Source organism: Nicotiana tabacum, chromosome 4, assembly GCF_000715075.1.
Source record: "Nicotiana tabacum cultivar K326 chromosome 4, ASM71507v2, whole genome shotgun sequence".
Taxonomy (NCBI): Eukaryota; Viridiplantae; Streptophyta; class Magnoliopsida; order Solanales; family Solanaceae; genus Nicotiana; species Nicotiana tabacum.
Window position 1 is genome coordinate 94926008 of NC_134083.1, and position 57990 is coordinate 94983997.

Below are 57990 nucleotides of genomic sequence, written 5' to 3' on the forward strand. Positions count from 1 at the left end.
CATATGGTTTTCTTATAGCCTGTTTGGTCAAGCTTCTCAAGAGGCCAAAAAGTTTTTTTTTTCAAAAGCGCTTTTTTTTTTCCTAACTTGAGGTGTTTGACCAAGCTTTTTTTTGGAGAAAAACGTGCTTTTGGGAAGAAGCAGAAAAAAGTAGCTTCTTCCCAAGAACAGAAGCAGAAGCAGTTTTGACTTTTCTTCTTACCAAAAATACCCTTAACAAAATATAGTATATACCAAAATAACCATTAGACCTAATACTTAGGATATTAATGTATAAATATTTCTTATTATTTTTAGGATAACTTTCTAATATATAGTAACTTTAGGGGTGAATGCTTTTATATTTGTTGAATGATTTTTAATATATTTAACTCATATTAAAAGAATTAAGTACTTTTAAATTTTATTTTCATATTTTACTTAAATAAAATGAAAAGATTTAATTATTGCATGTAATAACAAATTTTTAAGATTATTTATTTACTTATAATATTTACTATTAAGTAAATCTATTCATATCCTTATTCGTAATTTGATAATTAAAAGCACTTTCTAAAAAGCTTGGCCAAACACAAATTATTGTTCAAAAGTGCTTTTCAGAGTGATTAGCCAACACAAACTGTTTCTCTCCAAAAGTACTTTTTTTCAAAAGCACTTTTGAAAAAAATACTTTTCAAAATAAGCCGATTTCTCCAGTTTGGCCAAATATGCTATTAGTCTAATCATCCATTTTAAGAAGATATAATTTCCGCAAAATTGCACCAGTTGTCCCCTAAGAGACCAATCTTTAAATATTGTCCTTGTCTTTTACTTGAGTGTGAAGATAGGCTTCTTCACCAAGAACATCATAATTCTTCAATATTGAAAACTTAAAATTCTTGTGTGGAGGTAAAAACTAGAAGTTAATGATTGATTATTGTTAAAATCATCGAGTATTGATAATTTGTGCTTAAAATTTTAGTTCAAACACTAATTTAGTGGTTTGCTTTAAAAATCTCAAGACTCTATTTTTGGCCTTCGGTAAGTGTTGAAGAAGACAATTGCTGATTGGGGATCGTCTTTGTTGGTATTTGGAGATTTTGTTTCAACTTTGAGATTATTTAGAGCAGATTTGGGGTAGTTTGACTGGAATTGAAACTGCAATTCGAACAATACTTTGTTGAGCAACACAAATAAATTATGCCAATCGGGTAGACTTTGATGAATAATTGAATAGATAGGTCAATTGCAAATAACATAAAGTCAAGCCAATATGATATAATTTGGTGAAACAAACAAAACATTATGTCAATCGGGTAGAGTTTATGAATAATTTATCAAATGTATAGAATGCACATAATTCAAAGTCATGCCAATATGGTAGAGTTTGATGAACAATTGAACAATCACAAAGTCATGCCAAGAGGGTAAAGTTTCTGAAAAATTAGCAATATAGATAAAGTAAATATAGCATAAACTCTCCCAATCCGATAGAGAAATTCCTGACAAGCAATAAATGGTCATTTTTTAAATACATTAAAAAGATGGAGATAATATTTAAAGACCAGCCCCTTGTAGGGTCATTCCTGTCAATCACCTCATAATTACATAGTATATCAGCCGACCAAGAACTACAACTAAAAAGGTCTCATATTTTAGATCTTACCCGATTGGGCCCATATTGTATATATTTTATTACAAAGAATTCAGGGAATTTGCACCCGTACCCTATATTTGTGCCACCTTTTAACCTGTACCCTATTTTTGATAATTATTGATTTGGTAGTAAGTTGATAAAAAAATTCATAATAATATGACAATTACACCCCTGATAGTATTAGCATTAGCATGCTACTTTGGAGATGACCTTATTCGCATTAGCATACTATAAAACAAGCCCTGATAAACGTAGCAGCATGCTAACGTTTGGACTTTGGAGATGACGTTGTTTTACATTACCAGGAGTTATTCATTAGCATGCGAGATGGTGTAAAACTTCAACCAATTACAGTAGCAGCTGGAGTTATTTTACATTGAAGCTAAAATTTTATGCTAATGCATACTGAAGTTATTTATCCTGCAGACAACAGTTTTGTCATGAGTTTTATCCAAAATTTCAGTCTAAACATGCTGAAATTATTTAGTTCATTTGCTAAAACTTCAGACTAAACATGCTGAAGTTATTTAGTTCATTTGCTAAAATTTCAATTTAAACATGCTGAAGTTATTTAGTTTATTTGCGAAAACTTCAGACTAAACATGCTTAAGTTTTTGTCTTGCAATATGTAATTTTCTAATGAGTTTTTGCTAATGCATGCTGAAATTATTTAGTTCATTTGCTAAAATTTCAGACTAAACATGCTTAAGTTATTTAGTTCATTTGCTAAAACTTCAGACTAAACATGTTGAATTTATTTAGTTCATTTGCGAAAATTTCAGACTAAACATGCCTAAGTATTTGTCTTGTAATACAGACTAAACATGCTTAAGTTATTTAGTTCATTTGCTAAAACTTCAGACTAAACATGCTGAAGTTATTTAGATCATTTGCAAAAACTTTAGACTAAACATGCTTAAGTCTTTGTCTTGCAATATGTAATTTTCTAATGAGTTTTTGCTAATGCATGCTAAAATTATTTAGTTCATTTGCTAAAATTTCAGACTAAACATGCTTAAGTTATTTAGTCCATTTGCTAAAACTTTAGACTTATCATGCTTAAGTTATTTAGTTCATTTGCTAAAATTCCAGACTAAACATGCTTAAGTTATTTAGTTCATTTGCTAAAACTTCATGCCAAAACATGCTGAAGTGTTGTCCTGCAATATACAATTTTGTCAATAGTCCTGAAGGGTAAAATCGTCTTTTTAAAACTCTTTTAACAAAAAAATGGTACGGATGCAAACGGAAAAACAAAACGGGTATAAGTTAAAAGGGAGCGACCAAATAGGACGCCCCATACAATTTTTACAAAAAAATCATATTGTCCAAATCTTAAGCTTACACATCTTTACTCCTCTTCTTCTTATTCTCTCCACTCCACTGGCCACATCTTCTAGGTTTGTCACGAAGTCAAGATTTTGATAGCCAAATAAAACATAGGTCGGGGAATTGGAAGCTTTTCATATCTGAAATTTTATGAAAAATTGTGCTCAAATTCGAAAAGATGATGTTAAAATTAGGAAGCTTAATTCTAGAGATTTGGTTCAATTGGGACTAGCTTGCAACTATTTCATAACGAATTTGGTGACGTAAAATTGAGAGAAGATGAACTTTGTTCTTGATTTTTGTTGAAGTCTCTTCAAGATTGAATTTCTAGGTATATATGGTGTAACGATCCGACCGGTCGTTTTGAGCTCTAGCACGTCGTTCGGCTGTTTGAGACCTTGAGCAGCTTCACTTCAGGTATTACGATTTGTACGCGTGGTCGGAATTGAATTTCGGGAAGTTCGGAGTTGATTTGGAAAGAAAGTTCTCATTTCGGAAGCTTTAAGTTGGAGGAATTTACTAAGGTATGATTTTTGAATAAACAACCTCGAAATCGGATTTTAAAGTTCCAACAGGTTCGTATGATGATTTTAGACTTGGGCGTATGTCCGGATCGGCTTTTGAATGACCCGGGAGCGTTTTGGCGCCTATTGTGGAAAGTTGGCATTTTGGAAGGATTTAATAAATTTGGGTTGAAGTGTATTTCAATGTTATCGATGTACGTTTGGGATTCCGAGCCTGGAAATAGCTCCATATGGTGATTCTGGACTTAGGGGCGCGTCCGGAAGTAGATTTGGAGGCCCGTAGGTCATTTTAGGGTCATTTGGCGAAAGTTGGAAATTTAAAGTTTTTTTGGAAAGTTTGACCGAGGGTGGACTTTTTGATATTGGGTTCGGATTCCGACTCTGAAAGTTGGAGTAGGTTCGTAATGTCATTTAATATTTGCACGCAAAATTTGGCGTCATTCTGAGTTGACTTGATAGGAATCGGACGCGCGGGAGTATTTTTAGAAGTTTTTGAGTTCATGAGTTAATCTATGCGTTTTGGCGTCCGATTTGTGGGTTTTGATGTTATTTCAGTGTTTCGATCGCTCGAGCGAGTTTGTATGATGTTGTTAGACTTTTGTGGGTGTTTGGTGTGGAGCCCCGAGGGCTCGGGTGAGTTTCGGATGTTCGGGAGGATGAGAAAAACTTCAGTTTTTCTGGTATTTCTTGGCATCTGTTGCAGGTCTCGCAAATACGAGAATTTGTTCGCATTTGCGAACCTCGCATTTGCAAAGAAGCCTGATCTGGGCATAGCTCGCATTTGCGAGGAAGGAGTTCACATTTGCGAGGGTGGGAAATTTCTGTGGGGTTCGCATTTGCGAAGATTTTGGTCGCAAATGCGACCTTGGCAGGGGTGGCTCTCCTTCGCATTTGTGATGCTTTTGTCGCAATTGCGACCATCACATTTGCGAACCAGATGTCGCAAATGCAACGTCTGCCACTGGAGCAAGGGCTTTTATTTCGGGACGTAGCTCATTTCTCTCATTTCCCACTTGAACTTAGGCGATTTTTGAGAGCATCTTGAGAGAGGTTCCATCAACATTAAAGAGGTAAGTGATTCCCGTGTATTTTGAGTTAAATACTTGGATTATACATAGATTTTAACATAGAAATTCATGAAAATTTGTAAAAATTTGGAGTTTTGGTGGAAAACCTAGAAATTGGTATTTTAGGATTTTGACCACGAATTTGGACATGAAATTGAGAATAAATTATATATTTGAGTTTGTGAGGTTATGGGTAATGGTTATCTTCAAAAAATTCGAAATTCGGGCACGTGGGTCCGAGGGTGATTTTTATCGACTTTTCGAACGGAGTTGGAAATTGTTGTAAATTGGATTATATGAGTATTAGAGTATATATTTATGAATTTGCACATTTATTGACTAGTTTTGGAGCGTTGGGCTTCGATTGGAGTTGTTGGAAAGGTTTTTACTTACTTCATGTTATTGAGTTTAGAGTCGTTCTATACAATCCATGCTTAATTATATTATCGATATTTTATTGTTAGCCCATAGTAAGTGTCGGAGTCGACCCCTCGTCACTACTTCTTCGAGGTTATACTGGATACTTATTGGGTACGCGTTGATTTACGTACTCATACTACACTTAATGCACATTTTTGTGAAGGTACATATATGTCTAGTGGCCTTGTGGGTGCAGAGGTGTGGTTAATGCGGGGGCTTAGGCGAGCTGCATTTTATATTACGATCCACAGTCAGTAGAGTCTCCATCAGAGTTATTTATATCTTTCCTGTCTAATTTATATTCCGGATAAATACTGTATTTTATTTTTACTCACTAGTAAATGCTCATGCACCCGTGACACCGGGTTTCTAGAATGGTTATGGGTTGTTCAATATTTTAGTTGCGAAAATATTATCATTTACTCCGTAAGTTCTATCTTTTACTATTTAATCGAAGGAAATTACGATTTAAAAATACTAAAAATGAGTAATTAAGTTAATCAATTATTGTTGGCTTGCCTGACAGTGGTGTTAGGCGCCATCACGACCTTTAATGGATTTTGGATCGTGAGAACATGGTATCAGAGCACTAGGTTCACTTAGGTCTCATGAGTCATGAGCGAGTCTAGTAGAGTCTTGCGAATCGGTACGGAGACGTCTGTACTTATCTTCGAGAGGCTACCGGGCTGTTAGGAACACTTCCTTTCTTGATTCCTCATTGTGCGATTCGATTCCTCTGAGGCTTGTGCTTTTATTTCTTTCCTATTTAATCTTATGCGACATGAAGCGCTGGTTATCTATTGGGAATCGAGGAATTTTAATGGTACTACAGATGTGGTGCAGGATATTTCTCCATGCATAATTTCTTAGGCTATGGTCGTCGCCTTGTGGAAGGTTGTCCTGTTGTTTCAGCTCAGTATCAGTAATTCCTATGGTTTTGAAGTTGGGACCTAGTTGTTATGATGATTCATGAGTTGTTATCGCATAGTATTGATGTAATGGTAAAATGCTTGTCTATGTGTCAGGGCAATGAATAAATTGAAAGGAGGTTTTTCTCAGTGCAGGATTCAGAGGTTCAGCGTTTTATTTCCAGCGGAGGAAAGGCAATCGGACTATGAACATTCGGGGTTGGGTTGATGGAGTAATGAGACTTGGCATTTTTGAGCATGGCAAAATTTTCATCTGTGGTGTGGCGTCGTTGTCCTTGTTGAATGTGTTAAGTTCGCCGGTGTTATGATTTTCTTCAATTCGCCTTCGGGGTAGGGTATGGTGGAATGGTGTCGGGGAAGCGGCTGTCAGAGATCGCGATGTGCTGTGGTTCAAAATCGAATCGGTGTTCCTAGTATTGGTGGCTCGAGAAAGGTGATCTTCTGGGAGGTTTAAAGTTGGTAGCGATCTATTAATCCAGGTGCTACAGAGATGGATTTTGATGTAAGGCAACAACTGGGCAGCGAAGGATGAGGAAGGACATGGCAGAAGGGAGTCTCGCTGTGGTTGAATTACTAGTAGGTTAAGTATGAAAAGCAGAAGTCGGGAAGTTGCCTAAAGGAGAGGGTTTGACGAAAGTGGGAGAGTGGCAGAGTAGCATATGGGTTCTATGGTAGGATAGTTGCACGCCTTAAGGAAAGTTTAGAGTGATTTGGGATTCATGGTGGACAGTGACTAGGTTTACGGGCTTAATTTGGAATATTGGCTGCTATACGGAGGAAGGTTGAATACGACGGAAAGGAGTTGCTTGATATGAAGAAGGATACAACATGACTTTGGATTGGAATGTATTGACGCACCTTTAGTTGGTGTCCATGAGGAGTGAACGGTCTTGTACAAACCGGTGAATGAGCACGGGCTCAGGATGGTTTAAGGATTTCATAGTAATTGTACTCAGTGCAGCGTCGTTGGATGGTGTCGGCAAGGACTTTCCACAGGTGGGTTATCTCCTGGGAGCATGCTAGTGATTTAGAGTGTTCACAAAATGTGTAACAGAAAGATTTCAAGGAATTTGGCGGGTCGATTGCGCGAGGTCATGTCAGTGGGGAAGAAGGAATCTTGGTGGGTTCCAGGGCTATGTAATTGTAGCTTCAGGCTAAGTGGGAGAGCACCACCTTCTACGATTGGATTGCATGGTTGTCTACTTGTGAGGTTTCTAGTTATCAGCATATTGGTAGGTTATTACGGCTAAGGAAAGAGAACATCAGTGGTAATTCGAGCAAAGGATTTGGGGGAAATGTGTACTATATTTGTCCTTAATCGATTCATGTTCAGTCTTTGGGAAGACTCAGGATTTATGCTTCGTGTAGATGTGATGTACAAGAAAGGTGATTCAGTCGGGTGCTTCTTTGAGAGGGCGTTCATGTGCTAGCAGAGCCTTGGAGTTTGATCATATTCGGGGACAAGTCAAAGTGGGTGACTCTCAACAACGGTCCTAGTGTGGTTCCTAAGGATTTTGATTCCGTAGTATGGTTAAGTATCGAGCATTGCAGCAGATTACGAAAAGGGGCTTGGAGTGTTCTATGTTATCATCGGTCTGCGGTGCTGTCACGCCCCGAACCTAGGAGCGAGACAAGCACCCCGTGCCTCACCTAACCTGGCGTACCAAATTGCGACTAAGGGACTCTGAACACATAATGTCATACTTTGGCCATGGGGCCACCTTGCAAGACAATCTGCGAAGCAAAATATAAAACTGAATGGAAACTAGCACTAACTAAATATCAATATAAAGCTAGGCCGACAAGGCCGTCATAGCTACTACAGCTGACAAACCACCAATTTATACAAACCCAACATACTGCACTAACCAACAGGATATGCCTACAAGCCTCTACTGATAGATGTACTGTGATCGGAACAGGGCCCCGACCTACCCATAATATATACAGATATACATAAGATGTACACAAAACTCTAGTCCTGGCAACTCCGAAAGACGTGGAGCTTACCGATCAGGCGGAACTCGGAAAACACCTACTGAGGAGGTCTACCCGTCTGTCTGTCTGAACCTGCACGCATGAAATGCAGCGCCCCCAAAAAAGGGACGTCAGTACGAAATAATGTACCGAGTATGTAAGGCAATAAAATAACTGAAATCTGAAACTGAACTGATAATATGATAACTGAAATTAACTGGGAGTCAAAGATGATCTGGAGATATACTTACCTGCTGATACTGACTCAACTCCTTCAATATAGTAAGTAAAATAATTGTACGGCCTTATAAGGCTCGGTATATATAACTGCTCTGCCATAGTAGGCTCGCTTATAGGCGCTCGGCCATACTAGGCTATGTATCTCGACCATGCTGGGCTCGCTCATAGGCGCTCGGCCACAGTAGGCTCGGTATATAACTTTCCATCTGATCAGAGGTTGCCCAATAGGGGCCTGCCCATCGATTATAGCTCGATGGTAATGAAAATACTGTAATACTGTATATATAGGCTTGCTGCTCTCTTGACTGAAAGAAGACAATACTAAAATTGAATATAGAGTCTCAATAAGGAATAATATTGTAACTTATGAGACTAGAATAGTGTGAATAAATTCATGAATATGAACTTCTCTTTTGTCTCATTACTAACACATGTAGCTACGAGATCATGCCAAAATGAAGGAAGGCTTAGCCTTAACATACCTTATCACAATCTTTTCAATCACCAAGTTGAACTCACCTCTTCGCACCTTAATCTACAAGAATGATAATAATACTATCGTTAAGTTACGAAAGGTACAACTATCGCACAACGAACGACAAACCTATTTTGTATTAAAACGGGCAGCATCTCCCCTATAATATGCCCTTCCTCCAACTTCAAGATAACACCAACAATACAAGGACAGAACAATAACAACATATATACATCATTTTCCAGCCCTATATACACCATCAAATACTACAAAACAGCCCAACACACCCCAATCTCTTCGTACACAAAACGACCACCGTAGTAGTGTCAAACGACCCGAAAATGTTATGACGAACGACCAGCCAACCACCCTACATTTATATGGTGTTTATAAACCCCCTTCCTCCTCCAAAACTCCACAAAATAGTAATAAAACACGCAGCCCAACAGCAACACAAAACAGTCCACAAAACAGTCCGCTACAAGTGAATAACTCGAACTCACGGCTTCCGATCACCATCCCGTGAGTTCTTACAAGTATAGAACGACTTACCATGAATTTACAGCAGAAAAAATGGATGAAAGAGAGCAGTAAACTCACCTTATTTGTTGGATAACTCAGCTCCTATCTTGGTTCTTCAAACTCTAAGTTTTACCTCCAATTGGAACTTGAAAGGGAGAGAAAATCAATTAGGGTTTGTGGGAAATTTTTGGGAGGATTCTTTGCAGAGCTTATGTCTGGTTATTATGCTCTATTTTAAGTCTAATATATGAAGAAAATAGGCCCTTAAAAGGCCTCTTTGGACGACCCGAAATGGCCCATTTTTGGGCTTTCATTTAAGCAAGTAGGTGACACACCTACTTGTCACCTAGCAGCTTGCGCAGTATCGCAAAAATGCACATATCTCTCTACTCCGATGTCGTATTGACAAATGGTTTAATGCGTTGGAAAATAGACTCATAGATCTTTAATTTGATGGGTGGAACACACCATAACTCTAAGTATATTGGGAGAAAATTGCAGTTACATTTGACCCAAAGTTTCAGTAAAACTTATGAATGTAACTTGTGATGACTTTCATCGACTTTTGTTCCACAACTCGCTTGACTTAAAAACATAACACACGGATGTAATACGACTAATATAAATCATAACATAATCTCTTTATCATGTTAATTACCCTAGTCTCACCCCAAAGGTACATGTTATAACATTCCCAACTTGTCGACTTTCGATGAAACATTGTTTTATTTAATTGCTTTAGCTTCTGAACTGTCCAACCCTCTTTGTACTTGTTGTTCATGATCTTCAATATTTGTAACCTCAGAGGTAACATGATTAACTTACTTTATATACTTTTAAATATTATCTCATTTTTTTGTCCTACATTAGTTTGCTTACGACGCATTTTTACATACGAAAATATAGGGTGTAACAGGTGCAGCACTGGAGGAATGGGAGAAAATAACTCTGGATTCATAAAGGAAATATCAGAATGGGTGTACCGGTTGAAGATGCGAATATGCGCACAAGGAGGGTATGAGATGGTTTGTGGGTTTTGAGACAACGTGGTCTCGTGAAATAGGGTCCTTCTGGATGAGTGCGAATTGGGTTCGCCATGTCTTGAATGAAGATATTATTATTCCTAAGGCATGTCCGGAGTAAATTAGAAGAAGTCGGATCGGTTAGCAATGATTGAATTGGCATGACGTAACAACGATCAGTCCTTCAACATGTTAAGTTTTACAGGTGGTTGTGGCGGTACATGCGAGGCTTGACGGCCACCGTAATTGATTTTACTTGGAGGCATTCGATTTATTATGGTCTGTTATGTGTAGATGGATCCCGGAAGGGTTATGGTGGTTTAGACCACTACTTGAGGTTTGTAGTTTTTGCCGTTATGGGAATTCAGACACGTGTTGCAATGGTTCTCTTGAAATGAGTAAAGTAAAAGGTTTCTATATGATGAAATATGTATCCTATTAGTGGTTCAAGAGTTATGATAAAATTCTTGGGTTCTCGCGTATTTGTAAGGTAGGTGCGGTAAGCGACATGAAATTTAAAAGTTGAGGATCAAGGTTGCAGTTCGGTGTTGACAGGGATGTCACGAGCTCGGATGAGCAGGGAAGGATTCAGATGTTTAGAGTAAGCTGATATCGTCTTTAGCGTCACCTGGGATCGGTGTCCTACGTGAGAGGCTTTATGTACTCATTTGCGGATTTTTGATTTGCCCTACAACATTAGTATGGCCGGTGGTATGGATGTGCACACTTGTTACCCGGTGTGGAAGATCGGGGGAGCGTATTCCGCGAAAAAATTGTATAAGTGTGACATGTAGTCACTTGATTGATTAAAGATTGAAACCAAATGTGGAGATTTTTGTACTATCGCTAATATGAGGGTTTAGGCCTGAAAAGGTGCTCTATTCAGTTGGTTGTAAATTGTGGAAGTTTGTTCCGGATTCGACGGTTATTCTTGCGTGTCATGGGAAAAGGGTCATTGTGGATCCTTGAGAGGTTATTTGCCCAAGCATGGTATGATCAGGATCAGTTTGAGGTCCGTTGATGGGTCCAAATGTGGATGTGTACTCTACACCAGCCTGGGTGTGTTCATTCAGCATAGCATTCCTTATGGAAGAGTATTCGGGCGTGGGATGTTAATTTCGTCGCCAGCTATTTCATGTAATACTCTATGGTGCCATGTGGGTTGTGAGACGGCTTGATTATTTGTACAATGTGTTGAGGTCCCGCATAGTGGTGGTGTTATGTGAGCAGGATGGCTCTCGAGATGCAGATCATATATCGCACCTTAGTTGTGCTTGAGTTTTATAGCGTATGAAGCTACCCGTCTCCCTAGGATTTGTATTGTGCACTTGGTGTGCTTATGGTTGATATTCGGGCATTTCGTGAGTATAAGCGTTATGGATATATACGTGTCTTCTTTAGATTATTATGTGTGGATCGGGTGGCACGCCGCCACGGGTATCATGGTTGGATTGGGTTGCACGCCGCAACGGTATCATGCGTGGATCGGGTTGCACGCCGCAACTGCTTGATGTTGAGTACAGTTTCCCATAGCTATTCTTGTGTGTTTTGTGTCTCATTTCTGAGGAAGGTTCATAACATCTTTTCGGTGATTAAATTAGTTACGTGGGTTGAGTAGTTCTTTCCAGAGTTCGTTTTCCTTATGTATCACATTCGAGTTTGTAGCTTGTGGGCACATTGTGGCATATGAGATTTTTGGCAGTATCTGAGGTGGCTTATTGCCTGAGCAGCTTATACTGGGTGAGACGATATTATAAGACATGGGATCAGTGCGATCAAATTTATATGAAGCATATTAAAGAGCAAATATCGTTATTTGGTTCATAATGAGGTAATGGTTCTTGTCAAGAGGAGAAACTCAATGATTTGTTGACACGACAGTTGGTTATGAATCTTTACACCTCTTCCGTCGTGGAAGCATTGCAAGAGTTGAAACAAGACTTATATATGTCATGAGGAGTGTTGTGGGTATCAGATTCGTGGAACTTCGGCTATTGTTATCGGAGGATGTTATTATGGTCATGAGAATTATACGGTGCATGGTGTGAATTCAGAAAAGCTATGCAATCATGTATTGGTGCATCGGGTAGTGATTGATACGGTGTCCGTATGTTGGAAACAGGCTTGGTGGAGAATTCTGGATGTTGGAATTTGGCACTAAGGCTTATTTGACTAAATAAAAGGGAGGATCTTCGGACTGGCTCAAGCTAATGTGCTCAACTGGGTTGTGGTAGCACGGGTAGGTGCACGGGGTGTTAAACAGTGATTTCGTACAACTCTAGAGCAGTTCTTAGCACGTTCGAGGACGAACGTATGTTTAAGTGGGAGAGAATGTAATGACCCGACCGGTTGTTTTGATCTCTAGCGCGTCGTTTGGAAGTTTGAGGCCTTGAGCAGCTTCACTTCAGGTATTACGACTTGTACGCGTGGTTAGAATTGAATTTCGGGAAGTTCGGAGTTGATTTGGAAAGAAAATTCTCATTTCGGAAGCTTTAAGTTGGAGGAATTTACTAAGGTGTAATTTTTGAGTAAACGATCTCGGAATCGGGATTTTAAAGTTCCAACAGGTTCGTATGATGATTTTGGACTTGGGCGTATGTCCGGATCGGGTTTTGGATGATCCGGGAGCGTTTCGGCGCCTATTGTGGAAAGTTGGCATTTGGAAGGATTTCATAAATTTGGGTTAAAGTGTATTTCAATGTTATCGATGTCCATTTGGGATTCCAAGCCTGGGAATAGCTCTGTATGGTGATTCTGGATTTAGGGGGGCGCCCGAAAGTAGATTTGGAGGTCCGTAGGTCATTTTAGGGTCATTTGGCGAAAGTTGAAAATTTGACGTTTTTTTTGAAAAGTTTGACCGAGGGTGAACTTTTTGATATTGGATTCGGATTCCGATTCCGGAAGTTGGAGTAGGTTCGTAATGTCATTTAAGACTTGCACGCAAAATTTGACATCATTCCGAGTTGATTTGATAGGAATCGGATGCGCGGGAGTATTTTTAGAAGTTTTTGAGTTCATGAGTTAATCCATGCGTTTTGGCGTCCGATTCGTGGGTTTTGATGTTATTTCAGTGTTTCGATCGCTCGAGCGAGTTTGTATGATGTTGTTAGACTTGTGTTGGTGTTTGGTGTGGAGCCCCAAGGGCTCGGGTGAGTTTCGGACGTTCGGGAGGATGAGAAAAACTTTAGTTTTTTTGGTGTTTCTTGGCAACTGTTGCAGGTCTCGCAAATATATGAATTTGTTCGCATTTGCAAACCTCGCATTTGCGAAGAAGCGTGATCTGGGCATAGAGCGCATTTGCGAGGAAGGAGTTCACATTTGCGAGGGTGAGAAATTTCTTAGGGGTTCGCATTTGCGAAGATTTTGGTCGCAAATGCGACCTTGGTAGGGGTGGCTCTCCTTCGCATTTGCGATGCTTTTGTTGCAATTGCGACCATCGCATTTGCGAACCAGATGTCGCAAATGCGACGTCTGCGACTGGAGCAAGGGCATTTATTTCGGGACTTAGCTCATTTCCCACTCGGACTTACGCGATTTTTGAGAGTATCTTGAGAGGGGTTCCATCAACATTAAAGAGGTAAGTGATTCCCGTGTATTTTGAGTTAAATACTTGGATTATATATAGATTTTAACATGAAAATTTGTAGAAATTTGGGATTTTGGTGGAAAACCTAAAAATTGGTATTTTAGGATTTTGACCAAGAATTTGGACATGAAATTGAGAATAAATTATATATTTGAGTTTGTGAGGTTATGGGTAATGGTTATCTTCGAAAATTTTCGGAATTCGGGCACGTGGACCGAGGGTGATTTTTATCGACTTTTCGAACAGAGTTGGAAATTGTTATAAATTGGATTATAATGAGTATTAGAGTATATATTTATGAATTTGCATATTTATTGACTAGTTTTGGAGCGTTGGGCTTTAGTTGGAGCTGTTGGAAAGGTTTTTGGAACCAGTTATGGAATTTCGGAACGAGGTAAGTCTTCTTTCTAACTTTGTAAGAGGGAATTAACCCCATAGGTGAATCAAATCATTATGTGCTTCTAATTGTGGGGGCTACGTACGCACGGGGTGACGAGAGTCTGTGCGTAGCTACTATTATGCTTATGTCCGGGTAGTCTAGGACCCATATCATGTTGTACTTGCGATGTTTGCCCCCTACTTGTTAATTTAATTATTTAAAACACTTAGAAATTCGATAAAGGAATTGTAAAAAGGTTAAACTTCATTTACTTGACCGTTAAATGGGAATTTTTAATTCTTGAAATATTTTCCCCTTAATAAATCTTGAATTGGTTGTTTAATGTGTATTTTCTTTTGTGGAGCGAGCCGAACGCCTCGATAGCAGATAGATGCATCTATGGTTCGCGACGTTCGACCCTCGGCAGTGCACAGTTTAAATATTTATGTTGGATCGGGCCGTACGACCTCGACATGATTTGCGCATGATTAAATTGGTTGCTTTGGAATTTATAACAATTGATATTGCTTCACTGGCCTGAGATACAAATTGTTAAATGATGAAAATAATTTTTGAAATTTCCTATTAACAAAAGAATTGTTTACTTACTTCATGTTATTGATTTTACAACCGTTCTATACAATCCATGCTTAATTATATTATCGATATTTATTGTTAGCCCATAGTTAGTGTCAGAGTCGACCCCTCGTCACTAATTCTTCGAGGTTAGACTGGATACTTACTGGGTACGTGTTGATTTACGTACTCATACTACATTTGCTTCACATTTTTGTGCAGGTACATATATGTCTAGTGGCCTTGTGGGCGCAGAGGTGTGGTTAATGCGGGGACTTAGGCGAGCTTGTATTCTATATTACGATCCGCAGCCAGCAGAGTCTCCATCAGAGTTATTTATATCTTTCCTGTCTAATTTGTATTTTGGACAGATGTTGTATTTTATTTTTACTCCCTAGTAAATGCCCATGCACCTGTGACACCGGGTTTTGGGAATGGTTATGGGTTGTTCAGTATTTTAGTTGCCAAAATATTATCATTTACTCCCTAAGTTCTATCTTTTACTATTTAATCGAAGGAAATTACGATTTGAAAATATTAAAAATGAGTAATTAAGTTAATTAATTATTGTTGGCTTGTCTGACAGCGGTGTTAGGCGCCATCACGACCTTTAATGAATTTTGGGTCGTGACATATGGTTTAGCTGAGATTTGAACCTATTCCAATTTCTGAGGTTTTCTGTACAAATTGAGGAAGATTTATATTAGCAAAGAAAATTCAATGAGTAAATATTGCTGAAATTATTTGGGTGAAGCTCGTCCTTGAGTTTGAGATCGAATTGGTGACGTTTTAGACCTATCTCATATGAAATTTCGTGAGTTGAAGTTTAAAAGAAACAAAGTCCAATTTTTGTATAAACTTTATACAATATTGTATAATTATATAAAAGTGTGTAGGATTGGCCCGTGCTTCCAACAGTTTGCATAATAGTGTATTGTATTTCACATATATTGTTTATCACAAGAAGTTACCATTTTCTGATATAGTAGATTCATCAACTGATTCATCCAAATCCTTAGAATTTCTTGTGCAAGTTGTGCAACCATGTCACAACAAATACCAACATTTCACATATATAGTCATCACAACAAACATTAAAATTTACCGTAAAATTCAACAAACTTTCGAACAACACCATGCTTGCTTAGCATTTGAGTGATTGTCAATACCAAGCCGGTGGCAATTACCTGATAGGCGTATCAGTTGAGTAAGAAAGTTCTATATTTTTCTTGATCAAGTGAGGGCAGGTAGCATTGGATGACTTCAGAAAAATGCTTGTAGTATTTGCAGAACCCAAGGGCTTTGCGATGTTGTAAAGCCAGAGGATATAATTGGTAGCGCAACTTTTGATCAAACCAGCTGAAAGAATGGTTAGTTGATATACCTGCACTTACAGAGAATGTAAATTCATCTTTCAATATTATAAAGCATAATTTAATGGAAATTCTTTTCAGTAAATAGCAAAGATGCGGATGTCGATGTTGTGAGAAGCATCGACAAAGCATAATCGATGAACAAAGAGTCATAAAATGCTCTCAATTCTGTTTCAGATGAAAAAGCAATACAGACAATCTCTTTGTTTCGGTTCCACTTTCTCATTTATGTTTAATTTGACTCTTATTTCATTCTCTAATGCATTTCTTTTCTAGGAGTGAAGTGGAGTTAGCATTACTATCTTCTTGCTGTTTGGCCAAGTTGAAAACTTGTTGTGACAGAATAATGGCACTATTAGTCAAAGATAGCTTAAATTTCTTCTACTTCAGTCACTTCTTATTTAATACCATCTTAACCACAGTTCAAGTACTCAGCCATATATTTGCGTGGAATGACTATCGTTCCAACTGATACATTCAAATGTGTGCTCATGGGAGGTTCAGTTTTGACATTTTATATGATAAGTGAGAATCTTGATTCAGCTTGGCATTGTGACATGGGAAGATGAACTTTTAGAAGGCAATTTCACAAACACATAGCAAGCAAACTGAAAGAAAAGCTGCCAAAGATTAAAAAATTGAGATCTAGCAAACAATTGGTGATTCCTTAGACTTATTAAACCCAGAAGCAACGCATGAAAAAAACAGAGTGGGGGGAAGATCAAGAAATACCGTTCAAATCAATGCACCAACTTACCTGCACAAAGACCTTCAATAATCGGTGATGTCGGAAGTAGCAGCAAAATCGGTAAACTTAACATAAAAAGAAATCTGAAGATGAAGTGGAGAAAGAAAGAAGATGAACAGAAGCAGGCGGAAGGCAGATTAATTGCTGGTATGTATGTACCGGGGAGTTCTTATATTGCCACCACCGGTCAAGTTGCTCTAGCTTTCAGTAAAATTTTGGAGAAGACCAAAGTAGCCCTTGTATAATATTCAGCTAAACATGGACTTTAATTTGTATGTCTTGCTTTTGCAATTAACACAAGGAGCAACACCAAACCACCAATACTGGCTTGAATAATAACCAAATGATAATCAAAAGGCTTCGGAGGAGCTCCAATAGGCGGGAAAAATGGAACTTCTATGTGTTATAACCGTAAAAAAAGGAAGTAAAAAGCTGCACAAAGTATCATCTAAGCCGGTGACCCATTTTACATGTCAAAGATAACAGAAACACTAAGAAATTTTTTTGGTGCTTTACAATTTTTATGTCTCTAACATCATATGGTGAAAGAAAAAAAAAAAAAGTCAAAATGGCCTCCGAGCCACTTACACTTGCATCCAATTATCGGTAAATGAACTTAAATTTTTTTTATTTGAACACTTCAACTTAATCATTTTTACATTAATAAACTACTTTGACCATTGACCATACTTACGTGGTGATGACATAGTTGATGCAGCAGAGATACATGCAAATCATGCTTGTAAGGCGCGTAACTATGCTAGTATTCATTTTAAGAAAAAAATTAAAACTATAAACAATAAAGAAACAAAGGAAATGTAAAATCAGTCACTTGCTTTCCTTACACCTTCGCTAATCCCCCGTCTTTCTTCCCCTTTTTCTTTTCCCCATTAACGTCGGTCCCTCCACCTCCCCTAATTCCCCTTTAATTTCTCCTCCTTTTCCTTTTCACGATTAATTTTTTTTTCTTATAATGAAAATTTTGTGCAACTTTTTGATTTTTCAGGGATTGTGATTTTGATTGGTCTTAGCAGTTAAAGATAAAAAAGTGATGATTATCAAAGATGGTTTTGATGAGGTCACTTGTGGATTTTTTCGGGGCGAATTGATTGTGCTTCTCTCACTTGCAGATTTGGATGTTGGAGGTTTTGAGAGTTGAATTCTATCGGAATTGCCATATATCTTATGCAACTCCCCAATTTGTTTCGCCCCCAAGATCCTAGCAGGTATAGCGAATACGAATAGAAAGAAAAAAAGTTAAAATATTAAGAAATTGGTATTTTTTTTAATTGATTTGGAAGTTTTAGAATGAAGAAAGATGGAGTTCATAGTTGATTTGAGGGGGTTTTAGAGTAGATGAGGATGATGTCTATGGTGGATGAAACATATGGTGATGGTGGGGCTGTCATGGTATAGAAGAAGAGAAAGATTTTTTTAAAAATTTTAATAAATTGGTAAAACATGACTGGGACCTGTAAATTACACTTGTCAAACAATAATAGGTTAAGAATATGACGTGTCAACTGTGTCATAGCGATTGAGGAACACGCTTAGCTAGGGCATTTATTAGTACTCATTCTGTCAAGTAAAAGTATTAAAATAGGAAACTTCTAAGTTCATTTACCGGGTTGACAATTGGGTACAAGTTTAGATGGTCAGAGGCTATTTTGCCAAGAAAAAATTCACATGCTTTTGACATTCATACCTCTGAGTTGTCTAACAAAATTCTAGATAGCACTATAACAAGTTTAACTTATTTGAGAACTTTTACATAATAAGGAGGTTATTTTACTATCCTTAGCACATCTAAGAAACTCTAGTAAATAAAAACAGTACATTCCAACATTAGGACAAAAGTGAAATTCCTGACAAGCAGCAAGAATATGTCACACTTATATTTTATCAGCAGAAAAACTTAGATTTCCATCGTACCATAAATAGTATTTTACTTAGAGGTATGGGTTAAGCAAGAATCGATTTGACAAAAAGAAGTTTCAGTAAGCACCAAGTTTTCTAATCACATCAAAATCAACAAGAAAATGAACCTCATCCTCATGCATCTTAGGACCATTGTAGTCAAGCAAGATAGGCCTACTATTTGTCCTGTAATAAGCAAAGCCAATGTGTTACATTGAAAGCTTCCTGAAATTAGGACAAAGGGCAACAAGTATTTCTTGAAGCTATATCTTTATAGAATTAATTCATTTCAAGATTCCTAAGTAAGTTCAAGTGGATTAGCTTAATCCCTTCGTAGCATAATGCTAAATTTGTCACGAATTGGTAGGGAACAGAGCAAGTTGTTCTTCCTCTTAGAAGTCTCATTCTTTAGTTAATTTTCCCTTTCATGTGAAGCAAAGGTTTCAATTTCTCCACAGTAGTACCTTCATTGACTTCGGCTTCACTAATGACTAAATTGGCCATGTATATAGCTAAATGTCTGTTACTTTACTGACCAAGCAGTCCATCCAAGGGAAGACAGAAAACAGAAAGTTAGTAATACTTGTTTAACGAAATAGATTCTGAAAAACAAGAAAACAGTATAGGAATAAATCGAGCCCACTGAATACACAGTGTGTCCTTAAGGAAATTATTCCCCTCAAGTACCCGAGGTGCTGGAATATATCCTCCCAGGATAGAACGATTTAACTCACCAGTGTATAGGTACCAAAACTCTAATGAACTGCGAACCACTCAATAGTCGTAAAACACACTGGAAAATATTGTGCAGAAGAAGAAGAAGAAGCTCAGAAACTTTCGTAAGGAAAGATTTTGAGATTCAAACTCTATTTATAGAGTTGATGGCAATGTTTCTGAAAAGGTTTGCAACCTTTCAGAAACAGCCATGGCTGTTGAAAAGGGGTGTTTGAAATATTGCGGAAAAAATATATTTAAAATTATCCGGGAAAGAAAACGGGCCTGACCGAACCGGGTCGCGGGTCATGGGTTATTCCGGATTGAATTTTTCGTTAATTATTTAATTAATTAATTAAATAATTGAAAGAAATTTTGTCCAAAAAGATTAATCAATCAATCCAAATCCGTAGCCGAGCTCGGCCGAGCGACGACGGCGCGAGGCTTGCCTTTTTCTTAACTCTTTAAGAGCTAGAAGAAGAGCAATTGTATATATACCCATCAAAAGTCTTTTCTTCCTCCGATATGGGACAATGTCCCTTTCCCAAAGGAAACTCAAATATTTCATTTTTCCTCCATTTCTCATTCACCCTATTTAAGTTACACAAGCTTAAAATCCCAACATAGCTAAATGTCAGTTACTTTACTGACCAAGCAGTCCATCCAAGGGAAGACAGGAAAAACGTAATCCATAATGATGTAAACCATTTGGAAAAGATAGTTCAATAAGAAGAACAGAAGATAATTAAGGCGCCTGTGGAATACCAGTAACAACAAAATGTAATTCTTTTAATGAAAGCCAACTCTTCCCCTGGCCCTATTAGATTTGCTATTTTGTTAACGTGTGTGAATGTGCAATAACCAACATAAGTGTCCATCACAATAAGCCAATTTTCCCATTCAGCCTTGAAAATGATTGCATTCTAGAGCTTCATTATTTAAAACTTAGATTTAGAGGTTTGTCGAATGCAGTGCATTAAAATTTTTATATACCTACTTTTTTGTTTGTACCTATGTCACCTCATTATATGAAAAATATTATTCTGATTTTCGATGTGTATAGTAATTTTACAAAACGTAGTTATCGCCTTTTTAATATCAAATTGTCTAATCAGCTAATCTTTACGACATCACACTATAAATATCTCATTTTATAATGTGCATAAGAATTCTTTCATTAGTAGAATCAATTACCAAATTAAAAGTTGAATCTAATATTTTACTTGCTAAATTCCCTAAAATAAAAATAAGAAAACAAAAAAAAATTGACAGGTCAAACAAGATTAACATGCTAAGACTCACTTGGACTTCAAGAACTTATAGAAATATATATTTTTAAAAGTCAAATAGAAGTTCAAAGTAAGAAAATACTCTTGCAAGCTTTAATTTTTGGAATTGGACCCGGGCTCAGCACGGGCTAAGGTAACTAGTAAGTATAGATGGCCCAATAATTATATTATATGATACGAGATTTATTTTTGCAGTGTCTTTTTTTCTATATGTTTATACATTTTGTCCAATTTAATGGTTATTAATAAGTTTTGTATTTTAATTTATGTTCAAAATATTAATATATGGAAGTAGTTACATGACGTATGATCTTTTCTTCACTTGTTTTTATGTTATATAAGTCTTTGTATTTTGTACGTTCAAATGTCTCTATAAGAATATCGTTTGTTCCGATCTATTTTTGTCTTCTTAAATCGATTGACTATTATACACCTATAAAAATATTTAATATTTTAATCTTATTTGACTATAAACAAAAATTATCCAAAATATTAAACTTTCCCTCTTTTTACGTTTGAAAAATTGGCTGAATACAAAACATCACCAACTTTAACTTTTAATTTCTCATATTTCAAGTTCACACGAATTTCGATGATTCAATTTCCTTGTTTGGACTTACAAATTTAATTAATATTATGTCTCTAAAATCACTCACTATTTGGATGCAATCACATAAAGCATATGAATCTTATTGAAATAAAAGATATATTACTCGTAGCTTTTTTTTTTATAAAGTTTCAATAACTTTAAATATTATTTTCAAACGATGTGTCTATTTGCAACTACAACCACCTGAAATGTTCTTATCTCCACTTGAAAAAACAAAGTGTTTCAAAATTCATAATGTTTAAATTGAATAATATATTATGTATACACATATTGTAATATCACAATATTTCAAATAATTAGTAAAGGTAGAATAGTTTTGTTATCTAACTAAAATTTGAAAACTAACTTAGAAAATAATTTATCAACGTAGAAATTTTTTATTAATTTTTTAGCAAAACACCCAACTAATATATTTTTTTAAAAAAAAATTAATAGAGAACATGGGGCGCATTTGAATTTTCAATTCAATTAGTTTAAAAGCGTCTGCTATATTATAATTGATCATCCTTGATTCCTTTCGTATCTTATGCTAGCTATTTTATAAGTTTGTAATTTAGGATTTTACCTTAATTCATTAAGATAAAATCTCTTTTCTGTTTTTATGTTATTTATTTATTCTACTATTTTAATCATATTTTTGAATGAATAAAAGGTTTATTTTATCGGATAAGTGTAAAACTTTTTAAAGATTCTAAAATCAACACATACTCAACTTGATTATGACTTATAGTAGTTCATAACCTTTTGTAGGGATTGAAGTTAAGCTGCATAAGGTTACTCGAAAAAAAGCCACTAACTTTTTGAACACTAATCATTTGCTACACTACATGTCTTAATCATTTTCAATTAAAAATTTCAAGTGTAATATTTTTTTTTATAAGTGTCACAATCCGAAATTCCCATATTCGTACCGTGATGGAGCCTAACATTTCACTTGTTAGGCAAGCCAACATTAAAATAATATTATCTATTTTTAAAATAATTTTTGAATTTGTTAATAACAAGAAACAAATGCGGAAGTAAAGTCTAAAATATATTGAATAATTCATAAAAATAACGGTATCTAAATACCATCCCAGAATTGGTGTCACAAGCGCACGAGCTTCTAGAATAAATACAAATAAAGGTCTGAATAAAATAAAGCTGTCTGGAAACAAACACACAGCTAAAGTAAAGTAGACGGGGACTTCAGAACTACGAACGCCGTGTAGTTATACCTCAAGTCTCCTCTGAGTAGCTGAAATCCAAGCAAGTCTATAGTACGCCGCTGAGACCAACTCCAAAATCTGCACAAGAAGTGCAGAGTGTAGTATCAGTACAACCGACCCCATATACTGGTAAGTGCTGAGTCTAACCTCAACGAAGTAGTGACTAGGCTAAAGCGGGTCACTTATATTACCTGTACGCAATATTAGTAACAACAACAATAATAGAAATAAATCAGGTAACTCGTTTATAATAATTGAAGCCAACTCAGCAGTCATAACCAATTATCATTTCCATCAATTCTGTTGTAGCGTGTAACCCGCTCTCACAATATATTCACATTCAATTCTGTTGCAGCGTGCAACTCGCTCTCACAATATATTCACACTCGGTTCTGTTGCGGCATGCAACCCGCTCCTCCAATATATTCATTTTAATCAAGTCTGTTATATATTTATTTCAATCAAGTATATATAGACTTTTTAATAAGTCTGTTGCGGCGTGCAATCCGATCCCCCAATATTGACTTTTAATAAGTCTGTTTGCGGCGTGCAACCCGATCCTCCAATATGAACTTTTTAATAAGTTTGTTGCGGCGTGCAACTCGATCCTCCAATATAGACTTTTTAATAAGTCTGTTGCGGCGTGCAACTCGATCCTCCAATATATCCATTTACCAATTCTTATAGAAGAAATTTTCCCAATAAATGTAATAATTAATATAAAATTATAAGACAATAAACATACAATAATTATAATTTAATTATGAAACAAACAATGACAAATAGCACATTATTATGGAAATCAGGGAGAAAATATGCAGTTTAATATTTAATATGCTAAATGTCAAATAACAATTAAAACACATAATTCAAATAGCATGTAACAATTAATGCAGGAATTAAAGAATTAAAATTTGACAAAGAATAGGAGAGAAATAATTATTATAATAATTAATTTATGATTTAAAATAATTTATGATTTTTCAAGTAAGCAGGCAAACAATTAATTTGACGACATATAGACACTCGTCACCCCACCTATACGTCATTCACATGCATTTCACATAACAAATAATTTAAGGGTTCTATTCCCTCAAGTCAAGGTTAACCACGATACTTACCTCGCTTTGCAAATTCCAATCAATTACTCGACCATAACTTTTCCTTTTAAATTTGTCTCTAAAAGTTTCAAATCTATTCACAAACAATTCGATATACTCAATACGAATCATAGGAATTAATTCCATATGAATTTACAAATTTTTCAGATTAAAATCCGAAATTCAATAAAATATTCGGCAGTAGGACCCACGTCTTAAATCTCAAAAAAATTTACGAAATCCGAATACCCATTTCGAGACGAGTCCACCCATATAAAAATTATCCAATTCCGATGTCAAATGGGCCTTCAAATCTAAATTTTTTATTTTTGAAAGGTTTTACAAAAATTCCAATTTCTTTCATCTAAATCCGAAATAAACGATGAATATAGACTTAGATTTATGAAATACAATCACTATATGATAAAGAACACTTACCCAGTTCGAAATCGTGAAAAACTCCTTTGATATCGCCCATAAACCGAGTTCTAATTGAGGGTTTGTGAAAAATGGGAAAAATCCCATTCTGGTTCTGTTTTAAGTCACAGGCGTCAGGCCTTCTTCGCGTTCGCGATAAGTAGCAGCCCGTGGCTTTCGCGTTCGCGAGTCCTCCTTCGCGTTCGCGAAGGCTTTTCCCCCCAGGCCTTCATGTTCGCGTGCCAGTGCTCGCGTTCGCGTAGAAGGACAACATACCCCTCCCCCAGGCCTCTAAAGCTTCACGTTCGCGTTGAGTTTGTCGCGTTCGCGAAGGGTGAAGTCCCCATAGCTTTGCGTTCGTGACCCAATCTTTGCGTTCGCGAAGAAGGAAAATTCAGCCAGCCCAGTTTGCTGTTCGCGTTCGCGAGAGTACATTCGCGAACGCGATGAAGGAAATATCAGAAGCCTGAAGTTGCAGAAAAACCAGATTTTTTAAGTTCAAAATCATCCCATAGCCTACCCGAAACTCACCCGAGCCTTTGGAGCTCCAAACCAAACATGCACACAAGTCCAAAAACCTCAGACGATCTTGCTCGCACGATCAAATCGCCAAAATAACACCTAAAACTACGAATTAGACACCAAATCAAAGAAAGTTTTTTAAAAAACTTTAAAACTTATATTTTTACAACCGGACGTCCGAATCACGTCAAATCAATTCCGATTCTCACCAAATTTGGCAGACAAGTCATAAATATTATAGTGGACCTATACCGGACTCGAGAACTAAAATACGGACCCGAGGTCAATAAATCCAATATTAGTAATTTCTTAAAGATCATTAAGCTTTTCAAACTTTTAATTTTTCATCAAAATTCCATATCTCGGGCTAGGGACCTCGGAATTCGATTCCGGGCATACGCCCAACTCCCAAATCATGATACAGACCTACCAGAATTGTCAAAATACTGATCCGGATCCGTTTGCTCAAAATGTTGACCAAAGTCAACTCAGTTGAGTTTTAACGCTCTATTTTACATTTTAATCCATTTTTCACATAAAAACTTTTCGGAAAATTGTACGGACTGCGCACGCAAGTCGAGGAATGATATATGGTACTTTTCGAGGTGTTAGAACATAGAATTACTTATTAAATTTAAAGATGACACTTTGGGTCATCATAAGCGATGCTAATTTTTTTGATAATCTTAAGATCTTTCATTCAACGATGTAAAAAAAATATTAAAATAGAGATAAACTAATTTAAATATATAAATTAGCTAACTAAGGGAACATATGATTTAGAAATGAAAATGTAATGTTGCTGCCGCTGGGATCTCCTTGTTTTCTCTTAATCCAATTATTATTATATTTCTTTAGTATTGGAATATTGATTTTTTTTTATTTCTTTATATTCAAGCTTTTATTTTTTATGAGCTCTTCATTTATTTGTTACTATAACTAATATATATTCAACTCAATATTTTAAAATTAAATTTTAGATATTCAATAACTATACGAAAAGTACTATAAGTTATAATTTTTCTCATGTCAATATGATTAAAAACAATTATAATGTTGGTCAAACTTCACATAATTTGATTTTTGATAAGCGAAATGTGTTATTTAAATTGAAACGAAGGAAGTAATGTATATTTTATTAGTTGAATAATCTAAGCATGACAAATAGAACTAATATAATATAATCATCTATATCGAGGAATTAATTATTCTATTCAAAAGGCCCGTGATTATAAAATAAGGAGCATACTGGGTATGAACTTCAAATACACAAGCATGACCCAAATATATAGTACTCCATATGAAAGGGTGCAATTACCTTGACAAATGTGTAAGGCAGAGATGAGATATGATTTGAGTGGGGCCGGGATTATCACGACCCAAAATTCAACTAGTCGTGATGACACCTAACCCAACCCGCTAGGTAAGCCAATTAACAACTATCCAATTCCAATGATGTTTAATAAGACAGTTAAGTAAAGAAATTATCCGAATCTTATACATTTCCCAAAGACTGGTAGTACAAATCATGCGCTTCTAAGAATAGAGTTTACAAAGCTGAAATGAAGTAAATACATCATCTGCTTGAAAACAAATACATTAACATAGTTTTATAGATCTAAGGCTACCATGAACAAGAGGCAGCTACAACCGGGACGCAGGTACATCTTCAAATCCAGCTCTCATCGAACACAGAAATATCAATAGCCAACATCTGCACGCAAGGTACAGAAGTGCAGTATGAGTACAACCGACCCCATGTACTCAATAAGTAACAAACCTAACCTTAGGTTGAAAGTAGTGACGAGCTAACACAAAGGTCGGGTCCAACACCAATATTCCATAACAATTCATAACAGCATAGTACAAGTAACAAAAGAGGTATCTCAGAAATAAAATGCTCAGTTCGTTCACAATTCCAGAAAAATAGGCATTTCTTTTCAAGTATCTCGGTGAAAACCCAAATCTTTTACCGAAAATGCCAAAATACGAGTAAGTTTGAAAACTGTGATTTTTCCAAAACTCCTTTCAATAATAAGTAAGATGTTTTATTTTCAGATAGTATAAGAAAAGTACATCTCTATGCCTATATGTCAAGATACAGGTAAAATCATAAATGTCATCAAAATCGGGTAGTAGAAGGAAATGCATCTCTATGCATGTATCTCAAGTACGCATGTCAAATGCAATGCATCTCAATGATGAGCTCATGTACTCACACTCTCAGAGTACTCAATCTCACTGTCTCGCATTCCCTCTCACTATGCTCAATGCTCAGCACACTCAATCACTCAGCACTGTACAATACCTGCAGCGGTGTGCATCCCGATCCACATATGACCATAAGGCCCGTTGCGGCGTGCAACCCGATCCACATATATATAGCCATAAGGCTCATTGCGGCGTGCAACCCAATCCATATACATATATATAATCAACTGTGGTCACTGGGGGTGTGCAGACTCGAGAGGGGTTCCTACAGCCCAAGCGCTATAATCCGCACGGACAACTTACGTGCTGCACGGACAACTCACGTGCCATAATATCAATATTTAGATCCGCACGGATAACTCACGTGCTGTACGGACAACTCACGTGCTGCACGGATAACTCACGTACTATAGTATTAATATCTGGATCTTCATGGACAACTCACGTGCTATAGTATCAATATCCTCACAAACATGCCCTCGTCCTCACTCAGTCATCAATCTCTCCAGTCTCACTCACGGGCTCACAATGTCATGAAACTAGCCCGACAACAATGATATGATGTATCAATAAATAACAACTGAGACTGATATATGATATGAATGCATGAATATAACTGAGTACGAAATATTAATAAAATTTGTGAAATGACAGCAAAAGATGACCACTATGGGTCCTAGCAGTATCGTCATAAAGCCTAAACATGATGTCTAGCATGATTGACATCTCAATTACTTTATCACATGGTGAAAGCACGGACATCAATAAAGTAGGACCACTATACAGTGCCATGGAAACAACAGAGTCCCAATTAACATGGTGCACGCCCACACACCCGTCACATAGCATGTGCGTCACCTTAATACCAATCACATAACACGTATTTCGGGATTTCATATCTCAGTACTAAGTTTAGAAGAGTTACTTACCTCGAACAAGCCAATACTAATGCCGAGCAAGCCAAGCGATGCTCCAAAGATGCCATTACCAATATATTAAATAAATCCCAAGGAAACAATTCCAAATGATAAGATCGAATCCTTAATCAAAACCCAAAATCGGCCAAAAATCACACCAGGGCTTGCGCCTCGTAACCCAACAAAACTCACAAAATCCGACAACCCATTCAATTACGAGTCTAACCATACTAGTTTCACTCAAATTCGACTCCAATTCGATGTTCAAAACTCAAAAATTCATATTATGAAACTTTAGGCCAAAACCTCCAATTTCCTCTATAAAATTTACAATCTAATTACCAAAAATGAAGGTAGATTCGTGATATAAAATCAAAAATGAGTAGAGAACACCTACCCCAGTCCACAAGATGAAAATTGCTTCAAGAATCGCCTCTATCCGAGCTTCATAGCTCCTAAAATGAAGAAAGAACCAAAACCCTCGATAATATAGCTTCTGCCCAGCGATTCCACATTTGCAAACAATTCGTCGCATCTGCGACCACCGCTTTTGCGGTAAAACTTCGCTTCTGCGAAAACAACTGACCCAACAATCCCTCGCACTTGCGGTCTTTAAGCCACTTCTGCGATCGCGCTTCTGTGCACTTGAACCGCATCTGCGGTTGCGCAGGTTTGTCCAAGCACCCGCACCTGCGATCCTCACGCCCAGCTCCCTTTCACGCTTCTGCGACTCCTATGTCATTTTTGCGACCATCGCACCTGCGCAAACCAGCCGCAGATGCGATTACACCAGAACCAGCAGCTTAGCAAAAATCCAAAAATGCAATGAAATGATCTAAACATCATCCGAAACTCACCTGAGCCCCTCGGGACCCCGTCTGAACATGCTTACAAGTTCCATAACACAATACGGACCTACTCGAGGCCTCAAAACATACATAACAACATCAAAATGACGAATCACACCTCAAATCGAAATCTATGAACTTTGAACTTTCAAATTCAATAACTCGTGCCGAAATATAGCAAATAAATTCGAAATGACTTCAAATTTTTGCACACAAGTCATAAATGACATAACAGAGCTATTTCAATTTCCAGAATCAAATCCTGACCTCGATATCAAAAAGTCAACCCCCGGTCAAACTTTCCAAAAATTTAACTTTTGCCATTTCAAGCCTAATTCCACTACGGACCTCCAAATAATTTTTCGGACATGCTCCTAAGTCCAAAGAGCTATTGGAATCATCAGAATTCAAATCCGAGGTCGTTTACACATAAGTCAATATCCGGTCAACTTTTCCAACTTAAGTTTTTAATTATGAGACTAAGTGTCTCATTTCACTCCTAAATCCTTCCGGACCCGAACCAATTACCCCGGCAAGTCATACAACAACTGTAAAGCATAAAGTGAGAAGTAAATAGGGAAACGGGGCTGTAATACTCGAAATAATCGACCGGATCGTTACAGGGATGTGGTGGCCATATGAGAATATAATGTTAAGACAACAGATATTGTATGGAAAAATGTGTGGCGATGGATGGTGACATAAGCAAAAGATTATTTAGTCAAGATACTTAAAAATATATATAGTAACTATAGTAGGATTCTTTTTTGACCAATTATACTATTCCATTTAAACGAAATGACCAAATTATCCTTGATATCCCTAGAAGACATGTTGGCCTACTGCCTGCTTATTCCCTCTTCTATATAGTAAGCAGACATGTTGACCAACTGCTGCTTATTCCCTCTTCGGGCGCAACCTCACGAGAATGTCAAGAAATTTATTTGTTGTCATTCAAATTGACAACGATTATATGAGTACCTTGTTTTAGAAGTTAAATAAATATATGTCACGACCCGGAATTCCCACCGTCGGGACCGTGATGGCGCCTAATATTTCACTTGCTAGGCAAGCCAAGGTTGGAGAATCATTAAACCAATCCTTATTCCATTCAGTAAATAACAGCAAATTAGCTAAGATGAAATATAGTGAGTGCGGAATAATATAAAAATTGCATTAATTACTACCACCCGGATCTGGAGTCACAATTCACAAACTTCTAAGATTTCTCTACAAGTAAATATCTAAAGGAAATACAACTGTTCTCGATATAAATGAAACAGTAAAGGAAATGCATAGAAAGGGATGCCAGGGCCTACGGACGCCAACATGACTACCTTGGGTCTCCAAACGGATCAAGCCAACAGCTAGACTCAGGGTCAACTTCTTATAATCGATTTAGTAGTAATATTTTGGAAAATAGGCTTGCCTTGTAACACGATAGGCGCCATCACGACCATGGTTAGATTTTGGGTTGTGACAAAACCTGTGCAATATATATCAATATATACAACAATAACAACAACTAAAGAAGCAAGGCAAGAAATATTGGGAAGGGGACATGCTGAGGGGATTACATGGCAAGGAATCACAACAGGAATGAGAACATGATCAATCGATACATCTTTAACAGAAAGAAACAAGTAAACACAGTAAAGGAAAGTGCACGGCATCACCCTTCGTGCTTTTACTCTCAACCTCACCATAAGATACAATAGAAACGGCATGACATCACCCTTCGTGCATTAACTCTCTCATAACATGGCACGGCATCACCCTTCGTGCATTATCACTCACTCATAAAATGTTGCATGGCATCACCCTTCGTGCTTTAACACTCTCCCTCACCAAGATAATGAACAGTAACAACTTGGAGATAGAAATATCAAGAACAAGTCTTACTTCAACATTCAATTCCACGTTACTAACCTCAACTTTGAGTCAATACCCAATCAATACCAATTTCCATAAAACATAATAAGAGTTGTTCAACATAACGAATAGCTAGTCTAATCATGAACAATATGATCAAGGAATACCACAATTACAATAATAAGACTCACTTTCATGTTATGACTCAACAACAACGCATAGGTACTCGTCACCTCACCTATATGTTGTACTCAACATACAAACACGTAGAAAATAAGCGAATAATGCCTAATCCCTCAAGCAAAGGTTAACAACGACACTTACCTCGCTCCGAAGGCCACTCAATACTCAATCACAGCTTTTCCTCTAGAATCCACTCCAAACCACTCGTATCTATTCAAAAATGACTCAATAATATGAAATATTGCTAAAGGAATCAATTATATTCCATAAATTTAGATTCCCAAACTTTCCCCCCAAAAGTCAAAAATCGACCTCGGGCCCGCTTGGTTAAAACCCGAGGTTCGAACCAAAATCCATTTACCCATTCACCCTCGAGCCCGAATATGCAATTGGTTTTGGAATCCAACCTCAATTTGAGGTCTAAATCCCAATTTTCCAAAAATCTCTAATTCTACCCAAACCCCCAATTTCTACCATGGAAATCCTAGATTTCAGGTTGGAAATTCATGAAATGTAATGGGTAATTGAAAAGAAATGGTTTAGAATCACTTACCAACACTTTGGAAAGAATTTAGCTTGGGAGAATCATCTCTAAGCCGTTTGGCTTTTGAAAAGTTGAAAGAACGGCTTAAGTCCCGTAATGGGACTGTTTAATAGCTGGGCGACAGTGTTCATCGCGTTCACGAGGACACTGTTGCGTTCGTAAAGAGCAGAGCTTGCCAAGCTTACGCGATCGAAAAACTCTTATTGCGTTTGCGAAGGCTACGCCCCCTGGCCTTCGCGTTTGTGAGTCCTTGCTCGCGTTCGAGATGAAGAGTGACTGACTCCCTCCCCAGGTCCCAAACACTACGTGTTCGCGTTGGGCTGGTCGCGTTCTCGAAGGGTAAAGCCCCATCACTCCGCGTTCGTGACCTAGCCTTCGCATTCGCGAAGAAGAAAAACCCAGCCATCCCAGTTTTTACTTCGCGCTCGCGAGAGTACCTTCGCGAACGCGAAGAAGGAAACCAAAAGGCACCTGAAGCTGCATAAAACTAGATTTTTCTAAGTGCAAAACACCCCGATGCCTATCCGAAACTCACCCGAGCCCTCGGGGCTCCAAACCAAATATGCACACAAGTCTAAAAACATCATACGAACTTGCTCGCGTGATCAAATCGCCAAAATAATACCTAGAACTACGAATTTAGTACCAAATCAAATGAAATTCTCAAGAACACTTTAAAAATTCTATTTCCACAACCGGACGTGCGAATCACGTCAAACCAACTCCATTTCACACCAAATTTCACAGATAAGTCATAAATATTATATTGGACCTATACCGGGCTCCGGAACCAAAAATACGGACCCGGTACTAACAATGCCAAACTTCAATCAATTCTTAAAGACCTTAGATTTTCAAACTTTTGATTTTTCTCAAAAATTCATAACTCGAGCTAGGGACCTCCGAATTTAATTCCGGGCATACGCCCAGGTCCCATATTTCGATACGTACCCACCGGGACCGTCAAAATACGGATCTGGTCCTGTTTACCAAAAATGTTGATCGAAATCAATTCAAATAAAGTTTCTAGGAATTTTTTTTATTTTTATCAGTTTTTAACATAAAAGCCTCCCGGAAGAAGATGCACGCAAATCGAGGAAGGCTAAGATGAGGTTTTTGAGACCTTGTAATGCAGAATTAGGTTCTAAAATATAAGATGACCTATCGGGTCATCATATTCTCCACCTCTAAAATAACCGTTCGTCCTCGAACGGGCATAGAAAAGTACCTGGGCTGGTGAAAAGATGTGGATATCAACTCCGCATGTCTGACTCGGACTCCCAAGTAGCTGCCTCGACGGGCTGACCTCTCCACTGTACTCGAACTGAAGGATAACTCTTTGATCTCAACTGGCAAACTTGCCGAGCTAGAATAGCCAGCGGCTCCTCCTCGTAAATGAAATCCTTGTCCAACTAGACAGAGCTGAAATCTAACACATGGGACGGATCGACGTGATACTTTCGAAGTATGGACACATGGAACACCGGATGAACTGATGATAATCCCGGTGGCAATGCTAGCCTGCAAGCCACCTCTCTCACTCTCTCCAGAATCTCAAAAGTTCTGATATACCTAGGGCTCAACTTGCTCTTTTTTTCGAACCTCATTACAACCTTCATGGGTGATACCCGAAGCAACACCCTCTCCCCAACCATGAATGCTACATCACGAACTCTACGGTCGGCATAACTCTTCTGCCTGGACTGAGCTGTGCGAAGTCTATCCTGAATAATCTTGACCTTGTCCAATGCATCCTGTACCAAATCTGTACCCAATAACCGAGCCTCTCCCGGCTCAAACCATCCGATCGGCGATCGACACCGTCTAGCATATAGTGCCTCATAGGAAGCCATCTGAATGCTCAACTGGTAGCTGTTGTTGTAGGAGAAATTTGCAAGGGGCAAGAACTGATCCCATGATCCTCCGAAGTCTATAACACATGCGCGAAGCATATCCTCCAAGATCTGAATAGTGCGCTCGGACTGTCCATCTGTCTGAGGATAAAACGCTGTGCTTAACTCAACCCGTGTGCCCAACTCACACTGTACTGCTCTCCAAAAGTGTGAAGTGACTACGTACCTCGATCAGAAATGATAGACACGGGCACACGATGAAGACGGACGATCTCGCGAATATAAATCTCTGCCAACCGCTCCGAAGAATACGAAACTGCAATAAGAATGAAGTGCGCTAGCTTAGTTAGCCTGTCCACAATGACCCAAACGGCATCGAACTTCCTCTGAGTCTCTGGGAGTCCAACAACGAAATCCATAGTGATACGCTCCCACTTCCACTCAGGAATCTCTATCTTCTAAAGCAAACCACCAGGTCTCTGATACTCATACTTGACTTGCTGACAATTTAGACATCGAGCTACATATGCAACTATATCCTTCTTCATCCTCCTCCACCAATAATGCTATCGCAAGTCCTGATACATCTAGGCGGCGCCCGGATGAATAGAATACCGGGAACTGTGGGCCTCCTCTAGAATCAAGTCACAAAGTCCATCCATATTAGGCACATGAACACGACCCTGTATCCTCAAAACTCCATCATCTCCGACCGTAACCTGCTTGGCATCACCGTGCCGCACCGTGTACCTAAGGACAAACAAATAAGGGATATCATATTGCCGCTCCCTGATGTTCTCAAACAACGAAGACCGAGCGACGGTACAAGCTAGAACAAGACTGGGCTCAAAAACATCCAACCTCACGAACTGATTGGCCAAAGCCTGGACATCTAGTGCAAGCGGTCTCTCACCGACTGGAATATATGCAAGGCTGCCCATACTCATTGACTTCCTACTTAAGGCATCGGCCACCACGTTGGCCTTTCCTGAATAATACAAGATGGTGATATCATAATCTTTCAATAGCTCTAACCACCTCCTCTGCCTCAAATTGCGATCCTTTTTTTTGAACAAGTACTGTAAACTCTGATGGTCCGTGAAAACCTCACACGACACGCCGTAAATATAGTGCCTCTAAATCTTTAGTGCATGAACAATGGCTACCAACTCTAAGTCATGGACAGAGTAATTATTCTCGTGAACCTTCAATGCCCGCAAAGCATATGCAATAACCTTGCCACCCTGCATCAATACCGCACCCAGACCAATACGAGATGCGTCATAATATACTGTATAATATCCTGAACCTGGGGGCAACACCAATACCGGTGCCATAGTCAAAGTAGTCTTGAGCTTCTGAAAGCTGGCCTCACACTCGTCCGACCATCTGAACGGGGTACCCTTCTGGGTTAACCTGGTCAACGTGGATGCTATAGATGAGAAGCCCTTCACAAACCGATGGTAATAACCCACCAATCCCAAGAAACTATGGATCTCTATAGCTGATGTGGGTCTAGGCCAGTTCTGAACTGCCTTAATCTTCTTAGGATCCACCTGAATACCCCCTGCTGATACAACGTGACCCAAGAAAGCAATTGAACTCAATCAAAACTCGCATTTTGAAAACTTAGCATATAACCGGTTGTCTCTCAGAGTCTGAAGAACAATCCGAAGATGTTGCTCATGCTCCTCTCGGCTGCAGGAGTAGATCAAGATATCATTAATAAACACAATCACAAAGGAATCCAAGTAGGGCTTGAACACCCGGTTCATCAAATCCATGAATACTGCTAGGGTATTTGTCAGCCCAAATGACATCACTAGAAACTCATAATGCCCATACTGAATCTGAAAAGCTATATTAGGGACATCGGATGCCCTAATCCTTAACTGATGATAGCCAGATCTCAAATCAATCTTCAAAAATACCTTGGAACCCTGAAGCTGATCAAATAAATCATCAATCTTCGGCAATGGATACATTTTTTTTATGGTGACTTTGTTCATCTTCCGATAATATATACACATCCTCATCGATCCATCTTTCTTCTTCACAAACAACATAGGTGCACCCCAGGGCGAGATACTAGGTCTAATGAAGCCCTTATCAAGAAAATCTTGTAACTGTTCCTTCAATTCTTTCAACTCTGGCAAGGCCATGCGGTATGGTGGAATGGAAATGGGCTGAGTTCCCGGAGCCAAATCAATGAAGAAATCAATATCCCTGTCGGGTGGCATCCCCGGCAGGTCTGCAGGAAACACCTCTAGAAACTCACTAACAACCGGCACTAAATCCATGAAAGGAACCTACGCACTAGAATCGCGGACATAATCCAAATAAGCTAGACACCCCTTCTCGACCATATGCCGAGCCTTCACATAAGAGATAATCCTGCTGGTAGAATGGCCAGGAGTCCCTCTCCACTCTAATCGAGGTAACCCTGGCAAGGCTAAGGTCACCATCTTGGCATGACAATCTAATATAGCATGATAAGGTGACAGCCAATCCATACCCAGAATGACATCAAAATCAACCATATCGAGAAGTAAAAGATCTACACGAGTCTCAAGGCTCCCAATGGTGACCACACACGAACGATAAACACGATCTACAACAATAGCATCTCCTACTAGTGTAGACACATACACAGGAGCACTCAAAGAATCACGAGGCATGACCAAATAGGAAGCAAAATAGGATGACACATATGAGTAAGTAGATCTCGGATCAAATAGAACTGAAGCATCCCCACTGCAAACTGAAATAGTACCTGTAATAACGGCGTCAGATAACTCAGCCTCAGGCCTGGCTGGAAAAGCATAACATCGGGGTTGGGCCCCACCACCCTAAACTACGTCCCTGGGATGACCTCTAACTGGCTGGTCTCTACCTCTAACGGCCTGACATCCACCTCTAACAGTCTGGCCCCTACCTCTAGCTACCTGACCCCTGCCTCTAGCTGGCTGAGCAGGTGGTGCAACAACTAGTGCCGGAACCATGGCACGAGAACCTTGATGCTGTGAGCTGCCCGATGTCCGAGGGCAAAATCTAGCAATGTGCCTCGGATCACCACAAGTATAACAAGACCTCGACTGCTGTGACTGTTGGCCGTGAAACTGACCCTGTCAACCTGAGTAATCACCATGAAAACTCTGGAGCGGAGGTGCACTAATAGGGGCTGGTGGTGTACTGTAGGCTAGCTGGTCGGAATAATGCATCTGAGGGCCACGACCACTTGAGGCACCGTGTGATGCCTGGAGTGCTGAATAAAATGGCCTGGGAGGATGGCCTCTACCGTAAGTACCCCAGCCTCCAGATGAGGCTCCACTGAATCCACCGGAGTGACGAGGCCTCTTGCCAGGCCCCTGACCACTCCCCTGAGCTAAAACCATCTCGACTCTCCTGGAAACATTGGCAGCCGCCTGAAAAGCAATCTCACTCCCAGTCTCCTTAGCCATCTACAATCTGACAGGTAGAGCAAGTCCATCAATAAAACTCCTCACCCTCTCTCTCTCGGTAGGAAGTAGAATAAGAGCAAGACGGGCTAAATCCACAAAATGGGTCTCATACTGAGTAACGGTCATACTGCCCTGCTGGAGACGCTCGAACTGACGATGATGCTCCTCTCTCAATGTGATAGGGAGAAACTTCTCTAGGAAGAGCTGAGAAAACTGGTCCCAAGAAAGAGCACGTGACCCAGCTGGTCTGGTCAACAAATAATCTCTCCACCATTTCTTGGCGGAACCATTCATCTGAAATACAGCAAAATTGACCCCATTGGTCTCCACTATACCCATGTTTCGTAGAACCTCGTGACAGATGTGGAGATACTCCTGGGGATCCTCTGAAGGAGCACCACTGAAGTGAACTGGAAAGAGCTTGGTGAACTTGTCCAACCTTCATAAAGCCTCACAAGACATAGCTGATCCATCTTCGGCCTGTGCCGCAAAAATCGGCTGAACTACTCTAACTGGCTGAGTTGTTAAAGCCTGATACTGGGGAGCTACCTGCTCCGGAGCGGGAGTAGTGGGATTCTGGGCTCCTCCTCCAGCCTGAGTGACGGTTGGTGCCATGGGAAATATGCCAGTCTGGGCTACACTCTTTATAACGCTCACCAAACGGACCAAAGCGTCCTGAAGTACTGGGGTAGAAATGAACCCCTCCGGAACTGAGCTTGTCCGGCAGGAACAGTCTGGACTGGAACCTCCTGGCCCAACTCTACCTGAGGTGACACTGCTGGTACTACTACACGAGCTCTGGGTTGAGCCCTGCCCCTGTCTCGGCCTCTGGCATGGCCTCGTCCTCGACCTCTACCCCCTCGTAGGAGCTGCCACTAGGGGCTCTGGCTGCTGCTTAGCTAAGGAAGCGGTACGTGTTCTCGCCATCTGAGAGAGAATAAGAGTAGAAGAGTTTAGTCAGTATTTAGAAAACGAAATCGCACGACTGAGAAGAATAGAAGTGAAATTTGTTCCTAAACTTCATAGCCTCTGGAAGATAAGCACAGACGTCTCCGTACCGATCCTCCAGACTCTACTAAGATCGATCGTGAATCGTGAGACCTAGGCAACCTAGTGCTCTGATACCAACTTGTCACGACCCGAAATTTCTACTGTCGAGACCGTGATGGCGTCTAACATTTAACTTGCTAGGCAAGCCAACATTAGAGAATTATTAAACCAATCCTAATTCCATTCAGTAAATAACAGCAAATTAGCTAAGATAAAATATAGTGAGTGCGAAAACTACATTAATTACTGCCACCCGGATCTGGAGTCATAATTCACGAACTTCTAAGATTTCTCTACCAAGTAAATGTCTGAAGGAAATACAATTGTTTTTGTTACAAATGAAACAATAAAGGAAATGCATAGAAAGGGATTCCAGGGCCTACGGACGCCAACAGGACTACCTTGGGTCTCCAAACTGATCAAGCCAGCAGCTAGACTCAGGGTCAACTCGGTCTGGTACCAAAATCTTCACAGAAAGTGCAGAGTGCAGTATCAGTACAACCGACCCCATGTACTGGTAAGTGTCGAGTATAACCTCGGCGAAGTAGTGACGAGGCTAGGACAAGACACCTACAAATAAACTTGTGCAATATATATATATATATCAATATATACAACAATAACAACAATTAAAGAAGCAAGGCGAGAAATATTGGTAAGGGGACATGCTGAGTGGATTACATGGCAAGGAATCACAACAGGAATGAGAACATGATCAATCGATACATCTTTAATAGAAATAAACAAGTAAACACAGTAAAGGAAAGTGCACGGCATCACCCTTCGTACTTTTACTCTCAACCTCACCATAAGAAACAATAGAAACGGCACGGCATCACCCTTTGTTCATTAACTCTCTCATAATATGGCACGGCATAACCCTTCGTGCATTATCACTCACTCACAAAATGTTGCACGGCATCACCCTTCGTGCTTTAACACTCTCCCTCACCAAGACAATGAACAGTAACAATAGGGAGATAGAAATACCAAAAACAAGTCTTACTTCAACATTCAATTCTACGTTACTAACCTCAGCTTTGAGTCAATACCAATTTCCATAAAACATAATAAGAGTTGTTCAACATAATGAATAGCTAGTCTAATCATGAACAATATGATCAAGGAATACCACGATTACAATAATAAGACTCACTAGCATGTTATGACTCGACAACAATGCATAGGTACTCGTCACATCACTTATACATTGTACTCAACATACAAACACGTAGCAAATAAGCGAATAATGCCTAATCCCTCAAGCCAAGGTTAACCACGACACTTACCTCGCTCCGAAGGTCACTCAATACTCAATCACAGCTTTTTCTCTAGAATCCACCTACAAATCACTCGTATCTATTCAAAAACAACTAAATAATATCAAATATTGCTAAAGGAATCAGTTAGATTGCATAAATTTAGATTTCCCAAACTTTTCCCCAAAAAAGTCAAAAATCGACCCCGAACCCGCTTGGTCAAAACTCGAAGTTCAGACTAAAATCCATTTACCCATTCACCCCCGAGCCCGAATATGCAATTAGTTTTGGAATCCGACCTCAATTTGAGGTCTAAATCCCAATTTCCCAAAAATCTCTAATTCTACCCAAACCCCCAATTTCTACCATGGAAATCCGAGATTTTAGGTTGGAAATTCATGAAATGTAATGGGTAATTGAAAGAAAATGGTTTAGAATCACTTACCAACACTTTGGGGAAGAATTTAGCTTGGGAGAATCGTCTCTAAGCCGCTTGGCTTTTGAAAAGTTGAAAGAATGGCTTAAGTCCCGTAATGGGACTGTTTAATAGCTGGGCGACAGTGTTCATCGCGTTCGCGAGGACACTGTCGTGTTCGCGAAGAGCGGAGCTTGCCAAGCTTACACGATCGCAAAACTCTTATCGCGTTTGCGAAGGCTACGCCCTCCTAGCCTTCGCGTTCGCGAGTCATTGCTCGCGTTCGCGATGAAGAGTGACTGACTCCTTCCCCCAGGTCCCAAACACTACAAGTCCGCGTTGAGCTGGTCGCGTTCGCGAAAGGTAAAGCCCACATCGCTCCGCGTTCGCGACCTAGCCTTCGCGAAGAAGAAAAACCCAGCCATCCCAGTTTCTATTTCGCGTTCGCGAGAGTGCCTTCGCGAACGCGAAGAATGAAACAAAAAGGCACCTGAAACTGCAGAAAACCAGATTTTTCTAAGTGCAAAACACCCCGAAGCCTATCCGAAACTCATCCGAGCCCTCGGGGCTCCAAACCAAACATGCACACAAGTCTAAAAATATCATACGAACTTGCTCGCGCGATCAAATCGCTAAAGTAATACCTAGAACTACGAATTTAGTACCAAATCAAATGAAATTCTCAAGAACACTTTAAAATTTTTATTTCCACCACCGGACGTCGGAATCACGTCAAACCAACTCCGTTAGTCACCAAATTTTATAAATAAGTCATAAATATTATATTTGAGCTATACTGGGCTCCAGAACCAAAATTACGGACCCAGAACTAACAATGTCAAATCTCAATCAATTCTTAAAGACCTTATATTTTTAGACTTTTAATTTTCCTCAAAAATTCATAACTCGAGTTAGGAACCTCCGAATTCGATTCCGGGAATATGCCCAGGTCCCATATTTTGATACGGACCCACCGGGACCATCAAAATACGGATCCGGATCCGTTTACCAAAAATATTGACCGAAGTCAATTCAAATAAAGTTTTTAGGTAAAAATTCTTATTTTTATCAGTTTTCAACATAAAAGCCTTCCGGAAGAACACTCGGACTATGCACGTAAATCGAGAAAGGCTAAGATGAGGTTTTTGAGACTTCGTAATGCAGAATTAGGTTCTAAAATATAAGATGACCTATCGGGTCATCACAATATAACCATATGTTAAAATTTACTTCTCATTTTTTCTTTTTCATTTGAGTTGTAAAAAAAATAAAATATTCTTTGCATATTTGTAGTTGGTTTGGAATGGTTTGTTTGAGAGAATTTTAAGAACACAATTGTTGAGCTTGATTGGTAAAGAAGGCAAAATGGGTCTATTGGTCTTTGAAGTTTTGGATTAAATTTAATAATCGAAAATTATTGTGATAGGTATTAGAAGGTTGGATATTAAATTTAGATTTGGTTTGGATCAATTTTGAACAAAAAATGTGCTCACAAAATTTTTGTGCAAGTCGTTTGGATTTGTGAATAATTGATATCGAAGTTGTGACATAATTTGTATTGGAGTTTTAATGATGCGTTGAACTCATGGCAAGTCTTACTCATCTGAACATCTTACTATTCGCCAGGACTTGCAGTCAAGTTTTGACCCGTAAGTTCCAAATCATGCTTGCAAGCTCTTAGTTATTCAATTCAAAAACTTAAAATAGTGGCACGAAAATCGCTTAATTGTGCAAATCAAAAGATAATGCTACTCTAAAAGTTTTAAATTTTGCATAGTTGTAATTTAAACTTCTTCGTTCCTTTATGTTCATAACTTTTTCACATACTCATCTTAAGGTAAAATATTTTTTAACTTATTGGTATATTGATAGTTTCTGCCATACTGAACTTAAATTTATCAAATTTTACCAAAAATTCAAATGCGATATAGACTTCTATTATTTTAAATTTAGTAATGTATGTTTATACTCTTTAATGTTTGCAATTATTTTTAATATACACTTGAATAATTTAATATAATATCTTATTCAAAATTTCTCTAACATAGGCTTAAGAAAGTACTCCAGAAAAAGAATACATTGATTTTTTTTCTAAAGAACTACATTTAAATGTGATATGTTGAAAAGAGCGAAGAGTTGCTTCATTATATTTTTATAAATAAGAATACATGCTTAATTTTTTTATTTTTTATATGGTTTATTTTAATAACTAATGTATCAAGACAAAAATAGATAATGTATTCCAGGAAGGGGTGTATAAAAAATGGAGATTTTTACACAATAAGTCACTTATTTAAAGTTATTTGTTTAAATAACATCACTTTTGATTTATTATAAAAATAGCAAATTCATTTACAAGTCTAGGACATTAAAGGTTTAAACATTAAATGACTAACAAATTTAAAAATTAATTATCCACAAATTAAGGGATCAATTTATACTTTCTCTCTCATCACTCCTAACAACTTCCGTTTTTTTCTTTATTATTCATCCATATCTCTTGCTTTCAATATTCTATCAAAGTCTCTCCATGTCTCTCCCCACTCCTTCTAGGCACCACCATCTTTTTTTCATGACCATTGTTAGGTTCACCAAAATCATTAAAAAATTCAAATTATAAGTGAGAAACGGCAGAAATTTTCTCGCAAAGCTTTTGGCGAGAAAAGAACGCACTTGTATAAACTTTGAATTATACCATGCATGTTATATATATAATGTATTATTGGTATATTTTTGTATCTCTGAATACCATTTGGTGGTGACTTATTTTACCATACATGTAATAATCACAACATATAATTGGAATATTTGTGTATTTTTTAGAATTGGAAGGTGTTATCGGTTTAATTATTTTAACTTTATACATATTTTATACGAATTATAAAGTGATTGTACCCTAGATACATATAATGTATTTTTTACATTGCAGGATTCGGTATTTTAGATTTATATAACACGTGATTTGGATCTATATATATTTATTTCAATTCAAATATATGCGATGTATACATCGGGTATAATTAGCACCTCATAGAATTTTGAATATAAAAGACACAAAGCAAAACTAACAATGTAACTTTATATGCCATTTATATTTCTAGTATAATATATTCAAATATTATAATTTATACCAATAATATTTTAATACTATATACTTCATAAAATAATTGTTTAGCATGCATATACCACTTACACATACTGTATGTAATAGTTATAATGTCAATATTCCAACTATTTATCCAAGTAGATATTTTTATCGAAGCATAATTGGAAGAGAAAGAAAAACTAAAATCACATTCATCAATAAATCATCTGACAAAATCATTCTTCGGAATAGAGATAAAAGACAAGGAAAATTCATTTATGAGTGGAGTGTGAAATCAGTTGAGCATTTAAATACATAGCAATTTCCTAAACTTTAGGAACATGGGTAGGATAACTGTTACGGATTTTTATTTTAAATGTAAATATGTAACTGCTAGAAATGTTAATCAAGTGCTACTGCTATGATATTGTAAAAGTTTTTAAAATATTGGACAATTATGTTTTTTCCTCAAAAAAATGTGACTATGATCCATGTTTAGCTATAACAACCATAATATAGATAATATGATGACGGTCATATTATCTAATTTTTGTTTCATATCGTTAATATAGTAATAATTTCCTTCAATTAACTTTATAATTTAATTATAATCATCTAGATACTTAGACAGACATCTAAGTATTTTTTTATTGCTTTGTCTTCTTAATTTTTGTTTCATATTTTTAATATAGTAATAATTTCCTTTTATTAACTTTATAATTTAATTATAATCATCTAGATACCTAGATATGCATCTAAGTTTGTTTTTATTGCTTTGTCTTCTTAATATTGCTCCTTAATATTTGTTTGAGGCACTAAGTTTTAACGTGAATTCATCTTCTTTAATTCCTCGAGCGAAGGTATAAATTTTAATTGTTTTATTTCTATTTTTAAAAATTGTATAACTACGTCAGTGCCTTCTGGATCCCTACTAAATCTTCATTGTTAGGTTAACTTTTCTATAAAGCTTCTTGAAGTTTTTGTAACGACCCGACAGGTCGTTTTGAGTATTATAATCCCCTTCTCCCATGTACTGCTCAATTTATGCTTTATAGTTATTTTATGACTTACCGGATTAGTTGGTTTGGGTCCGGAAGGAATTCGAAATGAAATGAGACACTTAGTCTCATAATTGAAAATTTAAGTTAGAAAAGTTGACCGGATGTGGACCTATGTGTAAAAGACCTCGAATCTGAAATTTTATGATTACAATAGCTCCGTATGGTAATTTTGGGCTTAGGAGCGTGTCCGGAAAAAAATTTGGAGGTCCGTAGAGGATTAGGCTTGAAATGCCGAAAGTTGAATTTTTGGGAAGTTTGATCGGGGAGGGGAGGGTGACTTTTTGATATCGGGGTCGAAATCAGATTCTGAAAATTTTAATAGGCCTGTTATGTCATTTATGACTTGTGTGCAAATTTTGAGGTCAATCGGACGTGATTTGATAGGTTTCGGCGTTGTTTGTAGAAATAAAAGTTTTAAAATTCATTAGGTTTGAATCTATGTGTGATTCGTATTTTTAGTGCTGTTGGGTGTGATTTGAAGACTCGACTAAGTTCATATGATGTTTTAGGACTTGTTGGTGTATTTGGTTGAGGTCCTGAGGGCCTTGGGTGAGTTTCGGATGGTTAACAGATCAAAAAATTGAACTACAACAACTGCTGCAATTTCCTTATGCTGGAAATTCCTTCTGCCAGAAATCGACCCAGATTCGAGCCAGAATCAAGCCACGATTGAGCCCAGGGTCGAGGGCCATGATCGAAGGTAGGGTCGAGGACCAGGATCGAAGCCACGATCGAGCCTAGGGTCGAGGGCCACGATCGAAGGCAGGGTCGAAGACCATGATCGAAGACCAGGGTCGAGGGCCATGATCGAGGGCAAGGATCGAGGGTCAGAATCGAGGCCCAGGATCGAGGTCCAAGATCGATGCCCAGGATCAAGGACCAAGATCGAAGGCCAAGATCGAGGCAGGACCGAGGCTGTCTGGGCAGAATTATAAAGCAGGGGACTTCGTCCCATTCGCCATTTTTGGCAAATTGGAGCTTGAGGAGAGGCGATATTTGATAGATTTTCAAGAAAAACTTGAGGTAATTCCCTTGTGATCATTTCTACTCCATAATATTGAATTATCATCGAATAATCTAACTAGATTACATGTTTTTGAGGTGTAAATCGGAGATTTCAACTTAGAAATTTGAAAATAAGATTTTCAGGTTTGAGGGTCGAGTTGTTCGGATTTTAGTAAAATTGGTATGGGTAGACTCGTGGTTGAATGGGATTTCTGATTTTGTAACTTTTGTCGGGTTCCGAGACGTGGACCCCACGGGCGATTTTTGAGCTAAAATTCAGATTTTGATGGAAAATTAGTATTTTCTTATGGAATTAATTCCAACAAATTTTATTGACTGAAACGAATTATTTGTGACTAGATTTGAGGCTTTCGGAGACCAATTCTCGTGGCAAGGGCATAGCAAAATAAAGAATTACGCGATTTGAGGTAAGTAATAGTTTTAAATCTGGTCTTGAGGGTATGAAACCCCGAATATTTTTTTGTATCATGTTATTACTTTGGAGGTGACGCACATGCTAGGTGAAGGGCGTATGGGCGTGCACCGAGGGAATTGTGACTTGGTCCGATCCGTAAAACTGTAAAGTTAAATAATTTGTTGTTAGCTATATACTCTCTATGTGTTGTGAAAATTTGACTATAAGACATGTTAGAAATCATGTTTAGGCTATATGTTAGTACTACTGGGACCTACAGAGGTCGTGTACATGTTGAATTATCTGCTAAATTATTGTTTGGTACTCAGTCATAGTTTACTTGTTTATTATTGATGCATCATATCATTATTATTTGGGATGATTTTATGATTATTGAGACCCCAAGAGAGATTGAAGAGAAGTGACGCCGATGGTCTGATTGTGAGATATTGTACTATAGCACGTGAGTTGTCCGTGTAGCACGTGAGTTGGCCATGCAGATCCAGATATTGATACTATAACATGTGAGTTATCCGTGCGGATCCAGATATTGATATTATGGCACGTGAGTTGTCCGTGCAACACGTGAGTTGGCCGTACAGATTATAAGCGCTTGGATTGTAGGAGCCCCTCCGGAGTCTGTACACCCTTAGTGAGTGCGGGTACCCATTGAGTGTGAGTGTTGAGGGCTGAGAGACGAGTGGTTGAGCTATTATAACAGTTGAGTATCTGTTGCCTGAGAGGCTGTACTTGCTTTTCATTTGTTGTTGCATTTAGTTGCTATCTGTCATTGTTGTGAAATTCTCTAAAAGTTATCCGGATTACATGAACTTGAACTGTATAAAATTGATTTGACTTAAACTTCCGGATTTGAAAGCATGTCTATTCTTTGTTGGAATTAGTGGAAATGAACTGTAACTGTGTAGCTCGTCATTATCTTCAGTTCCTTATTTATTATTATTACTTGCTGAGTTGGTTGTACTTATACTACACCCTGCACTTCGTGTGCAGATCTAAGTGTTCCAGAAAATAATGGGTGTTGATTCTCTCGCACAGTTGATTTTTCAGAGAGTTAGAGTAGCTACCGTATTTTGCAGACCTTGTCTCTCTTTCCCTATCTCCTTGTTTACTGTATTTGGCCTCAGATTATCATAGACTGTATTTTCCAGACTTGTATTCATATTAGATGCTCATGTACTCAGTGACACCAAGTTTTGGGAAGTGTTCATATCAGTATTTGTGGGATTTTGTACTGTATTTAAATATTATATTTTCAAACATAAAGTGAAATTGTGGTTTATGGAGATTATCGGCTTGCCTAGTATTGAGATAGGCGCCATCATGACAGGTTGGGATTTTGGATCCTGACAAGTTGGTATTAGAGCCTAGGTTACATAAGTCTCACGAGTCTTGAGCAGGTTTAGTAGAGTCTTGCGGATCGGTATGGAGACGTCTGTACTTATCTTCGAGAGGCTGCAGAACCCTTAGGAAAATTTCACTTTCTTGTATTCTATCGTACGAATTTGTTGATTCCGAAAACTAAATTTCTATTATTCTATTCGCTCACAGATGGTGAGGACACGTACTTTCGGATCGGACGGTCAGCCACCAGTTAGGGTCGCGAGAGGCTGAGGCCGTGGTAGAGGCCAGGGCCGAGGTGGAGGTCGAGGTGTAGCTCGTACCATAGTTGGACCAGCACCTGTAGTACCACCAGTTGCTCTAGCTCAGGAGCAGATTCCAGATATAGCTGAGCCGACAGGATCGGCTCAGGCACCAGCTGTGCCTATCGAGATTCCAGGCCTTCAGGAGACTTTGGCCCAGATATTAGCAGCTTGCACTGGTCTGGCTCAGGTGGTTTCGGCTCAGGATGCACCTGCCACTTCTCAGGCCGGGGGAGGTACTCATACCCCTGTTGCCCGCACTCCAGACCAGGTAGTACAGGGACTTCAGATACCGGGGGCACTACCAGCCCAGCCAGCTGCACCTGCTCAGGCCCCGGTAGTTCCTATTATGGCAGATGATGAGCAGAGGAGACTTGAGAGATTTGAGAGACTTCAACCTCCATCTTTTAGCGGTGCGGAGTCAGAGGATGCTCAGGATTTTCTGGATAGGTGTTAGCGGATGCTTCGGACAGCGGGTATTCTGGAGACCAGTGGGGTCTCGTTTACTACTTTTCAATTTTTTGGGGTTGCCTTCAGATGGTGGGAGTCTTATGAGAGGCGCATATCAGTTGGTGCAGTACCATTTACATGGCAGGAATTCTCCATTCTCTTTTTAGAGAAGTTCGTGCCGCAGTCTCGTAGAGAGGAGCTGCGCAGACAGTTTGAGCAGTTACGTCAGGATGGCATGCCTCTGACGCAGTATGAGATGAAATTTTCTAAGTTGGCTCGTCACGCAGTCTGGTTGGTTCCCACTGTTAGGGAGAGGATTAGGAGGTTCATTGATGGCCTCACATATCAGTTGCGGCTACTTATGACTAGGGAGAGGGTGTCTAGTGCTACTTTTGATGAGGTAGTTGACATTGCTCGGCAGATAAAGATGGTTCGTAGCCAGAAACGTGGAGAGAGGGAGGCTAAGAGGCCTCGTGGTCCAGGTGATTACAGCGGTGTTCTTCAGGGGGTCAGTTTTACTGCGGTAGGGGTCATTCTTACAGATACGCTCAGACGGGTCGTCCAGCTCATCGTGGCGCATCAGCTAGCCATAGTTCTTACATTGCTCACTCGGGCCAGTCTTCATTCAGTGCACTACCAGCGCAGAGTTCTCGTCATGCCTCGTCCGCTCAGGCTTCTACAGGTAATTCCTCGAGATATCAAGAGCAGCAGTTCCGTCAGAGGAGGGGGTTTTCGAGTGCGGGGAATTTGGTCATTTCAAGAGAGAGTGTCCTAGGCTGTTGAGTGGGGCTCCACAGCAGAGTCCTCGACTGACAGCACCAGCACCAGCAGTTTCACCACCCGCCCAGCCAACTCGGGGTGGGGGTCAGGCAACTAGGGGTCGCCCAAGAGGGGGAGGCCGATCAGGTGGCGGTCAGGCCCGATTCTATGCTTTTCCTGCCAGGCCAGATGATGTTGCTTCAAATGCAGTGATCACAGGTATTGTTTCGGTGTGCCACAGAGAGGCTTCTATATTATTTGACCCTCGTTCTACTTATTCATATATATCATCGTATTTTGCTCATTATCTGGATATGCCCTTTGAGTCCTTAGTTTCATGTGTGTGTATCTACACCGGTGGGCGATATTATTACTGTGGATTGTATGTATCGGTCGTGTGTGGTATCTATTGGGGAACTGGAGACTAGGGTTGATCTCTTATTACTCGGTATGGTCGATTTCGATGTAATCCTGGGTATGGATTGGTTGTCTCCATGTCATGCTATTCTGGACTGTCACGCAAAAACCGTGACGTTGACGATGCGGGTTGCCGAAGGTTGAATGGAGGGATTCTCTAGAGTTTGTTCCTAGCATGGTAATTTCTTATTTGAAGGCCCAGCATATGGTTAGAAATGGATGTTTGTCATATTTGGCCTTTCTGAGAGATGTTGATGCAGATATTCCTATTATTAATTCAGTACCGGTCGTGGGAGACTTTCCGGATATATTTACTGCAGGCCTGCCGGGTATCCCACCCAACAGTGATATTGATTTCGGTATTGAATTGGTACAGGGCACTCAACCCATTTCTATTCCTTCATATTGTATGGCACCAGCTGAGTTAAAAGAATTGAAAGAGAAACTTCAGGAACTCCTAGAAAAGGGGTTTATTAGGCCTAGTGTGTCACCTTGGGGTGCACCGGTTCTGTTTGTGAAGAAGAAAGATGGTACTATACGGATGTGCATTGATTGTAGGCAGTTGAACAGGGTTACAATCAAGAATAAAAATCCTTTTCCACATATTGATGACTTATTTGACCGGCTTCAGGGAGCGAGGGTGTTTTTCAAAATTGATTTGAGATCGGGGTATCACCAGTTGAAAAATCGAGATTCGGATATTCTAAAGACGACATTCAGAACTCGTTATGGCCACTATGAATTTCTTGTGATATCATTTGGGCTAACCAATGCCCCAGCAATATTTATGCATTTGATGAATAGAGTATTCAAGCCATATCTTGATTTATTTGTCGTAGTATTTATTGATGATATTCTGGTGTACTCACGTAGCTAGGAGGAGCATGCACAACACTTGGGTATTGTATTACAAAGGCTGAGAGAGGAGAGACTTTATGCCAAATTCTCTAAGTGTGAGTTCTAGCTTAATTCAGTGGCATTCTTGGGACATATAGTGTCCAGTGAAGGAATTAAGGTGGATCCGAAGAAAATAGAGGCAGTTCAGAGTTGGCCCAGGCCATCTTCAGTTACTGAGATTCAGAGTTTTCTCGGCTTGGCCGGTTATTATCGTCGCTTCGTGGAGGGTTTCTCGTCTATTGCATCGCCTATGACTAAATTGACCCAAAAAGGTGCTCCGTTCAGGTGGTCGGATGAGTGTGAAGAGAGCTTTCAGAAGCTCAAAACAGCTTTGACTACAACTCCAGTTTTGGTGTTGCCTACAGGTTCAGAGTCTTATACTGTGTATTATGACGTGTTGCGTATTGGTCTCGGTGCAGTGCTGATGCAAGACGGTAGGGTGATTGCCTATGCGTCTAGGCAGTTAAAGGTACATGAGAAGAATTATCCAGTCCACGATCTTGAGTTAGCCGCTATTGTTCATGCCCTAAAATTTTTGCGGCATTAGTTGTACGGTGTCTAGTGTGAGGTATATACCAACCATCGGAGTCTACAATATTTATTTAAACAGAAGGATCTTAATTTACGACAGCGGAGGTGGTTAGAGTTGCTTAAGGATTATGACATTACCATTCTTTATCATCCCAGAAAGGCTAATGTGGTGGCTGATGTCTTGAATCGTAAGGCGGAGAGTTTGGACAGCTTAGCATACTTACCGGTAGTAGAGAGGCCTTTAGCCTTAGATGTTCAGGCCTTGGCCAACCAGTTTGTTAGATTGGATGTTTCCGAGCCGAATCGAGTTTTGGCTTGTGTGGTTTCTCGGTCTTCTTTATATGGTCGCATCAGAGAGCGCCAGTATGATGATCCACATCTGCTTATCCTTAAGGACACAATTCAGCACGGTGATGCCAAGGAAGTCACTATTGGAGATGACGGTATATTACGAATGCAAGGCAGGCTATGTGTGCCTAATGTAGATAGTTTGCGTGAGTTGATTCTACAAGAAGCTCACAGTTCGCGGTACTCCATTCATCCAGGTGCCGCGAAGATGTATCAGGATTTGAGGCAGCACTATTGGTGGAGGCGAATGAAGAAAGATATAATTGGTTTTGTAGCTCGGTCTCTAAGTTATCAACAGGTAAATTACGAGCATCAGAGACCGGGCAGATTACTACAAAGACTTGAAATTCCGGAGTGGAAATGGGAGCGTATTATCATGAACTTCGTAGTTGGGCTTGCGCGGACATTGAGGAAGTGTGATGCGGTTTGGGTGATTGTAGATCGGTTGACCAAATCCGCGCATTTTATTCCAGTTGGTACAAATTATTCTTCGAAGCGGTTGGCTGAGATTTATATCCGCGAGATTGTTCGCCTACACGGTGTGGCAGCGTCCATCATTTCAGATAGGGACACACAGTTTACATCACAGTTTTGGAGAGCAGTGCAGTGAGAATTGGGCACACAAGCTCAGTTGAGTACAACATTTAACCCTCAGACAGACAGGCAGTCCGAGCGCACTATTCAGATATTGGAAGATATGCTACGCGCTTGTGTCATTGATTTTGGAGGTTCTTGGGATAGATTTCTGCCACTTGGGGAGTTTGCTTATAATAACAACTACCAGTCGAGTATACATATGGCTCCGTATAAGGCATTATATGGGAGGTGGTGTCAATCTCCGGTTGGTTGGTTTGAGCCGGGTGAGGCTAGGCTATTGGGTACCGACTTGGTTCAGGATGCTTTAGAGAAAATCAAAGTGATTCAGAAACGGCTTCGCACGATACAGTCTAGACAGAAGAGTTATGCCGACAGGAAGGTTCGTGATGTTGTTCACATGGTTGGGGAGAAGGTTCTGCTCAAGATTTCACCCATCAAGGGTGTGTTGAGGTTCGGGAGGAAGGGCAGTTGAGGGTGAAGGGTGTGTTGATATTCGGGAGGAAGGGCAAGTTGAGCCCTCGGTATATTGGGCCTTTTGAAATACTTAAGAAGATTGGAGAAGTGGCTTATGAAGTTGCTTTGCCACCTAGTCTATCAGGTGTTCATCCAGTGTTTCACGTATTCATGCTTCGAAAATATGTCGGGGATCCGTCTCATATTCTGGATTTTGGTGCAGTACAGTTGGACGGTAATTTGACTTATGATGTGGAGTCGGTGGCTATTTTAGACCGGTAGGTTAGAAAACTGAGGTCAAAGAGCATAGCATCAGTGAAGGTGCAGTGGAGAGGCCAGCCAGCCGGAGAAGCTACTTGGGAGATTGAGCAAGAGATGCGAAACAAATATCCACACTTATTTGAGACTCCAGGTATTATTCTAAACCCGTTCGAGGACGAACGTTTATTTAAGAGGGGGAGAATGTAACGACCCGGCCGGTCGTTTTGAGTATTATAACCCCATTCCCCCATTTACTGCTCAGTTTATGCTTTATAGTTGTTTTATAACTTACCGGGTTAGTTGGTTCGAGTCCGGAAGGAATTCGGAATGAAATGAGACACTTAGTCTCAAAATTGAAAATTTAAGTTAGAAAAGTTGACCGGATGTGAACCTATATGTAAAAGACCTCGGATCTAAAATTTTATGATTCCAATAGCTCTGTATGGTGATTTTGGGCTTAGGAGCGTATGCGGAAAAAATTTTCGAGGTCCGTAGAGGAATTAGGCTTGAAATGCCGAAAGTTGAATTTTTGGGAAGTTTGATCGGGGGGTTGACTTTTTGATATCGGGGTCGAAATTTGATTCTGAAAATTTTAATAGGTCTGTTATGTCATTTATGACATGTGTGCAAAATTTGAGGTCAATCGTACGTGATTTGATAGGTTTCGGCATTGTTTGTAGAAATGGAAAGTTTCAAAGTTCATTAGGCTTGAATCCATGTGTGATTCATATTTTTAGTATTGTTGGATGTTATTTGAAGACTCGACTAAGTTCGTATGATATTTTAGGACTTGTTGGTGTATTTGGTTGAGGTCCCGATGGTATTGGGTGAGTTTCGGATGGTTAACGGATCCAAAAATTGAACTACAACAGCTGCTGCAATTTTCTTTTGCTGGAAAGTCCTTCTGCCAGAAATCGAGCCCAGATTCGAGCCCAGAATCAAGACACGATCGAGCCCATGGTCGAGGGCCACGATCGAAGGCAGGGTCGAGGACTAGGATCAAAGCCACGATCGAGCCCAGAGTCGAGGGCCACGATCGAAGGCAGGGCCGAGGACCAGGATCGAAGCCATGATCGAAGACCAGGGTCGAGGGCCATGATCGAGGGCTAGGATTGAGGGTCAGAATTGAGGCCCAGGATTGAGGACCACGATCGAAGGCCAAGATCGAGGCAGGACAGAGGCTGTCTGGGCAGAATTATAAAGCAGGGGACTTCGTCCCATTCACCATTTTTGGCAAATTAGAGCTTGAGGAGAGGCGATTTTTGATAGATTATCAAGGAAAACTTGAGGTAAGTCCCTTGTGATCATTTTTACTCCATAATATTGAATTATCATCGAATAATCCGACTAGATTACATATTTTTCAGGTGTAAATCGGAGATTTGAACGTAGAAATATGGAAATAAGATTTGTAGGTTTGAGGGTCGAGTTGAGGTCGGATTTTGGTAAAATTTGTATGGGTAGATTCGTGGTTGAATGGGCTTTTGGATTTTATAACTTTTGTCAGGTTTCGAGATGTGGGCCCCACAGGCAATTTTTGAGCTAAATTTCGGAGTTTTATGGAAAATTAGTAGTTTCTTATGGAATTAATTCCAATAAATTTTATTGACTGAAACGAATTATTTGTGACTAGATTCGAGGCTTTCAGAGACCAATTCTCGTGGCAAGGCATAGCGGAATAAAGAATTACGCGATTTTAGGTAAGTAACAGTTTTAAATCTGGTCCTGAGGGTATGAAACCCCGAATTTTTTTGTATCATGTGATTACTTTAGAGGTGACGCACATGCTAGGTGACGGGCATGTGGGCGTGCACCGAGGGGATTGCGACTTGGTCCGACCCGTAAAACTGTAAAGTTGAATAATTTATTGTTAGCTATATGCTCTCTATGTGTTGTGGAAATTTGACTGTAAGACATATTAGAAACCATGTTTAGGCTATATGTTGGTACTATTGGGACCCACAGAGGTTGTGTACATGTTGATTTATCTGCTAAATTATTATTTGGTACTCAGTCATAGTTTACTTATTTATTTTATCTCAATCTCTATTATTTATTATTGATGCATCATATCATTGTTGTTTGGGCTGATTTCATGATTATTGAGAGCCCGAGAGACTGGAGAGATTTAAGAGTGAGTGAGGCCGAGGGCCTGATTGTGAGATATTGATACTATAGCACGTGAGTTGGCCGTACGGATCTAGATATTTATACTATAGCACGTGAGTTATCCGTGCAGCACGTGAGTTGGCCGTGCGGATCCAGATATTGATACTATAGCACGTGAGTTGTCCGTGCAGCACATGAGTTGGCCGTGCAGATTATAGCGCTTGGGCTGTAGGAGCCCTTTTGGAGTCTGTACACCCCCAGTAAGCGCAGGTACCCATTGAATGTGAGTGTTGAGGGCTGAGAGCCGAGTGGTTGAGCTGTTGTGACAAGTTGAGTATCTGTTGCGTGAGAGGTTGTACTTGCTTTTCATTTGTTGTTGCACTTAGTTTCTATCTGTCATTGTTGTAAAATTCTCTGAAAGATTTTTTATCCGAATTACATGAATTTGAACTGTATAAAATTGATTTGACTTAAACTGCTGAATTTGAAAGCATGTCTATTCTTTGCTAAAATTAGTGGAAATGAACTGTAACTATGTAGCTCGTCATTATCTTCGGTTCCTTATTTATTATAGTTACTTGCTGAGTTGGTTGTACTCATACTATACCCTGCACTTCGTGTGCAGATCCAGGTGTTTCCGAACATAGCGGGTGTTGATTCTCTCGCACAGTTGATTTTCCAGAGATTCAGAGGTAGCTGCCGTGTTTCGCAGACCTTGTCTCTCTTTCCATATCTCCTTGTTACTGTATTTGGCCTCGAATTATCATAGACCATATTATCCAGACTTGTATTCATATTAGATACTCATGTACTTAGTGACACCGGATTTTTGAAAGTGTTCGTATCAGTATTTGTGGGATTTTGTACTGTATTTAAATATTGCATTTTCAAACTTAAAGAGAAATTGTGATTTATGGAGATTATCGGCTTGCCTAGTACTGAGATAGGCGTCATCACGACAGGTTGGGATTTTGGGTCGTGACAGTTTTCCTATATTTTTATAAAGTTATTAGCATAATTTAAATATTTATATTAGTATAATTTAAATGCTCTTAAAGTTTTTTGTTGTAGTCAGCTCTCTCCTATTTTATTAAAAAAATTTCTGGAGTACAAATTAGAAGTACTATCCTGATAATACTAATATAATCTGTCACGCTAGAAAAGGCAATACGTGCAATAATATTACGAACTTTGCACCAAGTATAATCACAAAGGATTTATTTTGGGATGAAATGAGATAATTTATATTATCAAACAGAAAATTAAGATAAAAAGTTTACACACTTTTAAGATGACATAATTTACCTCCTAGCATTCTCGTGGGCAATGAGTATTATTATACAATTATAAATTACTGGTGGATAATATGGATATCCATATTATTTATGCCTTCTTGAATATGAACACTCTTGAAAAAAGTTTTAGTTTTCCAAACTTGAATAACCCCAATTTGAGTCTTTGCAAATTAATATAAAAGTTAAACACATTGATTAACTATTAATTATCCATATTTTAAGTGGATAATATAAATCTTATCCATATTTAACTAATTTTTAAAAAGTTTATTATTCAACTCATTTTTTAATGAATAATATAAATGAATTATTTTTTTCATTCATTTTGCCACCACTGCTACTATGTATTACCCATAAAATCAATGCCAAATTGGTGAAAGCTTTTAGTAGGAGTCGCATTTCATTTTCACTGTACACAAATCTAATTGTTCGATAAGACTATTGCTCTTAGCATCTCAACATTAACCACTATACTAATGTCCTGTTAGAAATTTAACAATGTGCGGCAATAAATTTTCTATCCTACGGCAAAGAACGAATATAGTTTTTGACCTAGTAAAGAAGTATTACCTCTTGCACATGTTATCTGTTTCTCCAATTATTTTTATCTGGTATTTCAATAGAAAAAAGTTGGTTCAAGATATTGCCACTTTACAAAATTAAGAAGGTGTTAATTATATCCTTTCAAATATGAGATGAGAGTAATTTAGTTAATTATCTCTTATTATTATTAAAGAAATTGAATTATTTTTCCTTAATGAGTATATCAAACTCTTAAACAATAGGAGTAGATAAAGGATATGAGGGTGCAACTTGAGATACGCAAGTGGGACCCAAATATATAATAAGTAGTAATCTATCTATATTAATATAAAAGTGGAATCTTAAAAGTGAAAAGTTAAATTACCAAAATATCTTTTTAAATAACTTAAATATCCTATTTATAAAAAATTAAAAAAATACTAAAACTCTTCATACCCCTTCCTTAAAAGTCACAATTATTCCATTTCTTATATATTCCTACTTTGTCTGATATTCGTACGAGGCATCTTTAATCATGTTTCTTTTCCCCCTTGGTTCTTCAAACAAGAGAAACAAGAACGATTTTTGAAAATGTTTATTGTGGAGGCACCATGGATTCGCCTGATTTTGGTAAAGTTTTTCAATACTAGCATTACTTTGGGTCTAAAGGTCCATTTATGTTGGCTGAACTGCCACACCTTATGCTTCTTATGAGTGATACATTTATTCTTAAATCGGAAAAAGGCCTAAAATGCCCCTTTACTATATGAAATAGGATATGCTAGCCCTCCGTTAAAAGTTGGTCTATATTCTGTCCTTGCCGTCAACAAATGGGCTCGTATATGCCCTCCATCACTAACGAGAGACTCATAAAGCCACGTGGAATATATGTGAGGGCAAGTTAGACCTAGTTCGAATTGTAGAGGGGCATATATGAGTCAGTTATAATAGTCATTTCTCAAACACTTCACAACTCCATATCAGTTTACTTAGACACCTATTTGACAACACCAAACTAATTATCATAGCAAATAAACTCAGTCATAGACACAACAAATGAACGATAATGACTTCATTAAATCTTTGTACAAAAACATAATGCTTCATTACATAATAAAAGACAACAATTAAGCCACAATAACACTAACATTACATATCATTTCCCATTGATCTAAAGAACATAACAAAATATCCCAATATCACACACATGAAGATCCACATCTTCTTCCGAAATTTAGCATCAAGCACAACTGAGTACTTTAAATCGGTCACTTTCTTCATTAGAACATTTCTTTTCAATTCCAAGGCTTCTATTACTCCACGATCGACGAGCATTATAACATTCTCAAGATCAAATTTTCCTTTGGAGAGCATTTCTTTCACGAATTAAAGCTTCCTTTTCCTTCTTTAAAATGCATATGAGATTTGAAACTCTAGGAGAAAACTCTTCATCTTGCCATTCCCAATAGGAATATTTTTCATCCTAAAAGTCAAAAATAAATAAAATAAATTTACAATCAAATCAGAATAATTAAAAGAACCCATCAAAAAATTTACTTACCTAATACTTCAGGCACTTAAAAAACCTTCTCCCAACATTTAAAGGAGTCAATGCCATGATATAATTGGCAGTAAGTCCTCAATGACACCTCCTATTCGACCCCTTTGAGCTACTAAAATATTCCGACATTGTCTTTTGTTGTCTTTTGTTATGATTCGACCCCTTTGAGCTACTAGGATTTAATGAAGTCATTGCCGTTCATTTGAATGTTTATGTCTATGACTTAGTTTATTTGGTGTGATAATTAGTTTGGTGATATGCAGTTATGAAGTGTTTGAGAAATGACTATTATAACTTATTCATATATGCCTTTATAAAATTCGAACTAGGTCTAACTTATCCTCACATATATTCCACTGGCTTTATGAGTCTTCCGTAAGTGATGGAGGGCATATACGAACCCATTTGTTGGCGGCAAGGGCAGAATAGAGACCAACTTTTAATGGAGGGCTAGCATGTCCTATTTCATATAGTAAAGGGGGATTTTAGGCCCTTTTCCGTTCTTAAATGGACATATACAAATATTTATTTACTGAAACGGACAGAAGGAACATACATCAGGGATACTGTCTATAAGCAAGTATTAGGTGAAGTACGCTTATTATATATTTGTACCTCATAAAATAAAAATAAATAAAAAATAATATGTACTTATTAAAATTTAATTGTTCATCTTCGTAGATTCACATAATATTCAATCATCCCAACCTCAGGAAAGAAGTCACTATATACACTACGATCAACATTGATTATCCATAGAAACTTGTACTTTTAATCTTTCATATATAATTGTTACTCAAAAGTTTGTTTTAATAATATTTATATTATTTTACAAATCACGTATTACATGATACAACATACACGTGCAACGCACGTGAGAAGAAACTAGTAGTATATAAAAGGGTGCAATTGCCTTGACACATGTGTAAGGCAAAGGTGAGAAGGTTTGGGTGGGGCCAGCACGTGCTGTCCACGTGAGGGAGTATTAGTAAGGCAACAATGCTGTATGGAAAAATGTGTTGTGACTCAGAAGGAAAGGGCAATTTTGTCAACACATTCAAAATTATATACAGCAACTACTGTATATAATGGGTTTGGGCTCAAATTGCCACTCCTAGGTTCAGGTTTTAAATTTTTTAGTATTAAACTCATTGTATTGTTAAAATTATGGGTTCAAATCTAATACTTATTGATATTTTAGTAGGTTTTTACATAAAAATTCGTAGTCTGCATCGAAAGTTATGGGTTCAGTTGAATCTAGAGGCAGACTCAGGATTTAAGCATAATGGGGGCACCATTGTCTTTAATATGGCAATTACTAGCGATAAAGTTCAAGTGATAAAGTTCAAGTGCAACTCTTTGAAATGACT

The 57990-nt window shown here is 38.5% G+C and overlaps 1 long non-coding RNA gene across 1 annotated transcript; it reads right to left on the minus strand.

Moving 5' to 3' along the window:
* Nucleotides 1-15729: 15729 nt before the first annotated feature.
* LOC107786340 (uncharacterized) lies at nucleotides 15730-17556 on the minus strand. Its single transcript, XR_001648120.2, has 2 exons — nucleotides 16813-17556; nucleotides 15730-16066 (listed from the first exon to the last, which is right to left on the minus strand). It is a non-coding gene; the product is annotated as an uncharacterized LOC107786340 (long non-coding RNA).
* Between the last annotated feature and the right edge of the window lie 40434 nt (nucleotides 17557-57990).